At 56.6% G+C, this 69,088-nt stretch overlaps 2 protein-coding genes across 3 annotated transcripts; both read left to right on the top strand.

The window, feature by feature from the left end:
* The first annotated feature begins 40,355 nt into the window (after positions 1-40,355).
* CHKB (choline kinase beta) lies at positions 40,356-53,188 on the top strand. Its single transcript, XM_030540923.1, has 11 exons — positions 40,356-40,537; positions 41,978-42,086; positions 45,073-45,186; positions 45,519-45,652; positions 46,158-46,262; positions 46,683-46,741; positions 46,963-47,050; positions 49,770-49,878; positions 51,081-51,187; positions 51,508-51,589; positions 52,986-53,188. The coding sequence occupies exons 1-11, from the start codon at positions 40,356-40,358 to the stop codon at positions 53,040-53,042; spliced, it is 1,146 nt and encodes a 381-aa protein (XP_030396783.1). The 3' UTR covers positions 53,043-53,188.
* A 64-nt stretch (positions 53,189-53,252) lies between these two features.
* LOC115638736 (kelch-like protein 42) lies at positions 53,253-61,629 on the top strand. 2 transcript variants are annotated; one of them, XM_030540724.1, is made up of 5 exons: positions 53,253-55,100; positions 55,882-56,578; positions 56,653-56,681; positions 58,970-59,270; positions 60,281-61,629. In XM_030540724.1, the coding sequence occupies exons 1-5, from the start codon at positions 54,804-54,806 to the stop codon at positions 60,718-60,720; spliced, it is 1,764 nt and encodes a 587-aa protein (XP_030396584.1). In that variant the 5' UTR covers positions 53,253-54,803; the 3' UTR covers positions 60,721-61,629. The 2 variants fall into 2 exon arrangements, with proteins under 2 accessions (XP_030396584.1, XP_030396666.1); XM_030540806.1 differs by lacking the exon at positions 56,653-56,681 and having other exon boundaries at positions 55,882-56,607.
* The last annotated feature ends 7,459 nt before the right edge of the window (positions 61,630-69,088 follow it).

Below are 69,088 nucleotides of genomic sequence, written 5' to 3'. Positions count from 1 at the left end.
GGTAGAGAAGGTTCCAAAAGGAATGTTATAATTAAGACGATAAGAACAATTAAGGGGAAGGGGGGTAGGTATAAGTAAGAGTGGGTTTAGTTAGGGAGGTATTAGCATAAGAGAAACTCCACATAGAACAATTAGAATAAGTATCCACCCAAGTAGGGGCTGGGGTTAAACTATTACCAACAAAAACCCAACAATGAGATGCTGGAACTCTAATACTATCAATTAAAGGAAAGCTATGATCACTTCGACCTGAAGCATTAAGAACTGGAAACACATAAGAATTAAATTGTGAAGAACAATTATTCCAAACACTAGAAGCAGCCCATTGCACATAGGGGGAAGAACAATTTACATTAGACAAATTAAATGAAGAAAAATTATAAACTATTGGTACAAATTGAAAGGGTAATGGATATTTAGGTGAGAACTGAGTAGAGCAAACAAGACAATCTTCTGGATTCAGTGCTGACAGGGACTGGTTTCCGCTGACCTCCTGCACCCAGTAGGCGGCGAACCATGTTTGTAGTCCACCTTCTCCTAAGGTTCCGTGGGCAAAGATGTTGTGAGGAAGGGCAGTATAACCTGTAAAACAGAATAATAGGAGCCCTGCTCGGGGGCATTAGTTTGTTTATTAAGAACTACATTTGCTGAGCCAGTTATGATGAACTAGCTTGTTACCGGGGGTACTTGTAGCCACTAAGTAGGTGTTAGGGTACTTGCCGGCCCGGAGAATGGTGATTTTTATAGGTTTTCGATGGCCAGGGGCTTGGGGTTCTGTAAGCCAAACCAGTTGGCCGGTGTTAAACATGGGGGACCAAGGCGGCTTAGGTGTAGGTGAAATGTGAGGCCAGCGAGAGTAACTTTTGTTGAGTGCGATAAGTACCTGGGGTAAAAATGAGCTCCAGTTTTTAAAATCAGGGTTGGGGTTTGCTGTTCACAACATAGTTTTAAGGACTGCAATTTTTCGCTCTACCACACCTTTGCTTTGAGGATGATATTTAGTATGGCTGTGAAGGGAAGCCCCCATCCGAAAATGAGCTGTTCAATGCTTTTGCTGGTAAAGGGTGGTCCACCATCTGCTTGGACTTCAGTGGGAGTGCCCCAGGCAGCTGCTGTTTGCTTAAGAGCCACAGCGACAGAAGCAGCATTGGTTTTATTAAGAGGAACACAAAAGATTTGTCGAGACCCCAGATCGACAGTAACTAAGGCTTTTGGGAAACGACGAGCACCTGGCAAGGGTCCTATTAAGTCAATTTGCCACGTACTACCTGGGGCAAAGTGTTCTGCAGCGTATGCAGAGCGCTCATATCGGGGACGATTCATAGTTTTTACCTGCACACACTGCAAGCAGGACTGAACAATGAGCTCACACTGACTGCGGCTAACGTCAGGCTTTTGGTTAGAAAAGCTAGATAACAGGCCGTACAATTTTGTGGGTGGTAAGTGTCCCCATTCTTCGTGGAGCCAGCGCAACAGCGGGTCTGCCTGTACGGCAGGATTTGCCATATGAACTTGGGAGACCTCTCTCATTCTTTGGTCAAGACTGGAATGCAGGGGGTTAGAGTCTGGTCGATGGGAGGGACAGTGCGTAACGAACCAAGAGTGAGAGAATTTACAAATTAGGGCAAAAATTTGGCCCCACAATTTAACAAAAGCTGAGGGAGAGGCTTGCTCAATTAAAATGTCTAAACAAAATTGAGAATCGATACCTAGAACAACTTGCTTGTTGGCAGAGTGGGCATTAGCAACATGTTGGGCAGCTAAAAGAATGCCCTGCACCTCGCATTCTTGTGCGGAGCAGGAGGGGGGCAATAACTGCACATTAAAGTGATTACATGTGGAACAAAGAACTCCTGCCCTATGGGATGGTGAGGTGCCCACGTCAGACACAACCCAGGGATCATATTTTACTTCAATGCATAACGGTTGGTGAAGGGGGGGGGGGCTAAGATGTTATCGCTGGGAGTTAGGGTCCATGGCTGCCAAGCTACCTCAGCCTGGAAACATAGAAGCTGCCAGGTGCGAGTAGCGCCATGAAACTCGGGTGGAGGGGTACTTGTAAGCCACGGGATTAAATGAACACGTGGTCCAGACAGGGTGCCTGGGGTAGGGAGTTGGGACCAGTGACGCGCACTGGACGCAGCCAGTAGCATTTTTCCCACTAGACCATAGTTGTACTGGGGTCCAGACAGGCGATGGGCCCAATTGTAAATAGCATTACCATGTTGCAGTACAGTGAACCCTACATGGTGTTTTGTAATAAACAGATTAATGTTGAGGGGTTCTCGGGAATCAAAACGGGCGAGGTGGGGGTTAGAGGCGAACCAGCCAGCTAGTTTCTCTAAGCTTTGTTGTGCTGATGCGTTCCATACTTCTGGGAGCGTTTAGAAGAGAGAGAGCTTTGTAGGATTTTTCTAGGTTAAAAATTAGCTGTGCCGGGATATATTGGCGGCGATAATTAAGGAGACCTAGTAGCTGCTGAAGCTCTCGTTTATTTTGTGGAGGGGCTTCTGTCCAAGGGTCTAATACACTGGCTGGGGCTTGGGTGTGAGTGGTGGGAGTGAACTGGAGTCCCAAGAATGAGAATTGCTGGCTGGCCTGCAGGTGGCTCTTTGTTTTGTTAATTTGCCACCCATCTGCTTCTAATGCATCAATTATCATTTGGGTGGTACTTTGAACTGCTTGTGGATTGAACCCACAAATGACAATGTCATCTACATAGGTTAGCATGTACACATCCTGTAGGGGTTTTACCTTTTGTAATGTGATATTGAGATGAGACGATGCAAGTGCAGGAGAATTACAGAACCCCTGTGGGCAAACTTTCCATTTATATTGGACACCCTTAAAAGCAAAGTTTAAGATTCCTTGTGTGTCCTGGAGTGGGATTTGGTAAAACACATTTTTAAAATCAAGAGTACATGCCCACTGATTACTTGCATCGCTTAGTTGCCGCTGTATTTCGGGAATGGTGGCAAAGCTGGAAAATGCGATAGTCTTTACACGGCTGTTAGCTTGTCTGTAATCAATGACAAGGCGATATTTAGAGGGATCACCGGGCTTGGGAATACCCCAACCCGCGGACAGAAAGGTGGATGCAGTAACCCTTTCTATTTTTTTTTCTTCTAGAAGCTGAGTGAGCAAAGCTTCAATAAGGGGAAGCCCTTCAGATTTTGTGGGAATAGGGGAAAATTTCCATGGCTGGGAGTTAACTACTTCGGGGGTATAGGGGGAATGATCGCCTACGGTTATAGGGAGGGCTTGCAGAATTTGATCATGCAGTTTAAATTTTTTAATATCTGAGACACCTAGCAGATTTTTTGATCCCAACAAGGCTTTTATTTTTCTTACATATTTTCCGTGGGCAATTTTAACCCAAACCACGGATTTTTCTTGTACTGCATTGAGACCTTAAACAAACATAAAGGAGCCAGTAGGACAGTGGGGAACGTTGGGCTCAATAACGCTAACTTGAGCTCCAGTGTCTAATAAAAAGGAAGTGGGGGTGTTAGGTAATAAAGCAAGTCCTCACTCACCTCTCCAGCACCCGAGTTCGTGCGGAGTTGGTATGGGCACACAATTCTGTCAGAGACCAGACACCAATGCGTTGATCAACGGGCTCACACTATCCCAAAAGCTTTAGAATAAGTGTGGCGCCTTTATTAGGGTGAGCATCAATATTTATACACAGAAGTAAACAAAGTGATTAACAAAAGATAATGGTCATGCATAATCAATCAAGATTTTACAGGAAAAGCAAGTTTAACAAGTAAATGCATAGAGATAAAGGCTAATGGCTACTTGAGAAAGGGGGTGTCATGAGTAGTTTGCAGGTCAGTGCTTTGTTCGATAAAGGGTTCAGAAAGGATTATGCAGAGACGGCCAGTCTGGGTGTGTTTTGGCTTCCCAAAGTTCACCAAAAGTTTAGACCCAACATTCCTCCATTTGTAGCTTTGAGATAACTATTAATCAAAAAGCTACACCCTATTTCAAGATCTCAAGGGCCACTTGGCAATTTCAGCCTGGGCCAATTCGAAGAGAGTAAGGCTTTTAGCTGAAGTGGGAAAAGAATAAACTGACTTACATGAGTTTATGAGGGAGGGGACACACTGAATACAGCAACACAGTATTATAAGGACTACTATGGCCCCAACAACACCCACCAAGAGGTTTTTAACCCACCCAAGTCCGGGCAGCCAATTCCATAAGGCTCCCCACCAATCATAAGGTGGCTGGCCAGAGGAGTAGTTTTTAGCCATTTCCCTTAGGTGTTTGGTACGTTGAAAAGTGTCAGAGTAGGTGTCATTTACAAAAACACAGCATTCTTCATTTATGAGGGCGCAAGTTCCTCCCTGGGCTGCTAACATCATATCTAAAGCCATTCTGTTTTGCAAAGCTAACTGGCGCAGCTGGGACATTTCCCCGGCCTGATTTTCAAATAGGGTTGCAGTTTCATTGGTCAAAGATTCTAATATTCCCTGTAGACGGATGATAGCACCCTTCAAGCTAGTGTGACCAGCCCACTGCTGCCAGGACAAACCATCACGGAGATTAATATCTCTGTCAGTTTCACGGATGTTACGAACGTGGGGAAAATGAGGGGGAGTGAGGGAGATGCGAGAAGGCGGTGCTAGCCATGCCAAATAACATGACCCTGCCCAATCAGGAGAGAGAAAATAATAAGCCTTGGGCCCGCACACCCAGTATGTTCCATATAATGCGTTTTGGGTATTCCATTTCTCAAAGAAGGAGGTAACCCACCACCCGTTGTACCACTGTTCCCCTGGTAACGCAGAGGAGTCGTTGTGTGAACTGCAGAGGCACAATTTGGTAGTGTTGTCCTCAAAGGGCAGTGTAGTACTGCTTGAGCAGTTGTAGAAGGCAATTGTGTATCCTCTAACAATTAGTTGGACACCCTCGAGATCTGAGCAGGGCGTTTAAAAAACTGACTCTGAAAACCTGCCCCTCCATGAAAAAGTTGAAAAGGTTGGATCGGGGTGAGGGATCCACATATGGGATAAGTGGGATGCGCAAGGCTTGAAGCCAAGATTTTTACTAAAGGCGGTGCCATTAAAATATATGTTGCATTTACTTGTTCCCACAAAAGTTGACCCTTTTTCTTTAACAAAACACAGTGATCCTGTTTGATTGGTTACCCTGAGATATTTGTTAATTGGCACTCCTGTTTTGTCCCATGTAAGATTGGGTTGGACTGGATCTTTTATTCTAGTCGGTGGCATCCAAGTCATATTAGCAGTGGTTAGGGGAATGGGTGTGAAGGGGAGTCCCTGTGCTGCATTTACTGGAAATTGAGTACATACCCAGCAATCACTTCTATTTCCTAAAATACGAGTTTTAACCTCGTGGGAATATCTAATAAAAGCATTATCTTCATAAGCAGAAAATAAACTAAAAAAGCATAAAAAAAAACATACAGTTGTCAGAATAACGGGTCCTCTCATTTTTTTCGAGTCAATTTAAGTCTAATGTCTGAGAGAGGTAAGCTGGTCCACTGGTCGAAAGCAGTGTCCTCAGTGGTGACAAGAGCTGCTGGTCCGTCACTGTGGTCCACTATGGCTGGCTTGACGTGGGAGTGGTGGATCCAAGATTTGCGTCCTTCCAGGAACACTGCAGTCTGGGTTGTCAAAAGAACCTGGTGGAGTCCAGTAAACCTTGGCTGGAGGGTGTCGTCACGAACGAACTTTTTGGCCCAGACGAAGTCCCCTGGTTGGAACGGGTGGATTTGTTCCTCCAGCGGCACGGTCTGGGAAAACTGCGAGGCTTTCCAAAGGGTACGGAGGCGAGCCTGTAGGGAGAGAAACTGACACGCGGTCATATGATCCCCTCCCAATAGTGAAACATCAGCACGTGGTAGCGCCCCGCCTTTGAAAGGGGGGTGTCCATAGAGCAGTTCAAAGGGGGATAATCCCAATGCGCGGGTTGGGCGAGTACGAAGGTGAAACAGGACCAAGGGAAGTACCTGAGGCCACTTTAATCCTGTTTCCTGACAGTATTTAGCCAATGTAAACTTAAGTTCCCTATTCATACGCTCAACTTTCCCGCTAGACTGGGGGTGGTAGGGTGTATGAAAGGAGTGTGAAATGCCCAGTCCTTGTTCTAAATGGCCAAGGACATGACCAGTAAAGTGAGGTCCGCGATCCAAGTCGAGCACAAGAGGGATGCCAAAACGGGGTACAATATCTCTAAGGAGAATCTTCGCCACTGTGGCAGCAGTACAATTAGCAGTAGGAAAAGCTTCGACCCAGGAAGTCAGAGGGCAAACCAAAACAAGGAGGTGCTTTTTCCCAAAAGCCTTTGGCATATCTGCAAAGTCAATTTGAAGATGTTGAAATGGAGCAGCAGGCGGAGGTCTTCCACCCTTAATTTTGTTAAGAGGCGGAGCAGGTCCATTACGCTGACATGTGCTGCATGCTTTCACTATTGATAGGCAATAGGGTTGAATGCCTGGAGCATACCAAAAGCGAGCGATGGTGTCCACGAGGGCGTGCGTGCCGTAGTGACCCCCTTTATCATGGTGCCAGCGAACTGCTACGGGGTATGTGGAGCGAGGGAGGCAGGCTCGGCCATCTGGCATAAGCCAGGTCCCTTTGACCAGAGTGGCCCCGAGGCTCTCCCATGATTGTAGTTCAGCAGCGGGTACTGGTACGGGGTGCGGTGGAGTAAAGGAGGAGGTTGCAATAGTCAATGTGGGCATGGCTAAAGGTAAGGTGGCAGCCTTCTTGGCGGAGGCGTCAGCCAGGGCATTCCCACGGGTAACGGGGCTACTATCTTTAGTATGGGCCCGGCAGTGAACTACAGCCAGGACAGAGGGTTTTTGGAGGGCGTCCAAAAGCTTGTGGATGAGGGGGAGGTGCTGAATGGGTTTACCGGCAGCTGTCTGGAAACCTCGAAACTTCCAGAGGTGGATATGACAATGCACAACTCCAAAAGCATATTTACTATCAGTAAAAATGGTAACGGTCTTACCAGCAGCCAACTGGCAAGCTCGGGCCAGGGCATAGAGTTCAGCGGCTTGGGCTCCCCAGTTGCCTGGCAGTGAGGCGGCCTCTTGAATGTCCCATTCAGAGGTGACAGCATAACCTGTGAAATGCTTGCCATCAACATAGAAGGAGCTTCTGTCCGAGAAGAGGATGCAATCGGGATTGTCCAGTGGCACGTCAAACAGGTTGTCCCTTATCTGTAAGATGCTGGAAACTACTTCCACACAGTCGTGCTGATCCTGGAGGACTGGCAGGTCAGGAAGCAAGGTAGCTGGATTAAGGGGTCCACACCTTTCAAAAATTAGGTTAGTGTCTTCTAAGAGTTCGGCCTCTAGCTGTTGCTGACGATGGGCCGAAAAGACTTGGGTTGTGCCCCTACGCAGAAGGGCTGACAAGGCATGAGAGGTCCAAACCGTGGTAAAATGACCCAGGGTTAGGCTCTTTGCCTTTGTGATCATCAGGGCAGCTGCTGCCAGAGTCCGGGTGCAGGATGGGGTTCCCTGAGCGACAGGGTCGATTTGCTGAGAGTAAAAAGCAAGCGGGAAATGGTGGGGCCTGCTCAGCTGGGTAAGGACACCACTAGCAATTCCGCCCCTCTCGTGGACAAAAAGGTGAAAGGGTTTGCTGTAATTGGGGGGGCGGAGAGACATGGAGGAGGCCACACTGTCCTTGAGTAACTGAAAGGCTTGAATAGTGTCCGGGGACCACTGCAAAGGGTCAGGAGCAAGGTTAGCAGTGAGTCGGTGGAGCGGTTTGCTTAACTCCCCGCAGGACGGCAACCAGGGGCGACAGAAGCCAATTAATCCTAAGAAACCTCGAAGTTGTTTCTTGGTGTTCGGTAGAGGGCAGTTTTGAATAGTCTTTATGCGGGCTGGGTCCATCTGTCTTCCCTCTGGGGTTAACAGGAAGCCCAGATATCGGACCTTCTGTGAGACCCACTGAATCTTTTTAGGGTCTACCTTGTGGCCTCTGGTGTGTAGGTATAATAAAAGTGCCTTACCATCGATGCGGAGGGCAGCTTCTTCGCGATTACCTAATAGGATGTCATCTACGTATAGGACCAATGTGGATCCCTGCGGACTGGTGAAACCTTCCAAGTCGTGGCGGAGGCACTGGCTGAAAATCGTGGGGCTGTCTCTGTAGCCTTGAGGAAGTCGTTGCCAGACATAACTTTGTCCCTCCCAGGTGAAACCAAAGAGATACTGAGAGTCTGGGTGCACAGGAATGCTGAAAAAAGCTGATTTTAAGTCAATAACAGTGAACCACTCAGCATCCCAGGGGATTTGGCTGATGATAGTAGCTGGGTCAGGAACTACTGCATGAAGAGGGACCACATACTGATTAACAACTCGTAGATCCTGTACAAAGCGCCAACGAACAGGGTCTCCGTCCTTTTTAGGAGGCTTTTTGACAGGCAGTATAGGGGTGTTACAGGGAGTGCACTGAGGGCGGACTAGCTTTTGTGCAATGAATCCCTCGATAATGGGGCGGATGCCCTCCCGGGCTTCCAGCGACAGGGGGTATTGAGGGACTGACGGAGGGGTTAAGGAAGGCTTCACCTGAATCCTTACGGGCTCTGCCGAAAGGAGCAGGCCAACATCAGTGTCAGAAATTCCCCAGAGGGTTGAAGGCAAGTCAGTGAGGTCAGGGGAGAGAGAGGGGGGTGTTTCCCAATTACCCTGAGTAGGGGCCGAATCTCCTAACACTGTCATCAATAATCCTACCCCTTCAGGAGTGCAGGTTAAAGTAGCCTCAAGCTTACAGAGTAAATCCCGGCCCATCAAAGGGATCGGACAAGCTGGGGAAAAAAGAAAACGGTGAGGAAAACATTTATCAGCATAAACAACATTCAAAGGCAAAGTGAGTCCCAGAGACTGTGGGTTGCCCTCCACCCCAGTCGCAGTTTTAACCTCAGAGGATAGCCAGGGAGAGGGGGCATGATTTAAAAGAGAGAAAGTAGCCCCAGTATCAATGAGGAAAGAGACAGGCAGTCCCTGGACTGAAAGGGTTAAACGAGGCTCTTTGCTGGGAGGGGAGAAAGTGAGAAAGGAGCCGGCTAAAGACATTAAGGAAATAAGACCATCACATTGTTTGCCTTCGCCCCCGGGGTACCGTCATTGAGGAGGCTGAGTTTGCTGCGGCTGCTGCTGTTTCCCGTAGTTGATCCAGGCCTGGGGAATGGGCTGAGCTGGTGGTGCAGGGGTGTATTCCTCACTTGTGTAAGCATCTGCGGATGCAACCAGACCCTCTGGGCGTCCCCAGGGGCATTCACGTTTAAAGTGACCAGGCTGTCCGCACTGAAAACAATTTCCTGATGGCTGGGGTCGCCAGGACCCCTTTCCCTGAGCACCCTGGAATCCCCTGCCACGGCCACGGCCTTTGCCTCGAACACCGCCGTGATAAGCTAAAGCCATCAGCTTATATTCTTCCTTTTTCTCTTTCTTTTTACTACTTTCCCTTTCTTTCTCCCAGGCAAAATCAGCTACGTCCAACACTGAAGTGACTGACTCACCTCCCCAACCAGGGCGAAACTTTAAGAAGTAATCCCTTACAGGGGGCACCGACTGATTCACAAAAAATGAAATAAGAGTAGGGTGGTCTGCTTCTCTCTCAGGATCCATCTGAGTGAACATTCGGGCCCCCTCCAATAGCCTCGACCAGAACTTTCTGGGCGGCTCATCAGATTCCTGCCGAATCTGCATGAACTTAGCCTGATTAGGCGAGCGGCGAGCCATTTCCTTGAGTCTCTCTAACAATCGCTCTCTGTCTGTTCGCAGCTGAGTCAGCCTTGGCTGAGTCCAGTCTAGGGGATTCCAGCCAGCGGCCAGATCCCGCCTATCCATCCAAGTAAGATTAGCTGCATTGCTATCTCCCCATGTCCTTTCTGCCATCCACAATCTACTACGTTCCTCTCCGGTCAAAACTCTACTTAACAACTGATCCACATCCGTATAAGTAGGATTATAACTTAAAAACAATCTTTCTAGAAGTTCTATGATCTTTCGGGGATTTTCCCCAAAAGACCCTGACAACTGTCCCCACTCTTTCAAGTCCCATTCTAGCCATCCTTTATATTCCACAATACTAGCATGTTGTAACCGTCCATCATTGCCCATATAAGGTTGATCGTGCACCTGTAAAGGCATCTCTCTAACTATACATTTATTACTCGCAAGAGATTTGACGGAGACATCCTCTGGGCTATCCTCGGGGGGGGGGCATGCACCCTGCTGTATCTGCTTGGACATTAGCCTAGTAACTACTCCTCCCGAGGTTTGCCCCTCCATTTCCTCCTCATCCTTCTGCAGAAATTCCAATTTGGGATCCTGCAGATTCCCCTCTGCTACATGGAGAGAGTCCCCCTGCGGAGGAATAGGGGCAGGTGCAGAGGGGACCAGCTGACGAGTCAAAACACGCCGTGGTCTACACCCTTCATCGAAATAACCTGGAGGGGGTTCACTCTCGGGAGAGTACCTGACTGCCATAATTTTTAAAGATTTCCACAGCTCTGCTGCTGTGTCCCAACAAAACCAGTAACATAACTGTCCCGGATGGTCTTTTTCGATCTGGCTCTTTACTCCTCTTAAGGCAGCCTGTTCGAAAGAGCCATACGAAGGCCACCTCATCTCCGGGTCGGCCAATACCGCGGTATACCCAGTCCAATTCCTTACACATAGTGTGTACAATTTCTTCCTAGACATTCCTGTCTGTACTGGGAGTTTCCCTTCGTTCCATAACTTATTTACAATCCCCAACGGACTCTCAAGAGGCATGCTAGTCCCTTGACCCATGGTGTCTGACAGGAGCCCTCCAACTGGCGTTTACCCTGCTGTCCAATACACGACCCCTCAATATTGAATTGGCTGGGAGAAATCTCCTGTGGCGCTTTGCCAATTCATATATGAGTGGTCTGACCACTGGACAGAGGTACCGCACCAGAAGGAATCCCGGACGAGCCCCCAAATTGTTAGGTAATAAAGCAAGTCCTCACTCACCTCTCCAACACCCGAGTTCGTGCGGAGTTGGTATGGGCACACAATTCTGTCAGAGACCAGACACCAATGCGTTGATCAACGGGCTCACACTATCCCAAAAGCTTTAGAATAAGTGTGGCACCTTTATTAGGGGTGAGCATCAATATTTATACACAGAAGTAAACAAAGTGATTAACAAAAGATAATGGTCATGCATAATCAATCAAGATTTTACAGGAAAAGCAAGTTTAACAAGTAAATGCATAGAGATAAAGGCTAATGGCTACTTGAGAAAGGGGGGTGTCATGAGTAGTTTGCAGGTCAGTGCTTTGTTCGATAAAGGGTTCAGAAAGGATTATGCAGAGACGGCCAGTCTGGGTGTGTTTTGGCTTCCCAAAGTTCACCAAAAGTTTAGACCCAACAGGGGTGTCACTGTTAACTAACAGGGTGGCATATGGGCGTTCATAGGTGGGATCTTTAATTGGGCAGCACCCGGCCCCTATTCGTTTTTTGTCCTAACATAGTCTTCCCAATTTTTCCAGCCTAGCTGTTCGGCTACATTTTGCTGCTCTTGGTTTGACATTTTACGCAGGGCTTCTTTGGGGATCCCTTTGTTAAGAAGGAAGCCGAATAGTGCCCGTTCAGCTTTAGTTCGCTCAGGATAGTTTTGGGGATTAAACTGACTTTTTGGAGCATTTTTTGGTGGTGAATCAACTGGGAGAACAACACGCGGGGGTGGCAGTAACAACTTAATTTTACTAACCACTTCAAATAACGTTAAGATGGGTCTGCGAACGGCCGCATGCAAGTGCAGCATGGCACCGGTGTCAGCTCCAGGGGCAGCTTCTAATGCCAAATTAACCGCCTCTGCTGAGACAGGAATTTGGGTGGGGTCAGTAACGTGTATAAAGGGTGTGGCCACCAATATTTGTTGAACAGTTAAATTAAGTGGATTTTGTAGTGGATCCCACAGGGCTATGGAAGCTCCTGCGATTGCCCATATTAGATCGTGTGGAGTAACTAAGGTTCCTGGAGGGATATATAATCCTTTAAAACTGCCTTTCATTGCTAAAATGGCAGCTGCCGGGGTGGTAAGTGGCCAAATGCGATTATTTAATAAAGCGTGACCCGGGAAGCCTTGTGCCCAATTGGCCGTTTTGGCTAAGGTGCCGGCCTCCTCGCAGTCCACCAATTCTGCTCCGTGTTCTAAGGCTAGCCGCCCAACCCAAACCATAGGTGCCTCGTCGGCTTTTCGTTGCGTTTCCTTTAAAAACTCTTTAAGTTCGGCCTTAGTACGTGTTCGCAGTTCAGTAACCTGCGTGGTGTTGCCTGTTTGTGCGTCTATTTTAGTTTTAGTTATTGCAATAGGCAAAGCTTCTGCTACGGTTTCAGATTCTGCAAATTCTGGGGCTGTTGGCAGAGCTGGATACAGAGGAGTTTTAGGAGCTTCATATGGGGGTGGCAAAATTTTCCGAGAGGGACTTGGGGGGAGGGTAGTGATGGGCTCTACCTTTTCTGTCTTCTTCTCATTATTACCTTTAGGAGAGCCTGGGGCTACCTGTTTAGCTGCAAACATTGTGCCTCCATAGAGGACAGAACACAGATCGAGGGCCTTGCATATCATGCTAAACAGGATGGTGGAAACATCCTCAGATTTATATTCATCGGATTGCAATTTTTTTGTTTTCTTAATCAAATTTAATTCTTCTATCATTTGGCATAATAATTTATGTGCCGGATCAGCAGGTATTACCCGAGGTGGGGGAATTAATTTGGAAACGGTGCCTCCAGATTTTCTAACAATGCGGCTACATTCTCTCCAAAGTTGAGAGGGATCTGCAGCACCGAGGTTTTCCACAGTCTCCGTGCACTGAGGCTGCAGGGAACAATTGGCTGGCTGACACCTAAAGCTCGGGTGGCACCGAAGGAGGCATCCCATATCTGCTAGGGTTAATTGTACAGTATAACCTTTTAGAGTTTTGCCCGAGCCAAGAGAACAGATCCATTCTATTTTTGGATTAGTTGAATTTTGGCTAGTAAGAAGGTGAAATTGCAAATGTTGGAACTGTTCAGTTTCATTATCTGCGCGATCTGCAGTGTGCCACGGGCATGGCCCAACCTCCATGCATCCTGTTTGTGACGCCATGTAGATTGCTACGTACTTTTAGGGGCGAAAGAAAAATGCAGACCTGTTATTTACCAGGCTGCACGTGGCAATAGACTGTATAGGTAAGGGATGCAAGGAGGGTATGGGTCACGATGCAAACTGCAGGCACGCACACAACTAAAATTAATTAATTAAAAGTTTTATTGGGGATAGTTACAAGGCGTAGGGGAGCAGCGTATGATTAGCTAATAGGGTTAATGGAACTTAAAACATACAATGGCTAAAGTATTTATTATCAAACAATATTTATAAACAAAGATGCAGTAAACAATATTTATAAACACGGATGCAGCATTTAGTAATAACCAATACTTACGAATACAAACCAACTCATAACGACCGGCAAATGTAGAAACTCTGCTTAAAACGTGAGCTGAGAGAGGCTTCGAGGTGATCAGGCTCGGTTACGGGTGTGCACAAGGTACACAGGATTCATTTTTCTTTCTCCTCTTCTGCCTGCACATGGCAGACCAGCCTAAAGTACCCACTATGACATCATAGAAGTGTCATAGGGCACGGGGCCCAAAAACTGTGTGTGTTCGTTTCTGATTGGTACAAGCAAAGTTTACACCAAGTAGGGGAGCAGGTGCCTGAAAGTCTGGCTTCGCCCCCAAAAGGTGAGGAAATGCATATAGTTTAGAATGCGTTTAACACTGAATGACAAAAGAAGAGGCCAGGGCAATACCGGTATGGGCAAGTTTTTAGGATGCAGACAGGAACTTATCTTAACAAGCTCCTCATTAGCCTCATTAAAGTATTTGTTTAGATATTGGGCCATGCCTAGATTATCCTTAACCTCCATTCCATCCTCAGTGTTTCGCAGTCCCACTTCTTCTTTCTTTGTTTTCTTCTTATTTATATGGCTATAGAACCTTTTACTATTGGTTTTAATTCCCTTTACAAGGTCCAACTCTGTATGGCTTTTGGCCTTTCTCACTACTAGGAACAAAAAGAATCCTGACAATGGTATTGGGCGACTACTAGATGGAAATGAAAAATTATCAATAATAATGCAGAAAAGGCAAAAGTGTTCAATAAATATTTCTGTTTTGTTTTTTGGGGAAAAAGGATCATAGAGTCTCATCACATGGTGATGTTAACACTCTGTCCATTTGTGACGCAGTAGGGACTGTCTGCATGGGGGAGGGGAGAGCAGGGGGTGACTTTAGGTGAGGGACGGTACCTGCGCCTGTAACCTGAGCCAGGAAGGGACGGGTGGGGCGAGGCAACACCTTTGCCTCGGAAGCTGGACAAAGGGAGAGAGCCTGCTGGAGGGGGTTTTGGTTTCAGTTTTGGGCTGGCTGGGAAGGTGGAGGGAACCCCAAGTCTGGGGTCTAAGCTCCTTGCCTCCCAGAGGGACCTGGCTGAGGGGTCCTGGTTGTACCTACAAGCCCTGCTTGGGACTGTGTTCTTGTCATCTAATAAACCTTCTGTGTTACTGGCTGGCTGAGAGTCCCGGTGAATCGCAGGCAGTGGGGTTGCAGGGCCCTGACTCCCCCACACTCCATGATGCCACTCCACTAGTATCTCAGGAGATGTTAAATAGAAGCTACTAAATCAGACGTTTTTAAATCAGCAGGTCCAGAGGACTTGGCATCCAAGAGTTTTACAAGAGCTGGCTAAGGAGCTCGCTGGACCATTAACATTGATGTTCAATAAGTCTTGGTGCACTGGGGAAGTTCCAGAAGAAAGCTGCTCTTATGTCAATATTTAACAAGGGGAAACAGTGTGACTCGAGTAGTTATTGGCTTGTCAGCCTGATGTCAATTCTGGGAAAGACAATGGAGCGGCTGATAAGTGACTCAATTAATAAATGGAGGATAATGTAAGTAATGCAGATTAACATGGGTTTATGGGAAATAGATCTTCAAACTTACTTGATACCTTTTTTGGGAATGAGATGACAAGTTTGGTTGATGAAGGTAAGAGTGTGACGTAATGGACTTCTGAAAGGCACTTGCCTTGGTACTGCAGGACATTCTGATTAAAAAAGCAGAATGATATAAACTGAGCACGGACACATTCAGTGTAATAAAAACTGACTGACTGATAGGTCTCTGAATGTAATGGGAAATGGAATTGTTATTGAGTGGTCCCTGTGGGGATTGGTTCTGAGCCCTGTGCTAGTTAACATAATAATAATTGGAGATATACCCATCTCATAGAACTGGAAGGGACCTTAAAAGGTCATCAAATCCAGCCCCCTGCCTTTGCTAGTAGGACCAAGTGCTGATTTTGCCCCAGATCCCTAAGCGGCCCTGTCAAGGTTTCTTCCCCACTCTGAACTTTAGGGTACAAATGTGGGGACCTGCATGGACCCTTCTAAGCTTAATTACTAGCTTAGATCTGGTAACTCTGCCACCATTCAGAATTCCAGTGTCTGGGGCACTTCCTGTCCCCCCAAAACTCTCCCCTCTCTGGGTGGCCTTGAGGGACTTCACCAATTTCCTGGTGAACACAGATCCAAACCCCTTGGATATAAAACAAGCAGAAATTAACCATCCCTCCTCCTTTCCCCCCACCAATCCCTGGTGAGTCCAGATCCAATCCCCTTGGATCTTAAAACAAGGAAAAATTAATCAGGTTCTTAAAAAGAAAGCTTTTAATTAAAGAAGAAAGGTAAAAATCATCTCTGTAAAATCAGGATGGAAAATACTTTACAGGGTAATCAAATTCGTATAGCCCAGAGGAACCCCCTCTAGCCTTAGGTTCAAAGTTACAGCAAACAGAGGTAAAATTCTTTCAGCAAAAAAGGACATTTACAAGTTGAGAAAACACAAATAAAACTAATCCGACTTGCCTGGCTGTTACTTACAATTTTGAAACATGAGAGACTGATTCAGAAAGATTTGGAGAGCCTGGACTGACGTCTGGTCTCTCTTAGTCCCAAGAGCGAACAACCCCCAAAACAAAGAGCACAAACAAAGACTTCCCTCCACCAAGATTTGAAAGTATTTTGTTCCCTTATTGGTCCTCTGGTCAGGTGTCAGCCAAGTTTACTGAGCTTCTTAACCCTTTACAGGTAAAAGAGACATTAACCCTTAACTATCTGTTTATGACACGCCCCCCAAATCTCAGACAGTGTGGAACCACACTGGCGGTGATTTCTTCCTAGAACTTTAGAATAAACAGATTAATAAAACACATGCACCTTTACATATACTACTAATTATGTAAAATGACAAGATTTTTCACATTTTAAGGACAATTTTTAACCAGTTGATTCTGGGAAACTTTCACAGGAGAGTGCATCAGCTACTTTGTTAGAAGCTTCTGAAATGTGTCAAATTTCAAAATCAAAATCTTGGAGAGCTAAACTCCATCGAAGCAGTTTTTTGTTGTTTCCCTTGGCAGTATGAAGCCACTTTAGCGCAGCATGGTCGGTCTGTAGCTGGAAAAGCCATCCCCAGACGTATGGGTGTAGCTTTTCCAGGGCATACACAATGGCGTAGCATTCCTTTTCACTGATTGACCAGTGGCTTTCCCTCTCAGACAGTTTCTTGCTGAGAAACACGACAGGATGAAATTCTTGATCCGGTCCTTCCTGCATTAAAACTGCTCCTACACCATGCTCAGACGCATCTGTGGTTACTAGGAATGGTTTGTCAAAGTCTGGGGCACTCAGACATGAGTTTTGCCTTAAGCTGGTTAAAGCCGTTCTGGCACTCATCAGTCCACTTAACTGCATTTGGCTGGGTCTTTTTGGTCAGGTCGGTCAGTGGGGCAGCGATTTGGCTGTAGTGTGGTACAAATCGCCTGTAATATCCGGCCAAGCCTAGAAGGATGGGACCTGTTTCTTTGACTTTGGGACAGGCCACTTTTGGATAGCATCCACCTTGGCCTGTAGGGGATTTATCGTTCCTTGTCCCACCTGGTGTCCAAGGTAAGACACTCTGTTTTGGCCTATTTGACACTTTTTAGTCTTAACAGTTTGTCCTGCCTGCCTGATGCGCTCAAAGATCTTTTCCAGGTGCTCCAGGTGTTCTGCCCAGGAATCAGAAAAAATGGCCACATCATCCAGTTAGGCAGCTGCAGATTCTCCCAATCCTGCTAGGAGACCATCTACAAGTCTTTGGAAGGTGGTGGGTGCATTTTGCAGCCCAAAAGCAAGTACATTAAATTCATACGCCCCCACATGGGTGATGAATGCTGACTTTTTCTTGGCAGGATCATTTAGCGGTACTTGCCAGTACCCCTTGGTTAAGTCTATTGTAGAGATGAACTGGGCACGTCCCAACTTCTCCAATAGCTCATCGGTGCGTGGCATTGGATAGTTGTCTGGATGAGTTACCGCATTTAGCTTACGGTAGTCCACGCAAAAGCGTATTTCCCCATCTGGTTTGGGAACTAGAACCACTGGAGATGCCCATGCATTGGTAGAGGGGCAGATTATACCCATCTGTAGCATGCTTTGGATCTCCTGCTCTATAGCAGCTTAGGTGGGAGGGTGTAGGGTGGGGTTCTAATTGGGTGAGCATTACCTGTGTCAATGGAGTGGTATGTCCGTTCAGTCTGTCCTGGGGTGGCTGAGAACAATGGGGCAAAGCTAGTGCACAGCTCCTTAATCTGTCGCCGCTGCAGACGTTCCAGGGTTGTGGAGAGGTTCACCTCTTTCACGCCACCGTCACTTTTTCCTTCGTAGTAGACACCGTCAGGCCACTCAGCATCATCTCCTCCCTGGGCTGTAAACTGACAAACCTGTAAGTCTCTGGAGTAAAAGGGCTTGAGAGAATTAACATGGTTCACTCTGGGCTTTAGGGAGGAATTGCGAAATGCTATGAGGTAGTTAACAGCTCCCAGGTGCTCTTGGACCGTGAATGGCCCTTCCTATGACGCTTCCATCTTATGGGCCTGTTGCGCCTTCAAGACCATAACCTGGTCTCCTACCCTGAAAGAACGTTCTCTGGCATGTCTGTCATACCAGGCCTTTTGCTCTTCTTGAGCATCGTTTAGGTTTTCTTTAGCAAGGGCTAAAGAGTGTCGGAGGGTGTTTTGTAGGTTGCTTACAAAGTCCAGAATGTTAGTTCCTGGAGAAGGCGTAAACCCCTCCCATTGCTGCTTCACCAACTGTAATGGCCCCTTAACCTCGTGGCCATACACAAGCTTGAATGGTGAAAACCTCAAAGTGGGATGTGGTACAGCCCTGTAGGCAAAAAGCAACTGCTGCAACACTAGGGCCATGGCTACATTGGTGCTTTACAGCGCTGCAACTTTTGCGCTCAGGGGTGTGAAAAAACACCCCCCTGAGCGCTGCCAGATACAGCGCTGTAAAGCGCCAGTGTAATCAGGGCAGCAGCTCTGGGAGCGCGACTCCCAGCGCTGCACGCTACACACGTAAGGGATGTGGTTTACATGCAGCGCTGGGAGAGCTCTCTCCCAGCGCTGCCGCTTCGACTACACTCACACTTCAAAGTGCTGCCGCGGCAGCGCATTGAAATGTCAAGTGTAGCCATACCCTAGGTCCCAGTCATTGGAGTGTTCATTCACGAATTTACGTATCATGGCCCCCAAAGCTCCATTAAACCTCTCCATCAGGCCACTGGTTTGATGGTGGTACGGGGTGGCAACCAAGTGATTCACCCCATGAGCTTCCCACAGTTTTTTCATGGTCCCTGCCAGGAAATTAGTTCCCGAATCTGTAAGGATGTTGGAGGGCCAACCTACCCTGGCAAAAATGTCTGCTAAGGCCTGGCACACAGTTTTAGCCCTGGTGTTGCTTAGAGCTACTGCTTCCAGCCATCGGGTAGCAAAATCCATGAAAGTCAGTATGTACTGCTTTCCTCTGGGGGTCTTTTTTGGGAAAGGACCCAGAATATCCACAGCTCCTCGCTGAAATGGGACCTCAATTACGAGGAGTGGCTGGAGAGGGGCTTTGACTTGGTCTTGGGGCTTCCCCACTCTTTGGCACACCTCACAAGACCGGACATAATTAGCAACATCCTTGCCCATTCCCTCCCAGTGGAAGGACTTCCCCAACCTGTCTTTGGTTCTGTTCACCCCAGCATGGCCACTGGGATGATCATGGGATAAGCTCAAGAGCTTTACCTGGTACTTAGTTGGAACTACCAACTGTTTTTGCGGATGCCAGTCTTCCTGGTGTCCACCAGAAAGAGTCTCCTTGTATAAAAGTCCTTGTTCTACAACAAACCAGGATCGGTTAGAAGAGCTGAGAGGCGGTGGGGTGCTCCGTGCCGCCGCCCAAGCTTTCTGAAGGCTGTCATCTGCTTCCTGCTCAGTCTGGAATTGTTCCCTTGAGGCTGGAGACACCAGTTCCTCCTTAGACTGTGGACTTGGGCTTGGTCCCTCTGGAAGCGATGTAGGTGATGGGGTTGTGTTTGTTGATGGTGAGCCGCTCTCCGCTGGTGCACTACGTGATATTTCAGGCTTGGGCTGAGCCTCTTGGGTAGGGTTGTCTGCTGCTTCTGCCAGTTCAGGCCCGCTGGACCCCTCTGGCGCTGGAGTTATAGATGGGTTTGCAAGCACTGGAGTCAGTGCTGGCAACGGTTCTGGTGCTGGTTGCTTTTCCAGTTCCGGTTCTGGGACTGGATGCACTATGACTGTTGCAGTTGTTGGCAAGGGATCCGGTTCCACCACCTTTGTCTGCATCTCTGGTAACACAGACGGGGCCCCTGTGGACGGCTCAGTAACAGGGATGGGTGTGGAAGCTTGCCTGGCTTGGCTGCGTTTGACCATTCCCACCCTCTTGGCCCACTTCACCTGGTTGGCCAAGTCTTCCCCCAGTAGCATGGGGATGGGATAATTGTCATAGACTGCAAAAGTCCACGTTCCTGACCAGCCTTTGTACTGGACAGGCAGTTCAGCTGTAGGCAAGTTTACAGCTTGTGACATGAATGGGTGAATTGTCACTTGGGCCTCTGAGTTGATGAATTTGGGGTCCACTAAAGATTGGTGGATAGCTGACACTTGTGCCCCCATGTCTCTCCACGCAGTAACCTTCTTTCCGCCCACTCTCAAGTAGTCAGGTGTCAGCCAGGTTTACTGAGCTTCTTAACCCTTTACAGGTAAAAGAGACATTAACCCTTAACTATCTGTTTATCATAGAACTGGAAGGGACCTTAAAAAGTCATCAAATCCAGCCCCCTGCCTTTGCTAGTAGGACCAAGTGCTGATTTTTCCCCAAATGGCCCCCTCAAGAACTGAGCTCACAACCCTGGGTTTAGCAGGCTAATGCACAAACCACTGAGCTATCCCTTGCCCCTCTTCTTTAGCAATCATGTAGAAAGAAACATAAATCATCATTGATAGAAGTTGCAGATGACACAAAAATTGGGGGAGGAGGTAAATAGTCACTGGTCCAGAGTGATCTGGATCTCCTATGGAGAGCTAACTGTAAATGCAGACATCCTGGAACAAAGAACTTAGGCCAGACTTACAGGCTGGGGGACTCTATCCTGGGAAGCAGAGACTCTGAAAAAGATTTGGGGGTCATGGTGGACAATCAGCTGAACAGGATCTCCCAGTGTGGCCCTGTTGCCAAAAGAGCTATGCAATCCTGGGATGCGCAAACGGGGAATCTTGAGTGGGAACAGAGAGGTTATTTTACCTTTGTATTGCACTAGTGTGCCTGCTGAAGACGACCTTGTCCAGTTCTAGTGTCTGCAATTCAAGAACTATGTTGATATGTTGGAGAGGGTTTGGAGGCAATCCACAAGAATGATTAATGGATTAGAAAACCTGCCTTGTAGTTCTAAGCTAAGTAGATAGAGCGCCTTAAAAAAGAGATGGCTGGAGTGACCCGATCACAGTCTATAAGTACCATGGAGAACAAATATTTGATAATGGTCTCACAAATATTTGATAATGGTCTCTTTAGTTTAGCAGAGGAAGGTCTAACATGGTCCAGTGGCTGGAAGTTGAAGCTAGACTAATTCAGCCAAGGAATAAGGTGTATATTTTTAACGGTGAGAGCTGTTAACCACTGGCAATTTTCAAATCACGATTGAATGTTTTTCTAAACGCTCTGCTCTGGGAATTATTGGGCAGTTCTGTGGCCTCTGCTTCGCAGGGGGTCAGATTAAATGATCATAGTGTTTCTGCTCTGCTCTGCATTGATACGGCCTCACCTGGAGAGTTGTGTCCAGTTCTGGGTGCTGCATTTCAGGAAGGATGTGGATCAATTGGAGAAAATCTAGAGAAGAGCAACAAAAATGATCAAAGGTCCAGAAAACATGAAACGTGAACTCTGAGGGCAGATTGAAAAAATCGGGTTTGTTTAGTCTGGAGAAGAGAAGAGTGAGAGGGGACATGAGAACAGTTTTCAAGTACATAAAAGGTTGCTCCAAGAGGAGGAAGAAAAATTGTTCTCGTTAACCTCTGAGGACAGGACAAGAAGCAATGGGCTTAAATTGCAGCAAGGGCAGTTTAGGTTGGACATTAGGAAAAACTTCCTCACTGTCAGGATGGTTAAGCACTGGAATAAATTGCCCAGGGAGTGGTGGAATCTTTGTTATCCGAGGCTTTTAAGAGCAGGTTAGACAAACACCTGTCAGGGACGGTCTAGGGGTCGGGATGGCTGGTACTTGGGGTTCTCCAGGATGTCAGCTTTGGGGGAATGACTGTGTCACTTTAAGACAAAGTTCAGTTCCTGTTCCTGCACCAGCCCATGGTCTGAACCAGGAGAGCACAGTTAGCAGGATACAAAGCACCTCCCCCGGCCCCTCCCAGGGTCTGAACCAAGCCAGGCAGGAGGCTCGGAGGGAAGAAGTCATTGGCAGGCCGGGAGGGGCAGGGGATTTTCTCTCTGGCTCATCTGGACGAGCTCTCCCCAACAGCCGGCAGCACAATGGGGCAAGGGGCTTCAGGAGCAGCCCGTATCTGAACTCTGGGTCTCCATCCAGCGTCTGAGGGCAGGGATCTGTACGTGGGGTGCAGTGGAGGGGACTGTTCAAGGGACACTGGTCCCTGGGCCCCAGAGCCCTGGAGGTAGGGCTGGGTCAAGACCAAATGCTCCAGGGGTCTCTCCCTGCCCTCTCCTAGGGTCAGGACACCCCAGCTGCAGCAGTGAGAGATGACACATAGAAGCAGGTGGGCCACTGCCTCCCTCACTCCCTGGCAGACAAGGGGGAGGAGCAGTGGCAGGACCTCAGCATGGTCTCAAGCCCAAAGGTTTTGGGGTGGAGAAAGGGTCCGGGCCGCATGAAAACTCCCCCTGTGCCGGCCCCCGTCCGCGAGTGCCGCGACCAGCCCAGACATGACACTGCTCTGAACCAGGTCTTGGAACAGTTTGAGTGAATGGTGACTGTACTGTAAGATCTCGGGACAGCGTCTAGGGGAGGGGAAAGAGGCTGCTGAATCTCTGGCTAACATTGGTCAGTTCCAACTTCCCCAGGTCACTGGTTAAAATGGTCCTGCTCAGTTTGTTCTCAATGGGGGAAGAAATGTGACAAAAAGGGACTTTTCTGTAATATTTTTACAACCCCGATGTGTGCCTCAGTTTCCCCAATATTTGGTCTGGCTACCCAGCAGGGGATTAGGGGTCTGGAAAGAATGGCTAGCAGGCTACGAGACACGCCGGGCTCTCAGATCCTGAATGGGTCACTACAAATCTCTGGCCAAGGCCCACCCCATCTCAGGGCAGAATCCAAGGGGACAATGGTACATGGGCACCTAGCAACCCAGAGGGAGGTGGATTTCCCTGAACACAATCCCTGCTGGAGAACACGGGACTGGGGAGGTGGGAGGTAGGGGTGAGAGGTAGCTGCTGAAGGAGGCGGCTGCTGACCTGGGAACCAACCAAGGAGCTCAGAGGGAGACAGACAGAGCTTCAACATGGGGGCCATGAGAACGGACGATGCTTTAACCTTCATTTCTCTGTGCTGCCCCAGGGGCATCCTGCGCAGGATAAACCTGCCTGTTCTGACAGTACTGGGGGAGCGTCCCTGCCCACGCTGGGCGAGGTGCATTAATCCCTGCGGAGTGGGCACATCTCAGCTGGATTTCCCAACCGGAGCTCGGGGGGTGAAGCAGAAGGCCTGGAGCCCCCGAGGTTCAGTCTAAGGAGGCGGTGAGGTCACGCGGGTCCCCCTGGAGGAAGAGAGGCCCCGGGGGTCTGAGCTCCTGACGGGTTCTTCCTGGAGACTTGTCCAAGGCTGGGGGCATGGCACCTCCCTTTGGGATGAGATTTGGGGTCTCTTGGTTACGAGAACCTGCCATGGCCACCCTCTTACCTGGCCTCTCTGTTACCAGCAGCCGCCTCCCAGATGCTTTCCCCTTCTCTGGGGCTTCCCTCACCCATGGGCAGGTGCCACTGCCCGACCCAGGCTCAGCCAGCTGTCCTGAGCTTCGCTGTCTTCCCTGGCTGTGGCAGGCAAGTGGGGAAAGCCCCTCCACCCTGCCAGCGCTTGGCTCAGGCCTTGGCTCTTACAGGGAAGGGCGACCGACTGAGCTGTGTCGCAGGGTGATACAGTCATTCCCGAGGAGGATGTTAAATGTGAGGTCATGGAGATACCCTGACTACCAGCCACCCCGCTCCCTCCTGTGTCTGCCCAGGAAGCTGAGCCATGGGCAGGATTTGGAGCCTTGACCCAGCCCTTGATGGGGTTCTACCACGCCAGGTTTGATGAGGGGCTTCTCTGTCCCTGAATCTCTGCGCCCCCGAATGTCTCCCCATTAACCACCGCCTTCCGCTCCCGCAGGGGGTCAGATGTGTCTGAGCCCAGGAGAGTACAGCAGGACACGTGTACACCTACTTGTGCCGTTTTCCTACAGATGTTGCCCCGCAGGTTTGTGAGATCCCGTAGCGGGTGTCTACTGCGGGGACAGCTGCTCCCCCAACTTTGGGTTTACCCAAAGTCCCACTTCTGGGGTGCCTCCACTGGTTCAGAGTCCCCAGTATTGGCTCTATCCATCTGGCTGCATATATCTGTAGCTCTGGGTCTGAGTAAGGGGTGAGACAGCGGAGCTGGTCTGCAGGGTCAGCGTGGTGCAAATCGCAGGTCTTCTCAAAGGCAGTGAGGTGGGCATCAGTTTCCACCTCCCTTAAACTGGGGCAGCAATTTGGCATCGAGGCTCCCTGCAGAATTGGCTTCCTGTGGTCTCCTCCCACTTATTCTTTTTGCTCCCAATTCTCCATCTCCAGTTCATGCTGTCACTACTCTTCCGGGTTTTTCCGTTGTTCTTACTTGTGTTTTTACTGCTTCTCGTGGACAGCTCAGACCCTTTCATGGTCCGCTAGTCTGTCGCTCCAGCGCAGGGGTAGGCGACCTAGGGCACAGGTGCTGAAGGCAGCATGCGAGCTGATTTTCCGTGGCACTTACACTGCCCGGGTCCTGGCCACCAGTCTGGGGGGCTCTGCATTTTAATTTAATTTTAAATGAAGCTTCTTAAACATTTTAAAAACCTTCTTTACTTTACATACAACAATAGTTTACTTATATATGATAGACATAGAAAGAGACCTTCTAAAACGTTTAAATGTATGACTGGCACGTGAAACCTTAAATCAGAGTGAATAAATGAAGACTTGCACAGCACTTCTGAAAGGTTGCCGACCCCTGATCTAGAGGAAGCTCCTGCACTTCCACCTCCAACTCCCACCACTTCAAATCTATCAATGAGGAACCAGGTCGGGAGATGCTCTATTGCATGGGAACTGAGTCATGAGAACACCCAGCTACTGCCATGACTGCTGCCTCTCTCATCCTGGGACCCTCTCAGGAACCCTGCCTGAGTCTGGTTCTTGGTCCGATCATCCTTCTCCAGCTGTGCAATCAGTTGCACCTTGTTTAATCCTCTCCCTCTGCACAGCTCTGTGACGCTCTTGTTAGGAGGGTGGTTATATGCTATTTTGTCACTGTTTCCTTTGACTAACATTGTTTTTACTGCTGCAAGTCACTTATTGCAAAATACTACTGCTGCATGCAATATCCCACGCCTGCCACCAGCTGTCACTGAGCCACAGGGTCTAGGCTATATCCCAGCTTTTAAATGGTTCCTAGATTTGTACGTTCCCAAGCCAGAAGGGACCATTTTGATCATTTAATCTGGCTGCCTGTGTAACATAGGCCAGAGAACTGCCCTGCAATAATTCCTAGAGCAGCTTTTAGAAAAACAGCCAATTGTGACCTAAAAATTGTCAGTGATGGAGAATTCACCCCAACTCTTGGTCAGTTATCCCCATAGTTAATGACTCTCCTTGTTAACTGTTGACGTCTTATTTCCAGTCTGTGCCAGAAGCTGACACCCCTTCAATTAACGCTTGGTCCTTGAGGGCTTGGTTGTTGGAGCTGGTAACCAGCCTAGTCACTCCGGCCTCCTTTCCTGCCCCAGCACAGAGCAGATACAATGATGCTCTCACCTGCTGATCCGTTCTGCTAACTGCAGCTTTTTAAGAGACATGCTTTGTTCCCAGGGCTGGAGCCAGGACAGAGGGGAAGCACATTACACATGCTCCAAGCTGTTGCAGCCGCCTCCCCCATCACAGGGTCCCAGAGCCCAGGGGAACCAGCCCGAACATCTACGCTGCAGTTTGCACCCCTGGCAGCTTGAGTCCCAGAGGGCCAAGTCAGCTGACATGGGCCACCCACAAGGTAGACGTACCCAGAGAGCCCAGCCAGGAGCAGGGGGCTGGGGCCTGCTCCCAGGGAGCCCTGCAGCAGGTTGGCTAAAGGTTCTCTGGCACCATGAATAATCCATGCTGTGTCAATGCGAGGCTGCATGGTCTGAGCTGGAGCGGGATCCCAGCCTAGGGCCTGGAATGGGGCAGAGCCAAGCCTGTGGGCTGTGTGTGGGGCACAGAGAGCAGGGAGGGTCTGCGCTCTGTACAAGGGGGTTGCCCTACATGGGGGGAGCTGTGACCTGTCCCCAGCTGTCAGCACCACAAGGGGCTTCCTGGTGAAGTGTCTCAGGGGTCATGCTCCAACCTCAGCCCGCAGGGAATTCCCCTTGTGCAGACTCCAGTGGGACGGAGGCACGGCTTGGAGGTACTGGGCCGTGCACTGCCCCTGCAGCCGGCGAAGGCTGCCTCCCCCGGGCGGGTGGTTGTTCTACACAGGATGGAGCAGCACCACTCTGCTCTCGGGATCTTTTGCCAGGGAGAGTTGCAGGCTCAGCTGCTCTCACCCTGCCCCAGCCCTCGTCTGTTGGGACACGCCGAGCCCTCGTTCTGTGATGTGACTCACCCACTATGTTCAAAGCCCAGGCCGTCCGTGCCCCAGAGCCTGGGAGTATCACACGGGGTCAGAGGCCCATGCTGGGCCCCTTAGCACCGTTCGGGGTGACTGAAGACCCAGCCTGACTCCCGGCATCGATGGGAGTCAAAAGGCAACTGTGCATCCACCCCAAGGGAACCGAAAAGTGGCATCCCCCAGGTGGGGCCTGTCTCCTAGGATGCTCAGCACCATGCTACGACATCTTGGCAAGCCCACTCCCAGCACGTGAGCTGCACAGCCGCAGGCCCTGCTGACACCCAGCTGGGCTATGTTAGCGTGTACGGGCCCTGGAGGATAAAGCCACCACAGCCGCCTCATCCTCCACCCGTGGGACACTCCAGGCTAGCTGCAGGGTGTGTAATCACCTCCCCCCAAAGCCCATGGCTGCTCTCCTTGCGTCCCTAGGCGGAGCCGCTGCCAGCCCTTTCCCTGTGCTCCTCACGCTGTTATAACAACATAAGAACGGCCGCACCGGGTCAGACCAAAGGTCCATCTAGCCCAGTGTCTGTCTACCGACAGTGGCCATTGCCAAGTGCCCCAGAGGGAGTGAACCTAACAGGCAATGATCAAGTGATCTCCTGCCATTCCCCTCCACCCTCTGACAAACAGAGTCTAGGGACACCATTCCTTACCCAGCCTGGCTAATAGCCATTTATGGACTTAGCCATCATGAGTTTATCCAGTTCTCTTTTAAATGCTGTTATAGTCCCAGCCTTCACAACCTCCTCAGGCAAGGAGTTCCACAAGTTGACTGTGCGCTGTGTGAAGAACTTCCTTTGATTTGTTTTAAACCTGCTGCCCATTAATTTCATCTGGTGACCCCTCGTTCCTGTATTATGGGAATAAGCAAACAACTTTTCCTTATCCACTTTCTCAACATCACTCATGATTTTGCAAAGCAGCATGGCTCCAGGACGGCCTGGCTGGTGTTTGCAGGCCCTTGTGGGGCAGGATCTGGCTGAATTCAAAGGCCAGAGCAGAATCCTAAGACTGGAAGGGCCCTTGAGAGGTCATCTAGGCCAGGCCCCTGCACCCATGGCTAGGCGGGTGCTCTGCCATCTCCTCAGAGAAGCTGGATGAAGCCTGGTCTCACTCACACAAGGTAGATGGGGATCTGTGCCCAGCTCCAGCCCATGCCATAGCGTGGCATGAGGGTCAAGGGCGGGTACTTCTCCCAGCTCCTTGTGCCTCCAGTTCCTCTCCTGCAACTGCTATCACCCTGTGAGGCTTTGGGGGCAGCCTGGGGGCTCTACTCCCTACCCCACTCTGCATGCAGCCCCCCATGGACTCAATGGAGATATACCTCTCTCCTAGAACTGGAAAGGACCCCAAAGGGTCACTGAGTCCAGCCCCCCGCCTTCACGAGCAGGACCAAGTACTGATTTTGCCCCAGACCCCTAAGTGGTCCCTTCAAGGACTGAAATCCCAACCCTGGGTTTAGCAGGCCAATGCTCAAACCACTGAGCTATCCCTCCCCAAATCCCTGAGGAAGGGCCCTGGATGCAGAGGAGAGGGTCCCCCATGGGGGCCTGGGAGTGCATGTGTTGGTTTGTGCTTTAAAGATACTCCTGGATCCCCACTCCCTCTGCTGTGCCAGGGTCCTTCTCTAGCAAGGCAGGGCGGACACGTGCCCGAGGCCACAAAGGGAGGCGAGGCAGGCACAGAACCCCGGTGTCCTGGCTTTCAAGTGCCAGCACTCCTCCCCCAGCCGCCACCAGGCTCCACATCGGTTATTGCAGCTCAAGCAAGACGACAGAGCTGTTGTAACAGGTGGTTTATTAAGGACAGGGACCCCTCCCCAGGCCCCTCGCCCCGGGTAAGGTGGGCATGGGATCCCCCTTGCTGAAGGAGATGCACTCAGAGAGGCTGAGGAGGGGAGGGGAGACCCTGCTACCCCAGCTGCAGGGTTGGGGAAGGGCAGTACCTGTGGCCTCGCCCCGAAGAAGGAGCAGAGGGAGATGAGGGAAGAAGATTCTCGCTTCATCCCTCAGGGGCTGCATTCTTCCCCAGTCTCGGGCGCGGAGGGTTTACCCCCCTCTGTGCCCCAGGGGTAGGAATCCCCCTCAGGTTGCATGTAGCTGATGAGTGGGGTGTATGGCTAGGAAGCGGGGGGCAAAGACGATGAGCAGGGGCACAGGTTCCTAGGTGGGACTCCCTTCTGCTAGGAGAAGGTCCAGATAGGCCCCAGCGACCAGATCCTCCTCCTGGACCCCCAGCTCCTCCATCAGCCTCCGGGCCATGCGCTCACCATCCTCAGGGCTCTGTTGCTCACTCAGCACCACCTGCAGAGGGCACAAAGGGCTTGGGTCAGAGCAGGTTGGCAGGGAAAGCGGCACTCCACCCCACGACAGCAGGTGAGGTGACCCATTCACAGGCTGTGGGCTGAAAAGCAGGATCTGGTGCTTGGCTCACCTCCAGCTCCAGGAAATCACCCAGCCCCTCCACACGGTCCAAGTGCACGTGGGTCTGTCCCACCACATAAAGACGACGTTCCTTCTTCACTACGCCCTGCACTCCAAGCGCCTGTGACAGCACAGCCTGCAGAGACATCGGGCCAGGACAGCTCAGCCAGCTACAGAGTTCTCCCAGATCCACCTCCCCCGGGCCACAAACTGATGTCCCTATGACACTGCCTGGCACCACCATGGGCTCAGCGTGGAGACTGAAACCTGGCCATCCCGCTGATCCACCTGGGTCCCAGCCTCACCCACCAGGGAGCGCTGGTCCAAGGGGCCATGGACGGGGCCCAAGGGGTTTTCCTGCAGCACCGTGATCCCAGGCAGGGCTGGCGGGAATCTATCTCCTCTGTGACCTGGAGCATCCCAGCAGAAGAGCAGCAGCTCTTACCACGGGGTTGGCTGCGTGGATAGGGGCAGCCAGTGTCTTGGGGGCGGGGAGGAGGAGGAGGCTCTTATCACCGGAAGGAATGTGTGTCCAGCACCATGCCGTCTCACTGATCTACTACAATTCTCTGGACATCTCAGTGAAGTGGGGGCGAAGCAGCACTGGGTGACATAACGGATAAATTCCAAAATGCCTTTGAAAAGATCTCTCCGAAGAGGCTCATTATGTGGTGGGAAGCAACACGACTGTCATGGATCAGAACTGGCTGAGAGAGAGACCCAAAGAGCAGGCTGGAACAGGCCCTTTTCATCCCATCAGAAGGTGGGAAGAGGGGCCTCAAAGGGCTGTACCAGGTCCCATGTTTATTACCAGTGAGGAGGCAAAGTTTGCAGAGGACACAACATTCAGGACCAGAGAAGACGGTGAAAAATCAATCCCAAGCAAGCCAGGGAAAGGGCAACGCTGTGGCCAATGAAATTCAATGTCAGTGAGTGCAAAGTAAAGCACATTGGAGGGGGAAATTTCAACTACTCACATACCTTACAGCAGTGGTTTTTAAACTTTTTTTCTCATGACCCAGTGGAAGAAAATTGTTAATGCCTGCGACACAACGGAGTTGGGGATGAGAGGTTTGGGAGGGGCTCAGGGCTGGAGCAGAGGGTTGGGGTGCAGTGGTGAGGGCTGCAGGGTGGCGCTGGGGGGTTTGGGGTGCAGGAGGGGAATCTGGGTTTGAGAGGGGCTCAGGGCTCGGGGGGTGGGAGGGGATTCAGGCTCTGGGGTGGGCCAGGGATGAGGTTTGGGGTGTGGGAGGGGCTCAGGGCTGGGGCAGAGGGTTGGGGTGCAGGGGTGAGGCCAAGAATGAGGGGTTTGGGGTGCAGGAGGGGGCTACGGGTTTCGGGGGGGACTCAGGGCTGGGGATTGGCAGCTCCTGGTCAGTGGTGCGGCTGGGGCACAGAGGCAGGCTTCCTGCCTGTCCTGGCACTGCAGACAGCTCTGTGCCCCAGAAGTGACCAGCAGCAGGTCCGGCTCCTGGGCAGAGGCGCACCATGGGAGTGCAGAGCCGGTTCTTGGGATGGGGGCAGAGCGGAGTCCCATTTCCCCCTCCCCTGCCTAGGAGCTGGACCTGCTGCTGGCTACTTCCAGGGCACAGCGTGGTGTCAGAACAGCTAGGGACTAGCCTGCCTTAGCCAGGTTGGTGGTGCTGACCAGAGCCGCCACGATCCAGTGCCTGACATTCCGCGACCCACTACTGGGTCATGACTCATAGACTCTAGGACTGGAAGGGACCTCGAGAGGTCATCGAGTCCAGTCCCCTGCCCTCATGGCAGGACCAAATACTGTCTAGACCATCCCTGATAGACATTTATCTAACCTACTCTTAAATATCTCCAGCGATGGAGATTCCACAACTTCCCTAGGCAATCTATTCCAGTGTTTAACTACCCTGACAGTTAGGAACTTTTTCCTAATGTCCAACCTAAATCTCCCTTGCTGCAGTTTAAGCCCATTGCTTCTTGTTCTATCATTGGAGGCTAAGGTGAACAAGTTTTCTCCCTCCTCCTGATGACACCCTTTTAGATACCTGAAAACTGCTATCATGTCCCCTCTCAGTCTTCTCTTTTCCAAACTAAACAAACCCAATTCCTTCAGCCTTCCTTCATAGGTCATGTTCTCAAGACCTTTAATCATTCTTGTTGCTCTTCTCTGGACCCTCTCCAATTTCTCCACATCTTTCTTGAAATGCGGTGCCCAGAACTGGACACAATACTATAGTTGAGGCCTAACCAGCGCAGAGTAAAGCGGAAGAATGACTTCGCGTGTCTTGTTTACAACACACCTGTTAATGCATCCCAGAATCACGTTTGCTTTTTTTGCAACAGTATCACACTGTTGACTCATATTAAGCTTGTGGTCTACTATGACCCCTAGATCTCTTTCTGCCATACTCCTTCCTAGACAGTCTCTTCCCATTCTGTATGTGTGAAACTGATTGTTCCTTCCTAAGTGGAGCACTTTGCATTTATCTTTATTGAACTTCATCCTGTTTACCTCAGACCATTTCTCCAATTTGTCCAGATCATTTTGAATTTTGACCCTGTCCTCCAAAGCAGTTGCAATCCCTCCCAGTTTGGTATCGTCCGCAAACTTAATAAGTGTACTTTCTATGCCAACATCTAAATCGTTGATGAAGATATTGAACAGAGCCGGTCCCAAAACAGACCCCTGCGGAACCCCACTTGTTATACCTTTCCAGCAGGATTGGGAGCCATTAATAACTACTCTCTGAGTACGGTTATCCAGCCAGTTATGCACCCACCTTATAGTAGCCCCATCTAAATTGTACTTTCCTAGTTTATCTATAAGAATATCATGCGAGACCGTATCAAATGCCTTACTAAAGTCTAGGTATATCACATCCACCGCTTCTCCCTTATCCACAAGGCTCGTTATCCTATCAAAGAACGTTATCAGATTAGTTTGACACGATTTGTTCTTTACAAATCCATGCTGGCTATTCCCTATCACCTTACCACCTTCCAAGTGTTTGCAGATGATTTCTTTAATTACCTGCTCCATTATCTTCCCTGGCACAGAAGTTAAACTAACTGGTCTGTAGTTTCCTGGGTTGTTTTTATTTCCCTTTTTATAGATGGGCACTATATTTGCCCCCTTCCAGTCTTCTGGAATCTCCCCCGTCTTCCATGATTTCCCAAAGATAATAGCTAGAGGCTCAGATACCTCCTCTATTAACTCCTTGAGTATTCTAGGATGCATTTCATCAGGCCCTGGTGACTTGCAGGCATCTAACTTTTCTAAGTGATTTTTTACTTGCTCTTTTTTTATTTTCTCTTCTAAACCTACCCTCTTCCCGTAAGCATTCACTATACTAGACATTCCTTCAGACTTCTCAGTGAAGACTGAAACAAAGAAGTCATTAAGCATCTCTGCCATTTCCAAGTCTCCCGTTACTGTTACCCCCTCCTCATTGAGCAGTGGGCCTACCCTGTCCTTGGTCTTCCTCTTGCTTCTAATGTATTGATAAAAAGTCTTCTTGTTTCCCTTTATTCCCATAGCTAGTTTGAGCTCATTTTGTGCCTTTGCCTTTCTAATCTTGCCTCTGCATTCCTGTGTTATTTGCCTATATTCATCCTTTGCAACCCGACCTAGTTTCCATTTTTTATATGACGCCTTTTTATTTTGTAGGTCACGCAAGATCTCGTGGTTAAGCCAAGGTGGTCTTTTGCCACATTTTCTATCTTTCCTAACCATCGGAATAGCTTGCCTTTGGGCCCTTAATAGCGTCCCTTTGAAAAACTGCCAACTCTCCTCAGTTGTTTTTCCCCTCAGTCTTGATTCCCATGGGACCTTACCTATCAGCTCTCTGAGCTTACCAAACTCCGCCATCCTGAAATCCATTGTCGTTATTTTGCTGTACTCCCTTCTACCCGTCCTTAGAATTGCAAACTCTATGATTTCATGATCACTTTCACCCAACCTTCCTTCTACTTTCAAATTCTCAACGAGTTCCTCCCTATTTGTTAAAATCAAGTCTAGAACAGCTTCCCCCCTAGTAGCTTTTTCAACTTTCTGAAATAAAAAGTTGTCTGCAACGCAGTCCAGGAAGTTATTGGATAGTCTGTGCCGCGCGGTGTTATTTTCCCAACATATATCTGGATAGTTGAAGTCCCCCATCACCACCAAATCTTGGGCTTTGGATGATTTTGTTACTTGTTTGAAAAAAGCCTCATCCACCTCTTCCGCCTGATTAGGTGGCCTGTAGTAGACTCCCAGCACGACATCACCCGTGTTTTTTACCCCTTTTAGCCTAACCCAGAGACTCTCAACACTTCCATCTCCTATGTCCATCTCCACCTCAGTCCAAGTGTGTACATTTTTAATATATAAGGCAACACCTCCTCCCTTTTTCCCGTCTATCCTTCCTGAGCAAACTATACCCATCTACACCAACATTACAATCATGTGTATTATCCCACCAAGTTTCAGTGATGCCAACAATGTCATAGTTGTATTTATTTATTAGCACTTCCAGTTCTTCCTGCTTATTACCCATACTTCTTGCATTTGTATATAGGCATCTAAGATACTGGTTTGATCTTGCCTCCCAGCTTTGCCCTGACCCTCCTTTCTCTCTGCCATTATAGCCCGTGCTCCCTCCTGTTTCCAACCCTTCTCCCAGGTCTTGTTCCCCACTTACCTGTGGGGTTTGCTCACCTGTCCCCGTCGAACCTAGTTTAAAGGCCTCCTTACTAGGTTAGCCAGTCTGTGCGCAAATAAGGCCTTTCCCCTTCTCGAAAGGTGAACGCCATCTGTGCCTAGCAGTCCTTCCTTGACCCCCAGTTTGAAAACCAAGTGACCCTAGAGCCCCCCAACAGGTGGTTGTTCAACCTGCTTTTAAAACCCTTCAGTGACAGGGATTCCACAACCTCCCTTGGGAGCCTGTTCCAGAGCTCCCTGCCCCGAGGGTTAGAAAGTTTCGCCTAATATGGAACCTAACTCTCCTTTGCTGCAGATTGAGCCCATTGCTGCTTGTCCTGCCTTCAGTGGGCATGGAGACAGTTGATCCCCGTCCTCTTTACATCAGTACCTGACATTTGGGTAGGCTGTTCTCAGGTCCCCCCTCAGCCTCTTTTCTCAGAGCTAAACATGCCCAGTTTGTTTGACCTTTCCCTGTAGCTCAGGTTCTCTAAACCTTTCATCATTTCTGTGCTCTCCTCTGGACTCTCTCCAATTTGTCCTTATATTTCCTGAAGTGCAGCACCCGGTCCTGGACACCGCATCCAGCTGAGGCCTCCGCAGTGCCAAGCAGTGTGGGACAGTTACCTCCTGTTTCTGACACACAACATTCCTGTTAATACACCCCTGAATATTAACCTTTTTCACAACTGCATCACATTGCTGACTCCTATTTGATCTGTGATCCACTAGAAGCCCCTGCTCCTTGGCAGCAGTGCTGCCACCTGCCCATTATTCCCCAGTTTGGAGCTGAACATTTGATTTTTCCTTCCTGAGTGTAGTACTTTGCATTTGTCTTTACTGAATTTCATCCTGGTAATTTCAGACCAGTTCTCCAATTTTTCTGTCACTTTGAATTCTAATCCAGCCCTCCAAAATGTCAGCAACCTCTGCCAGCTTGATGTCATCTGCAAATTTTATAAGCATCCTTTCCATCCTATTATTTAAGTCATTAATGAAGATATTGACTGGTACTGAACCCAGACTAGACAATCTTGATTTAAAAACGGCCAGAGACAGAGAATCCTCTACCAACTTCGGTAAATTGTTCCAAGGGTTAATTACCCTCAATGTCAAACATCTATTCCTCATTTCCAGTCTTGGGCTAGCTTCAACTTCTAGCCACTCGATCATGTTAAGAGCTTTTTCTTCTAGACTGAAGAACCCATGAGCCCCGTGTATGTAACTTACAGACTGTGATCAAGGCACCCCTTAGCCTTCTCTTTCTTACGATAAACAACTTGAGCTCCTTGAGTCTGTGTGTCAGGGATCTGGGTCTGCAGCATCTCCAATCTCCAGGCAACCCAGTGAGCACAGCTGGCCTGTGGCAGGCTGCCTGAGGGTGGGAAGAGGCAGCAGAGATCAGTGACTGCTCAAAGATTTGCCCATGACCGTGACAACCCCTATGATTGCTGGTTCACAGCACTGCCTCACTCCAGGTAACCTATCTCTGACCCTGGACTCTGACATCTGACCTAGGCTCTGCCTCTAACCATCAGGCCTCACTGGCCATATCCAGGTATCTTAGTCTATCACTCTAAGGCAGGTTTTCTAATCTTTTAACCATTCTCATGGCTCTTCTCTGACCCCTCTTCAATTATCAACATCCGTCCTGAACTGCGGACACCAGAACAGGGCACAGGACTCCAGCAGTGGGTGCACCAGTGCCAAACACAGAGGTAAAATAACCTCTCTGCTCCTTGAGGTTCCTCTGGTTATGCACCCCAGGATCCCATTTGCTCTTCTGGTCCTAATTGCACTGGGAACCCATGTTGAGCAGATTATCCACAACCATAGATCCCTGCTTACCAGGACAGAGTCCCCCATCCTGTAAGCGTGGTCTGCATTCTTTGTTCCTAGACGGATATGCTGACACTTCGCTGTATTAAAATGCAGACTCTTTGCTTGCGCCCAGTTTACCAAGTGATCCAGACTGTGGTTTCAGTGACTCGTCCTCTTCATTATTCAACACTCCTCAATTGTGTCATCTGCAAATCTCTGTCAGTGATGATTTTATGTTTTCTTCCAGCTCATTGATAAAGATGTTAAGTGGCTTAAGGCCAACAACTGATCCCCGCAGGACATAACCAGAAATAGTCCCACTCGACGAGTCCTTATTTACAATTACACATTGAGATCTCTCAGCCAGTTTTTAATCCATTTCATGTTACTGGGCAGTGCAGAACTAGAGGGGTTCAGAAAAGAGAGACAAGGATGATCAAGGATTTCGAAAAACTGTCACGTGAAGCGAGATTGAACAGATTGGGATTGTTACCTGTGAGAAGGGACATGCTCTAGAGAAGGGGAATTGAGCGTTTCTGTTCTCCTTGTCTCAGCACAAGAAAAGGGGGGTGAGCACTAAAACTGGAAGATGGCAAATTCAAAATGGATAAAAAGAAATACTTTTCCTGCCATCGTGGAACGCACTGCCACTGGAAGCTGGTGAGGCCAAGAACTTCACAAAAGTCAAAAGAGGATTGGACAGTGACTTCGGTAACAACAATAGCCAGTTAGAAAAGCTAATACTACAAACAATTCTGGAGCGGACATTGAACATCCTGTTTAAGGGCGTTAGCCAAGCTAATGATTAGAGAACAGGGTTAGATGTACTGTGTGGGCTAATTATCCCACATCTGCTACCGCAAGGTTCTTAGCCCTAGTCTATATTTCGACAGCTCACATAGGTACGGCACTCCCACCCAAGTGTCAAAGCTAGGTCGCCAGAAGAATTCTTCCATCGACCTAGTTACTGTCACTTGGAGAGGTGGCCTACCGCATTGGACAAACCTCTTCCGTCACTAGTCTGCATCTGGCTCTGGTGCTGTCGCTATGCCGCTGGAGAGCTCCTAGAGCAGACGTGGCCTTACTCCTTTCTTTGCGGGGTCTGCCACTGCCCACTGTTAGAAACGCACACTGGACTAGAGAGCCTTGGGGCTTATCCAGCCACTCACGCCAATGCTCCTGTGGGAACAGTGCAGACAGTGTCAGGCTGGGAAAGGCTCTTACCACCAGGCCTGCAGGGTCGGCTGTCGGGCAGATGGAGTAATGAGAAACTTTGGGACCTTCAGAGTCAGGACGCTCATAAAATATCAGCTGCCCCCGGCCATCCTGAAAAGGGAACAGAGAAGTGTGTCAGAGTGCGAGGCAACCGCATGGTTGCCCTATCCACGGGCCCACACATACTCCGAGTTTGTGGGTTCAGGAGAGCCCAGAAACACTCAGGGGAGGGTGGGAGTGACAAAAGCTGTCTGATTTGGCTCAGACATGCCCATGGGGACCCAGAACACCCTGCAGTTATACAAGGGAGTAGCCCCACTGAGCGAGCTCCAGGCCGTACAACCAGGGGAATCAGCAGGGCAGGCGTGACGATGTGGGAGATTTTCTTGGTTTTTGTTTTTCCAATGGTTTGCATGCAGAGGGAGGGGGAAGCAGTGTCCCTGGGCGATGGACTGGAGGATGGGGACCCCAGCGACTGGTGACATGGTAACCCGGAGACCCAGCTCAGGAGTCACAGCCGGTTTTGGCCAGTGGAGGACAATGGGCTGCGAAGAGAGGACCCCAGTGACCTGACCAGCCGGTTCCAGCCAGAGAGCTGAGAGGAGAGAAGACCCAGGCGACTGGAGAGAAGACAATGGACAGAGTGGGGGTTGGGGCTGGGGATATCGGAGGCCAAGCTGGGAAGCAGGGGGGCTCTGGGCTGGAGAAGGGGGAGCAGGCAGAGGAGGAGATGCAGGGGAGACTGGGATGAGCTGGGCTGAGGGTTGCTAGGCCTGAGAGTTTCCTGTGCTGTGTTCAAAGCTCAATAAACCTGGCTGACTGAAAGTCGCTCTGGGCTAGAGAACACAGGGCATCAACTCCTCCAAGGGTGGAGGCCCGGGGGGCCAGAGCGAGGGGACTCCCTGAGGTGGCCCACGGTGAGAGACAGAGGTGCGAAGGCTCTGAGAGCTGCGGCTCCAGCAGGTGGAGGGGCCTGACCCCAAGAGTGGACCCCCGAGAAGGGCTGTCACACTGAAGGGGCACCCCCCATGGACCGCATGGGGCCAAGAGTGGGCACAATCTGTGAGTCCGTGACAGCAGGGCCAGAGGGTCGAGTCTGTAGGAAATGGGTCTCCACCAGAAGAGCTTTGCTAGCAGCGCTCCTGGTCACATAGGTGCAGTGCCCTTGACCAACCCCACTCCTAGGGCAGCGCAGCACAGGAGCGCATCCCGCTCGCTATCCGCAGCGAAACAAGCTAGGCAGAGCGAAGGCCCTTGATGCCAGGATAACTGCAGCAGGGCTTGGGTGGATACAAAGGTGCCCTCACCTCGCCGGGGCATGACTGCACTGGCTAAGGTGTGCAGCACCCAGCCAGCCCCAGCCTCCCAACGCCCTGCAGACACGGGATAGCACTGACCGGGGATTCATGGGAAAGGAGCTGCCAACCCCCGGGATGGGATAGCAGGGCCGGGAGAGGCTGTCCTCCCTGGCCAGCCTGCAGAGCCAGCCCCGGGGGATTGGGATGCAGAAAGGGGTGAGGGCTCTGGGAGGGAGTTTGGGTGTACGAGGGGTCTCTGGGCTGGGGTGCAAGAAGGGGGCTCGGGGAGGGGGTTGGGGTACAGGCTCACGGCTGGCAGTTCTGGGCTGGGGGTTCAGGGCTGTGATGCAGTACGGGAGCTCAGGGCGGGGGAGTGCAGGAAGGGGGCTGGGGTGCAGGCTCGGGGCTGGGGGTAGAGGGGACTCAGGACTAGGGGGTGCAGGTTCAGGGCTGAGGGCTGGGTGCAGAAGGGGGGCTCAGGGCTGGGGTGCAGGAGGAGGGCTCAGGACTGGGGTGCAGGAGGGGAGCTGGGGGTGCAGGAAGGGGGCTGGGGTGCAGGCTCAGGACTGGGGGGGCAGGAGGGGAGCTCAGGGCTGGGGTGCAGGAGGAGGGCTCAGGGCTGGGGTGCAGGAGGGGAGCTGGGGGGTGCAGGAAGGGGGCTGGGGTGCAGGCTCAGGACTGGGGGTGCAGGAGGAGGGCTCAGGGCTGGGGTGCAGGAGGGGAGCTGGGGGGTGCAGGAAGGGGGCTGGGGTGCAGGCTCAGGACTGGGGGTGCAGGAGGGGAGCTCAGGGCTGGGGTGCAGGAGGGGGGCTCAGGGGTGAGAGTTGGGATGCAGGCTCAGGGATGGGAATTGGGGTGCAGGAGGGGGCTCAGGACTGGGGGTGCAGGAGGGGGGCTCAGGGGTGAGAGTTGGGATGCAGGCTCAGGGATGGGAATTGGGGTGCAGGAGGGGGGCTCAGGGCTGGGGTGCAGGAGGAGGGCTCAGGGCTGGGGTGCAGGAGGGGAGCTGGGGGTGCAGGAAGGGGGCTGGGGTGCAGGCTCAGGACTGGGGGTGCAGGAGGGGGGCTCAGGGGTGAGAGTTGGGATGCAGGCTCAGGGATGGGAATTGGGGTGCAGGAGGAGGGCTCAGGGCTGGGGTGCAGGAGGGGAGCTGGGGGTGCAGGAAGGGGGCTGGGGTGCAGGCTCAGGACTGGGGGTGCAGGAGGGGGGCTCAGGGGTGAGAGTTGGGATGCAGGCTCAGGGATGGGAATTGGGGTGCAGGAGGGGGGCTCAGGGCTGGGGTGCAGGAGGAGGGCTCAGGGCTGGGGTGCAGGAGGGGAGCTGGGGGTGCAGGAAGGGGGCTGGGGTGCAGGCTCAGGACTGGGGGTGCAGGAGGGGGGCTCAGGGGTGAGAGTTGGGATGCAGGCTCAGGGATGGGAATTGGGGTGCAGGAGGGGGCTCAGGACTGGGGGTGCAGGAGGGGGACTTGGGGTGGGGCTCAGGGCTGGGGGGCACCCAGGACGGGGGGTGCAGGGCTGGGGGCTCAGGGCTGGGGGGCAGGAGGGGGGGCTCAGGGCTGGGGGGGGTAGGGTGCAGGCTCTGGATTAGGGGCTCAGGGCTTGGGACTGGGGGCTCAGGGCGGGGGGGCTCAGGGAGCAGGCGGGGGGCTCAGGGCTGGGGGGCAGGAGGGGGGGCTCAGGGCTGGGGGGGGTAGGGTGCAGGCTCTGGATTAGGGGCTCAGGGCTGGGGACTGGGGGCTCAGGGCGGGGGGGCTCAGGGAGCAGGCGGGGGGCTCAGGGCGGGGGGGCAGGAGGGGGCTCAGGGCTGGGGGGGTAGGGTGCAGGCTCTGGATTAGGGGCTCAGGGCTGGGGGGGCAGGAGGGGGGGGCTCAGGGCTGGGTGAACGGCCCGGACCCCCCCGCGCGCGCACCCCGGAGTCGCGCAGCTTGAGGCGGCCGCGCGGCGCGCGCAGGAAGGTGTCGGTCTGGGTCAGCGCGCGGCCCGCGCCCCCGCTGAGCTGCTCGGCGACGCGCTCCGCGCGCGCCAGGTCCCGCGCGCGCGCCTTGAGCTCCACGTTCCGCGGCATCCTGCGGCTCCCCGCCCCGCCCCGCCCCGCCCGCTGCCCATTGGCTGGAGCACCCACGCGTCCCGCCCACTGGTCTGGCGGCCTCAGCTACGGTACTTAGGTCCTGACTGGCTGCCACTGCCAAAGGCTCCGCGACGATTGGCTGATTCAGGCTTCCCCTGCCGGCCCCGTCTCGCCAATCACAATGGTGAGTCCGCGAGCCTCGCCGACACTAGACCAATCGGACCTCCAGCAGCGCCGTGAGGAGAAGGCGCTGATTGGCGGAACGTGAGACAACGTAGGAAACAAACAGCGCGTCGATTGGCGCAGGCCTGCCGGAATGGGCGACGATTGGCGGAAACCGGCGGGAGCAGGCGGTGATTGGCCGGGGCCGGCGGCGATTAGTCGGGGCCGGCGACGATTGGTGGAGGCCGACAGGGGCGGGCGGTGATTGGCTGGAGCTGGCGGAGATTGGCCGGGGCCGCCGGGGGGCTGGCGGCGATTGGTCAGGGCCGGCGGCGATTGGTGGAAGCCGACGGGGGCGGGCGGTGATTGGCGGAGACCGGCGAGGGCGGGCGGTGATTGGCCGGCCCGGCGGCAAGCAGGTGATGGAGGCAGAGGAGCCCGGCGCGCGGTGCCCGGGCGATGGCGAGTGCGCGGCTCCCGGCTCCCCTCGCGGCGCCGCTGTGCCCGCGCGCACCCGGCTCCGCGCCTTCCTGTGGTGCCGCGAGTTCCTGGCCGGCTCCTGGAAGCTGATCGGGCCCGAGGAGTTCGGTGTCAGCCCGGTCAGGTACCGGCCGGGGCGGGGCTGGTGGGAGCGGACCGGGCCGGGCCGGGCCGGGCCGGGCGGGGCGGGGCTGGTGGGAGCGGACCGGACCGGGGCTGGTGGGAGCGGAGCGGGCCGGGCGGGGCGGGGCTGGTGGGAGCGGAGCGGAGCGGACCGGGCGGGGCGGGGCTGGTGGGAGCGGAGCGGACCGGGCCGGGCGGGGCGGGGCGGGGCTGGTGGGAGCGGAGCGGACCGGGCGGGGCGGGGCGGGGCTGGTGGGGGCGGAGCGGACCGGGCGGGGCGGGGCTGGTGGGAGCGGAGCGGACCGGGCGGGGCGGGGCGGGGCTGGTGGGGGCGGAGCGGACCGGGCGGGGCGGGGCGGGGCTGGTGGGAGCGGAGCGGACCGGGCCGGGCCGGGCGGGGCGGGGGCGGGCTGGTGGGAGCGGAGCGGACCGGGCCGGGCGGGGCGGGGCGGGGGCTGGTGGGAGTGGAGCGGAGCGGACCGGGCGGGGCGGGGCGGGGCTGGTGGGGCGGCGCGGAGGGCCGGGCGGGGCGGGGCGGGGCTGGTGGGAGCGGAGCGGACCGGGCCGGGCGGGGCGGGGCTGGTGGGAGCGGAGCGGAGCGGACCGGGCGGGGCGGGGCTGGTGGGAGCGGAGCGGAGCGGACCGGGCGGGGCGGGGCTGGTGGGGGCGGAGCGGACCGGCCGGGGCGGGGCTGGTGGGAGCGGAGCGGACCGGCCGGGGCGGGGCGGGGCTGGTGGGAGCGGAGCGGACCGGGCCGGGCCGGGCGGGGCGGGGCTGGTGGGAGTGGAGCGGAGCGGACCGGGCGGGGCGGGGCGGGGCTGGTGGGAACGGGCCGGGATCGATCCTCGTGCCCGCGCCGCGGTGCCGTCGTTAGGGTTCCGGGTTAACGGTCCCGCTCTGCGGCCGGTCGGGCCGGCGGGTCTCGTGCGGCCGGAGGGCCCCGGGGGTGGGGGTGCACTCGGCTCACGGGACCCCCAGCTTGGGCCCTTCGTCTCAGCGCCAGCCCAGCCCGGCCCGGCCGCCCACGGCGCAGGGCGGCTCCTGCTAGAGGCCAGTGGGGCCCGCTGCTGCCCCCGCCGCCTAGCAGCGGCTCCTCCCCGTGCGCGGCGCTGTACGGCTCACGCCCCGGGGTGGGGCGCCGCCAGGCCGCGGGGCAGAGCCGGGCCTGGGCCGGAGGGGGGGGCCCGGGCCCGAGCTGTGGGGCAGGCCCAGGGCCCGAGCTGTGGGGCAGGCCCAGGGCCATGCTGTAGTTCCCAGTAGGCTGCCTGTGCCCGTGCGGGTGTGGGAGCCTGGGGCCCCTGGGCCGGGCCGTGCTCGGGGACTGCTGGGACCCGCTTGTGCGGGCTCCGGCTGAAATTGCCTGGGGGGATCCGCAAGGCTTCCGGGCTGGGCCCCGTGCTCCTGCCCTGGCCTCTGATCTGGGCTCTGCTCCCCTTGGCAGTGGGGGGCTCAGTAACCTGCTGTACAAGTGCAGCCTCCCGGACCACGTCCTGAGCGTGGGCGATGAGCCTCGGCAGGTGCTGCTGCGCGTCTACGGGGCCATTCTGCAGGTGAGCCCCCACCAAACCGCGTCCTGCGCCGTGTTCGGCTGGGGCCAGCGTGTGCGGGAGCTGGCCCGACCCGCCTGAGCTGGTCAGCCCAGCGACAGGCTCCATGCAAGCCACCGGGGCCAGCGGGGGGGGGGCTGAAATCCACCCCGCCCCCAGGTGAGGCCAGGGCCTAGGCCAGCGCTGCCCCCTCCTAGGCGGGGCCAGTGCCCTGTAGTCCTCACCCGCAGCCCGCTGCTTTCCCAGCCCTGCCCTCTGCCTCTCTGCCAGTGCCCCATGGTCCCCACCCGCACCCCCTGCTATCCTTGACCTGCCCCCTGCCACTCTGCCAGTGCCCCATGGTCCCCACCCGCACCCCCTGCTATCCCTGCCCTGCCTCCTCCCATTCTGCCATTGCCCCTCACCCTCAGCCCCTCTGCTATCCCTGCCCCCTCCCACTCTGCCAGTGCCCCATGGTCCCCACCCACACCTCCCTGCTATCCCTGCCCTGCCCCCTCCCACTCTGCCATTGCCCCTCACCCGCAGCCTGCTGCTTTCCCAGCCCTGCTCCCTGCCACTCTGCCAGTGCCCCATGGTCCCCACCCACAGCCCCTGCTATCCTTGACCTGCCCCCTCCCACTCTGCCAGTGCCCCATGGTCCCCACCCGCACCCCCTGCTATCCTTGACCTGCCCTCTGCCATTGCCCCTCACCCGCAGCCCCCTGCTATCCCAGCCCTGCCCCCTCCCACTCTGCCAGTGCCCCATGGTCCCCACCCGCACCCCCTGCTATCCTTGACCTGCCCCCTCCCACTCTGCCAGTGCCCCATGGTCCCCACCCACAGCCCCCTGCTATCCTTGACCTGCCCCCTGCCACTCTGCCATTGCCCCTCACCCGCAGCCCGCTGCTTTCCCAGCCCTGCCACTCTGCCATTGCCCCATGGTCCCCACCCGCACCCCCTGCTATCCTTGACCTGCCCCTTCCCACTCTGCCATTGCCCCTCACCCGCAGCCCCCTGCTATCCCAGCCCTGCCCCCTCCCACTCTGCCAGTGCCCCATGGTCCGCAGCCCACTGCTTTCCCAGCCCTGCCCCCTGCCATTCTGCCATTGCCCCTCACCCGCAGCCCCCTGCTTTCCCAGCCCTACCCCCTCCCACTCTGCCATTGCCCCTCACCCGCACCCCCTGCTATCCCAGCCCTGCCCCCTGCCATTCTGCCAGTGCCCCATGGTCCCCACCCGCAGCCCCTGCTATCCTTGACCTGCCCCCTCCCATTCTGCCATTGCCCCTCACCCGCAGTCCCCTGCTTTCCCAGCCCTACCCCCTCCCACTCTGCCAGTGCCCCATGGTCCCCACCCGCACCCCCTGCTATCCTTGACCTGCCCCCTGCCACTCTGCCAGTGCCCCATGGTCCCCACCCGCACCCCCTGCTATCCTTGACCTGCCCCCTCCCACTCTGCCAGTGCCCCATGGTCCCCACCCGCACCCCCTGCTATCCTTGACCTGCCCCCTCCCATTCTGCCAGTGCCCCTCACCCGCAGCCCCTCTGCTATCCCAGTCCTGCCCCCTCCCGCTCTGCCATTGCCTCTCATTTCTCACCCGCAGCCCCTCTGCTATCCCAGTCCTGCCCCCTCCCGCTCTGCCATTGCCTCTCATTTCTCACCCGCAGCCCCCTGCTATCCCAGTCCTGCCCCCTCCTGCTCTGCCATTGCCCCTCACCCGCAGCCCCTCTGCTATCCCAGCCCTGTCCCCTCCCCCTCTGCCATTGCCTGTCACCTGCAGCCCCTCTGCTATCCCAGCCCTGTCCCCTCCCCCTCTGCCATTGCCTGTCACCTGCAGCCCCTCTGCTATCCCAGCCCTGCCCTCTCCCACTCTGCTAGTGCCCCATGGTCCCCACTCGCACCTCCCTGCTATCCCTGCCCTGCCCCCTCCCACTCTGCCAGTGCCACATGGTCCCCACCCACACCTCCCTGCTATCCCTGCCCTGCTCCTTCCCACTCTGCCAGTGCCCCATGGTCCCCACCCACACCTCCCTGCTATCCTTGCCTTGCCCTCTCCCAGGGGTCAGTGCCCTGTAGTCCCCACCCACAATCCCCTGCTATCCCAGCCCTGCCATTGCTTCATAGTCTCCACCCACAGCCCCCTGCTATCCCAGTCCTGCTCCCTCCCACTCTGCCATTGCCCCTCACCCGCAGCCCCTCTGCTATCCCAGCCCTGCCCCCTCCCACTCTACCATTGCCTCTCATTTCTCACCCGCAGCCCCCTGCTATCCGAGCCTTGCCTCCAGCTCTGCCATTGCCCCGTAGTCCCCACCCACAGCACCCTGCTATCCTAGCCCTACCAGTACCCCTCGCTCCTAACCTGCAGCCCCTCTGCTATCCCAGCTTTGCACCCCAATCCCCACCTGCGGCTCCTTGCTATCCCAGTCCTGCCGCCCAGCTCTGCCAGTGCCCTCTAGTCCCCACCCGCAGCCCCTTTGCCATCCCAGCCCTGCCCCCTCCCAGCCCTGCCAGTGCCCCTCACTCCCAACCCGCAGCCCCTCGGCTATCCCAGCCCTGCAGCATCCTCCGGGCTAGAGAAATGCCTCTGTCCAGCTTGCTGCTGCTGGATGCTGATTCCTGGGAGCTTTTTGCATGGGCCAGTGAAGGGTTCACGGCTGGGGGGGGATTAATGCTGTTCCCCCTTCTCTGGTGGGGGTTCCTGAGGACTGTGCATTGGGGTGGATTGTGGGTTTGCTGCCTTCCCACCCTGGCATCAAGCAGCGTCTGGGGGTCATTCCCCCCCTATTATGCAGGGTTGGGAGGTTCCCAGGGTCACCACCTCCCCCTCTGGGGATTGTGCAGCATTGGGGAGTCCCAGGGTCCACCCCCCCAGGATTGTGCAGGGTTGGGGAGTCCCAGAGTCAGCTCGCCCTCGGATTGTGCAGGGTGTGGGGATCTCGGGGTCACGGCCCCTCCCCCGGCTGCGCAGGTTTGGGGGTGGGTGCTCCTCACTCATGCCGCTGTCTCTGCAGGGCGTGGACTCGCTGGTTCTGGAGAGCGTGATGTTTGCCATCCTGGCAGAGCGGGCCCTGGGGCCACGGCTCTATGGGGTCTTTCCCCAGGGGCGCCTGGAGCAGTACATTCCGGTATGGGCCTCGCTGGGCGGCCTACCCTCTGTCCTTCCCCCACGCAGGACCCCTGGCCCCCAACGGGCTGGCCAGAGACCTTCCTGCCTGACTTCAAGGGCTGATGAGGCCCAAATGGCTGCCGCACGGGGCAGGTGCCTGGCGGTGCCCTGGCTCTGTGCCCATCCCGGCTGGCTTGGCTCAGACCTGTGGGTTCCCGGGGGCGCTGAGCGGACCTGTCCTTCCCCCAACACTGGAGGTTCCAACCCAGGCCAAGCAAGCCCTGGGCTCCCTGCTGCCCGCGTCCCATTCCCTGCAGACCAGGCTATCTCATGCCTGCCGTGTCCCCCCAGAGCCGGCGTCTGCGCACGGAGGACCTGCAGGACCCCGACATCTCCAGGGAGATTGCGATGAAGATGTCCCGCTTCCACGGCATGGTGATGCCCTTCAACAAGGAGCCCAAGTGGCTGTTTGGGACCATGGAACGGTAACCCCTTCCCTAGCACTGCTCCGGGGTTCTCTGGCCTGCAGGCTGGGTCGTCCCGGCTGGCCCTCTGAGCACCAGCTGCGTCCCCCCAGGGGGCCCTTCCCTTGCAGGAGTGGGGGCCTAGAGTGTGGCTGGCAAGGAGTCACCCCCCATCACTTTGCAGTAATAGCCTGGAGGGGAGCACCCCTCGATGCAGTGCTATGGGACCAGGAGAGAGAATAATGGGCCTTGTCTTATGGTGAGTGGAGGGGCCCCTCCCCATCTCACTGCTGGGGTGGGGAACTGGGTGGGGGATGTCTCCTCACTTCTCCCAGGGGAGGCCAGTGGGGGGTCTCATGGAGAGGAGTGAGTGTTGGGGGAGTCCCCATCTCACTGCTCCCGGAGGAAGGAGGTGGGAGGGGTCTCCCCTGCTCCCAGAGGCTGGGGTGCGGGGGTTTCCCTTGCTCCCAGGGGACGAGGGCTGGGGGGCCTTGCCCTGTGAAGGTGACAGGACCCTGTGCTCCAGGTACCTGAAGCAGATTGCCGAGCTCACCTTCCCCCAGGAAGCCCAGTGGAAGAAGTTCAACCAGCTCAAAGCCTATAACCTGCAGCAGGAAATGGGGAGCCTCAGGTGAGCCCAGGGCCCAAGGGGCTGCCATAGCCATGTGGGGGTGGGGGAGGGCAAACTGCTGTTGGGGCTGCCTGGAAAGGTCCCCCCCCAGCCCTCTAGGGGTGCCTCTCACTGCTGGTTCCCCCAGCTGTGCACTGCAGCAGGCCCATGGGCCCATCCCCCGTCGCCCATCCTGCTCCGGTTCCACGGCGGGTGGGCACTGGCTTCCCTCCCTCTTCCCGCGGGTGGGCTCTGGCTCCTCTGCCCAGAGGTGGGTGGGTCTCTGCCTGGCACCGCTGAGCACAGCGGGTGGCAGAAGCTAGCAGCATCAGAGCTGCTCTTCTTGGGGCTCCCCGTCACAGCGCCCCGTGCTGGAGAGCCTAGGGGATTGGAAGAGATGAAGCGGGCTGTCTGCTGACGTCTCTCTCCGCTCAATTCCAGGGAGCTGCTGGAGTCCACACCCTCCCCTGTGGTCTTCTGCCACAATGACGTGCAGGAAGGTGAGTGGCAGGGGGGTGAGATGCCCCTGTTAGCGGTCGGTACAGCGCTGCTCTTCTCTGGGGTCAGGTCAGGGGGACCTCGCTGGCCTAGGCACAGCATGCCCCAGGGAGCAGCCTAAGCTCTGCCCGGGGACTAACCTGCTTCAGCCCCAGGCCAGGGCTATGTGGGACCTGAGGGGCTCCCCAAGGCAGACGTTCTCACCTGGCCTTTCCCTTCCCAGGGAACATCCTGCTGCTGGCTGGGCGTGAGTCACATCCCACTGACAAGCTGATGCTGATTGACTTTGAATACAGCAGCTACAACTACAGGTGGGTGATGGGAGGCAGGGTAGGTGTGCCTAAACTGGCATGTATAGGGTCTCCACTGCCCAGCCCGGTGCTCTCCCTGGGCTGTGTCGCCCACGTGGGGCTGTCAGGCCGGCTCTGCGGACGGCTGCCCGGCCTGGTGCTCTCCCGGGGCCATGCAACCTACACAGGTGTGACGGTGCTGCCCGTGGGAGCCAGCTGAGGTCACTCAATCAGGTTGAATTGCAAACAGAACGGGGCAGACAAATCCCAAATGCTGGTGGATATTCCAAGACTTAGATTTACCAACCAGCACAAAACAGCTTCTGTAGTACTTCACTGGTTACTCAGAAGTTCAAACAACGCAGTTCCCTTAAAGTGCCCAGCCTCAGGCCTCCGTCCAGACACACATGTCAAACATATGATGACAAATTCTGAAAATCTTATCTCATCATAAGAATTTAACAACGGGCGTACTGGGTCAGACCAAAGGTCCATCTAGCCCAGTATCTGTCTACCGCCAGTGGCCAATGCCAGGTGCCCCATAGGGAGTGAACCTAACAGTGATCAAGTAATCTCTCTCCTGCCATCCATCTCCATCCTCTGACAAACAGGCTAGGGACACTATTCCTTACCCAGCCTGACTAATAACCATTTATGGACTTCAACACCATGAATTTGTCCAGTTCTCTTTTAAATGCTGTTATAGTCCTCGCCTTCACAACCTCCTCAGGCAAGGAGTTCCACAAGTTGACTGTGCACTATGTGAAGAAGAACTTCCTTTTATTTGTTTTAAACCTGCTGCCTATTAATTTCATTTGGTGACCCCTAGTTCTTGTATTATGGGAATAAGTAAATAACTTTTCCTTATCCACTTTCTCCACATCACTCATGATTTTATATACCTCTATCATATCCCCCCTTAGTCTCCTTTTTTCCAAGCTGAAAAGTCCTAGCCTCTTTAATCTTCCCTCATATGGGACCCTCTCCAAACCCCTAATCATTTTAGTTGCCCTTTTCTGAACCTTTTCTAGTGCCAGTATATCTTTTTTGAGGTGAGGAGACCACATCTGTACACAGTATTCGAGAAGTGGGCGTACCATGGATTTACATAAGGGCAATAAGATACTCTCAGTCTTATTCTCTATCCCCTTTTTAATGATTCCTAACATCCTGTTTGCTTTTTTGACTGCCTCTGCACACTGTGTGGACATCTTCAGAGAACTGTCCATGATGACTCTAAGATCTTTTTCCTGACTCGTTGTAACTAAATTAGCCCCATCATATTGTATGTATAGTTGGGGTTATTTTTTCCAATGTACATTACTTTACATTTAGCCACATTACATTTCATTTGCCATTTTGTTGCCCAATCACTTAGTTTTGTGAGATCTTTTTCAAGTTCTTCACAGTCTGCTTTGGTCTAACTATCTTGAGCAGTTTAGTATCATCTGCAAACTTTTCCACCTCACTGTTTACCCCTTTCTCCAGATCATTTATGAATAAGTTGAATAGGATTGGTCCTAGGACTGACCCTTGGGGAACACCACTAATTACCCCTCTCCATTCTGAGAATTTACCATTTATTCCTACCCTTTGTTCCCGGTCTTTTAACCAGTTTTCAATCTATGAAAGGACCTTCTCTCTTATTCCATGACAATTTAATTTACGTAACAGCCTTTGGTAAGGGACCTTGTCAAAGGCTTTCTGGGAATCTAAGTACATATGTATGGAAATCATATAAAAGAAAAGGTTTTCCTGATCCCAAAGGACCAAGCCCCGGACCCAGGTCAAATGGTAACTTAGATCTTACCCAAAATACACGCTTAGAGCCAATTCTTGTTACCTAAACTAAAATTTATTAGAAAAGAAAAGAGAGAGAGAGAGTTGGTTAAAAGATCAATATACAGACAGACTTGAATTCAATTCTTGAGGTTCAGATACATAGTAGAGATGAGCTTATAGTTGCCAAAAGTCCTTTTAGAAATAGTCCCAAGGTTGTGGTCCAATGTCCATATTCAGGGTGACTCCAGTCAGTGACTGGGGATCTCAATTCTTGTGGCTTAAGGTTTCCCCCTCTTGAAACCCAAAGCAGATCTGAGATGAAGTAGGATCGTGTCCTAGCGTTCTTATACATTTCCAGCAGCCTTTTGGCCTGAGAAAACAATAGGCTTAACTCTCCTTCCAAACATCCTGGCAATTAGCGCAGGGGAAGTTATCTATTAAACAGTTCAGATACAGGTTACCCCAACCTTCACGGAGACATAGAGACAATAACACTATTTCACTCAAATATCTTCCTAAATGTTAATACTCCTTTTTTGATCTTTGAATCAGAGCTATAGCGGTAGACAAGACTTGTTTGCTTACATCCCAAGCCCTGAGCAAACACCTCCCCTTCTACCTCTAACAATGCCGACTTGCATTTCAAAGCTCTGCTCGTTTACATATCTTCCTAACAAGTGAAGTCGGCCCTGGGTCAGGTCAGTCTGGGAGGTAATTAACTCTTTCTGGCCCTGTCACCTTCAATGAAAGATTATATTACACTCATAATGTCACAATGGGGTTGTTTGGGCGGCTCTGGGGGTGGCTGCCCAGGCCATTGCTCCCTTGTCTGTGGGACCCATATGGGGCTATTGGAGCAGCTCTGCTGCGGTTGCCTGCTGGGGTGGGATCAGGGCCATGAGGAGGCTGGCACCCTGCAAGCATGGAAGCGCCTAACCCCCCCCCCCTCTTCCTGCAGGGGCTTTGACATTGGCAATCACTTCTGTGAGTGGGTGTACGACTACACCCACGACACGTGGCCCTACTACCAGGCCTCCATGGAGAACTACCCGACGCGCCAGCAGCAGGTAACCAAGCTGCCCAGCTAGGGGAGCCCCGGGGAGGGCAGGCGTGCAGTGAGTCCAATCCTTGCCAGGCTGCTGCCCTATGGGGCGAGGTGCTTGCGCTCTGGTTGGTGGGGCTGTAACTGTTGGGATTGTTGCTGGGTGTGTGGCCCTGTTCTGAGCCCCGTGCCCCAGGGAGCTCCGCCGCTCTTGGGGGATTTCTGCACCAAAACTTTGAATTCTGTGCAGAATATTGTAGAATTCTGCAAAATTTTGCATATTTTGTCAAAGTAACAGTATAATCATGCCAGTTTCAGTTATTTTGGTAATGGATTTCAAAATACCAGTCAGCAAGTGTGTCTGTAACAGTACAGAGAACACACAAGCTTCAGGAAACGTTTCTTGACAAATAAGTCCTCGCTAGGCCTGTTGATACAGACTTTTGAGTAATTCATTTCTACTCTAATACAGAACTGGATTCCTGCCCCCCCTCAGGGGCAGTGCAGAGGCTGTGGGGAGTCAGGGTAACAGAGGAGCTGAGAGAGTGGGAACGAGCCTGGGAATGAACCTGGTGGGTTGGTGGGTGTGGCTGGGAGAAGGTTTTGTGGGGGGGGAAATTGTTAGGGAGTTGGGGAGCCTCCCCCATGCAGGCTTTGGGTGACCCCTAGCCTCTCCCATTCAGCCAGGAACATCTGCCCCAATCCCCACATGAGCCTGCACGCTCCACTCAGCCACCCCTCTCCCCTCATCCCCTTGTGGCCCTGCACCCCACTCCCATTCAGCCCCTGGGTCAGTGCTGTCACCCCACTAGCCTTTCTGAACCCCAGTCTATGTGACCACTTGCACCCTGTGTGCCATGTGCTGACCCCCTCCCAATATCCCATGCCTCCTCACCTGGCCTCGCAGGCAGGGCGCTGTGAGGAATGCAGCCTCTCCACCTCCCTCTCCACGGCTGGCTGCTCCGCCCCGAGCCAGCTGCCCACTCTTCTGGGTCCACAACAGTCTCTGGTGCATAAAAGGTGAAATTGCAGCGCCTCCCGGGCAGAATCTATCATTCTGTGGGGGACATGAATTCTGTGCGCGTGCAGTGGTGCAGAATTCCCCCAGGAGTACCCAGCTCGCTCTGGGCAGGTAGGCAGAACCCTAGTTTCCGCATCCCCTGTACACCCCAGCTCCCCACCCTGCGTTCGGGGCCTGAGGCTGAGACTTGCTTGCCCTGCCTGCAGCTTCACTTCATCCGGCACTACCTGTGGGAGGACTCGGGGCGGCGCGGGGACACCACGCACGAGGAGCAGGCCCGCATTGAGGAGGAGATGCTCACTGAGATCAGCCGGTGAGCGAGTGACCGGGGGCAGCAAGGGGAGGCCCCTCCTGTTCCCCCACACGGAGCCGGTGCAGGAGGACCCCCACCCTGCTGCCCTCCTCAAGGACAGATCTGCTCTTTAAAGAGTCCTCCAGTGCAGTCAGGCATCTGTTGCAGGCTCCTTCTCCCAGCCTTGCTGCACAGCCTGCGGGTACCCGAGGGGCTCTGGAAGGGAAGCCAGGTGCCCTGGGGACTGGGGGGGCTGTGCAGGCTTGGGGTGGAGTCTGGGACATGGCGCAGTGGGGGGGGTCTATCCCAGCGTCTCCCCAATGGCTGATCTCTCCCCTCAGGTTTGCTCTGGCCTCTCACTTCTTTTGGGGCCTCTGGTCCATCCTGCAGGCGAAGATCTCTGCCATTGAATTCGGCTACCTGGTGAGCACAGGGCATGGGCAACTCTGCCCCTTGACTCCCACAGGGCACTGCCCAGGGCTGCCTGCTGAGACAGGGCACAGATCAGGGGGGCGGGGCCCAGCCCAGCAGCCTGGTTCGGTGTCTCGAGGGGCGTCTGTCCTAAGCTCTCCGTTTGCAGAGGACAGGAGGGACCTGCCCTGCTGAGCACCGTGGGTACCTGCTGCCTCCCTGTGCCAGGCCCTCAGTGCAGCTGCATGTGGGTCCTTGTGTTCTGGCTCTGCCCCCACGCCTGGGGGGGCTGCGTGGGGCGACTGGGATGCTCTGCCCCCACGCCTGGGGGCTCTACGGGGTCCCTGTTCTGGCCCTGCCCCCACGCTTGGGGGGTGTGTGTGGGGCGACTGGGCTCCCCTGCCCCCACGCCTGAGGGGGTCTGCAGGGTCTTTGTTCTGGCCCTGCCCCCACGCCTGGGGGGGCTGCGTGGGGCGACTGGGCTCCCCTGCCCCCACGCCGGAGGGGGTCTGCAGGGTCTCTGTTCTGGCCCTGCCCCCACGCCTGGGGGGGCTGCATGGGGCGACTGGACTTCCACGCCTGAGGGGGTCTGCAGGGTCTCTGTTCTGGCTCTACCCCCACGCCTGGGGGGGCTGTGTGGGGCGACTGGGCTTCCACACCTGAGGGGGTCTGCAGGGTCTCTGTTCTGGCTCTACCCCCACGCCTGGGGGGGCTGCGTGGGGCGACTGGGCTCCCCTGCCCCCACGCCTGAGGGGGTCTGCAGGGTCTCTGTTCTGGCCCTGCCCCCACGCCTGGGGGGGCTGCGTGGGGCGACTGGGCTCCCCTGCCCCCACGCCTGAGGGGGTCTGCAGGGTCTCTGTTCTGGCCCTGCCCCCACGCCTGGGGGGGCTGCGTGGGGCGACTGGGCTTCCACGCCTGAGGGGGTCTGCAGGGTCTCTGTTCTGGCTCTACCCCCACGCCTGGGGGGGCTGCGTGGGGCGACTGGGCTCCCCTGCCCCCACGCCTGAGGGGGTCTGCAGGGTCTCTGTTCTGGCTCTACCCCCACGCCTGGGGGGGCTGCGTGGGGCGACTGGGCTCCCCTGCCCCCACGCCTGAGGGGGTCTGCAGGGTCTCTGTTCTGGCCCTGCCCCCACGCCTGGAGGGGCTGCGTGGGGCGACTGGGCTCCTCTGCCCCCACGCCTGGGGGGCTCTACGGGGTCCCTGTTCTGGCCCTGCCCCCACACTTGGGGGGGTTGTGTGGGATGACTGGGCTCCCCTGCTGCCATGCCTGAGGGGGCTGCATGGGGTCCCTGTTCTGGCCTTGCCCCCATGCCTGGGGGGGCTGCGCGGGGTCCCTGGGTTCTCCTGCCCCCACACCAAGGGGGCTCTGGGGGTCCCTGCCCCAGCCTGACGCTCTCTCCCTGTGCAGGATTACGCGCTGTGTCGTTTCGAGGCCTACTTCCAGCAGAAGGCGCAGTGCCCGTGACCGGCCCGGCTCTGCCTGCCCTGCGCTCGCCTGCCTCTGGCCCCCGGGCTGGCTGTGCTGCAGACACGTGGGGCCTGGCCGGAGCAGCGCAGTGGCCCCTCCCCGCCAAGGGGACAGCAGCTGGCAAGGACCCCAAGGGACCAATGCCCCCAGACCAGCCTCCCTTGCCCCCTGGGGCGGGGGGGTGCCCTGGCTGGCCAGTGAGCAGGGGTGGGGTTTGGGGGTCTCCCTGCAGGCGTTTGGGGGCAGGGCTGGGCTATCGGGGAGGGAAATGGTTCATATTCCGGTTTGGGGAGTGAGGATCCCCACCCCCTCCACGGTGGGCTGTGTGGGGCTGGCTCTCCCCGCTGCCCGTTGGCGGATGTTCTCTGTGGCTGTGGGGGTCCCGCTCAGCAGGGTGGCTGCAGCCTCGGCCCTCTCTCGGGGGCTGGAGGGGCTCGGCTCCCCTGGGTTCCCTGCGAGTGCACTGGGGGCTGCACACTTGGAGGTGGGGCCTGGGAGCTGAATTTGCCACACGTGCGTCTGCCTCTGTCCCTGCATCTCTGCCTCCCCTGGCCTGCGGCGCTGCCCAGCTCTGCCACCCTAGTGCCCTTCCTGCCTGCCGATGTAACCTGGGGGCCCCTGGGGCTCAGCGAGTGTGGGCTGCGGGGGGAGACATGGGTGCTCTGCCCCTGCCCCCCGCAGGGCCTTTTTCTGGAGAAGCAGGGGGTGTTTGTAGGGCAGTGCTGGCCTGGCTCCAGCACCTCTCCCGCTGCTGGGAACGGGGGGTGGGCTCTAGCGGGGTGTCCCCTGCTCCGGCTGGGGGAGGGAGTGGGGGGAGCGTGTCCTGCAGCCCTGCCTGGGCCCTGTGGCCGGAGCTCTGCACTCGCTTTCTCTGCCAGTCCCCAGCGCCTGCTGCTACCGCCCCCTCGGAGCCGAGCCCCGGCAGGGCCCTCCGCTGCCCAGCAATGGACTGTGAACTCTGCACTCAGACCAATAAATGCCTGGCGCTGTCTGCCTGTGTCCGTCTGTCTGGCTGTCCCTCCTCCTGCCCAGGGCACTCAGCGTCCTGAGGGCCGGCTGCCAGGCCAGGGCAGTGCGGGGGGGTTCAGGCCTGCACATGGGCACTGACGCTGGCAGAGGGAGGGGAGGCTGGTGCCATCAGGCCCTTAGCGTGCTTGGGAGAGGCGCAGCGCAGCGTAGCCCTAATGCCCCAGCCCCCCAGCTCTGGCAGTGTGGAAGGGGGCAGCATGTTTGGAGCTGTCATGGCCCCCGCCTGCCACGGGGCTCTGCTGCTGGGCCCCTGGCCGTGGTGGTGCTCCCCGGCTACCAGCCGGAGTGGCGTGGCTGCGATCCACTGTGGTGCCCGCTCCTGCCTAGGGCGGGCTCCACAACCATGTCTTGCTGTCCTCCCAAGCCTAGCCTGCTGCTCCAGGCTGCATCGGTGACAGGCGGCCAAAGGCTGGGGTGCCACCCACGGCCCGCTCTGCCTGGCTCCGTTCCCTCCCCCAGTGCCCAGCCTGCAGGAGCCGCTTGTGGAGCCTGGGCGCTCCCCTTCCTGTGCTGCTCTGCTTGGCCAGAGGCCCTGCTGCCTGCGCGCTGGCATGAGGCACCCATGGGCTGGGGCCTAGGGGGGCTCAGCTTTCCTGCTCGCTGGCTGGGAGCAGGTTAAAAATAGCTCGGCTCCGACATTCCTGTGCTGCCGAGCGCCCAGCACCGCCGGCTGCCCCACACTCAGCTGGGCCGAGCTGCGGGACGTGCCTGCAGGAGCTGCCGCTGGCCATGCCCCGCAGCGCGCTCTGTGCCACTCTGTGCAGCCAGAGGTGGGTAGAGGAAGGCTTGTGGGCTGCAGCCTGGCATGCCGTGACTCACCTCCCGAGGGCTGCGGCTGGCTGGGCTCTGAGCTGCCTCCTGTACTTCCTTCGCACCCTGACGAGCTTCCTGCTACCCAGCAAGGGACCAGGCAGCCTGGCACCGCGGACAGAGCCCTGGGAGAGCAGCCCTGAGCAGAGGGTCTACTGGAGCCGAGGGGCAGGGCAGCCCCTCATTACCGTCCAGACGGATCCCTGTGCCTTCCAGGTATGCTGCCCAAAATGCCACCTTCCTGGTGCTGTGCCAGTCACTCCCGGGGCCTGCAGCCCCCACAAATGCCATTGCACAGGCTGCGTGTTACTGCTTGGGGGCCTGGGCGTCCTGCAGGGCAGGGTGCACTCTTGGGCCCCTGGCCCCTTACCCATGAGCTGAGCCCTGTCCTGTGGGCGGGCTGGGACTGGGTGCATGCAGCGCCACTGCCTCAGCCTGCCATCCCTGGCTCTGGCAGGGCCTGTGCCCAGTGGAGCAGAGCGTCCTGCTAGCCCCTCCCCATTGGCACGAAGGGGGTGGGTCTCCCCCAGGGCTCTGTGCCCAGCGGCTTGCAGCCCAAAGCACCTGTTGGGTCCCCTCTGCCCCTGTCCCTGGGTGAGCCAAGGTGCCCTCAGGCTGCAGGTCCCAGCCTCCACTCACATGCATTCCTGCCGGCTGCCACCCTCACGGGCCAGGCCTGTGGTGATGGGCTCATCCCAGTGATGGGCCACTCCCTGGCCTAGCAGTTCCCCCTTGAGCCCCACCCCTTGTCCCCGGCCTGCCTCTGCCCCAAGGAGCTGCCCGCTGGGCCCCTGAGAGCTGCTGGTGCAGCCCCACTGCCTGCGGGCAGAGGCTGGGGCAGGCTGAGCCCGCCGGGCCTGGCGCCTGCTGGGGATAAATGGACAGGAGTCTGTAGACGTTCTGCCTCGAGGGAGCTGGCGTCCCCCTGCCCAGCATGGCATTGCCCCCAGCCCCTGACTCCTTACCTGAGCTGGGCCAGGTCTCTTGGTGCCTGCAGGTGGAGTTGGCCCGGCTGGCTGAGGAGAGCGCGTATTTCGGGGCACTGGCCCGCTCCCAGATGCAGGAGGCTGCAGAGAGGCGGCTGGTGTTGGAGCATGTCCCATCGGGCGCCTTCCACGCCATCCTGGAGTTTGTCTTCCTGGGGCACTTTGGGCTGGGCGAGGTGGAGCTGCTGCCCGCCATCCAGGCTGCCAGCTACTTGCTGGTGCCCTCCTTCCTGGAGCAGTGCTGGCTGGCCCTGCGCCCCCTCCTGCGCCCCCACAACTGCCTGTCCTACCTGCACTTTGCCGAGGCCATCGGCTGCCCGGAGATGCGGGCCGTCTTGTGCCAGTACCTGAGCGCCCAGCTCCTGGAGCTGGCGCCCGTCACAGGGCAGCTGGCCCCGGCGCTGCAGGAGGAGCTGGCAGGGCTCCGGACGCGGGGCTCCCAGCAGCTGTGTGTGCTCCGCAAGGAGAACCTGAGGGCCCCGGCCACCCCCGCCACGGAGCCCCTGCATGGCCTCTACTGCCTCCCCCTGGCCCAGGGGGGCACCTGGCACCGGGCCACCGGGCTGCCCTTCCGGGCCGACAAGTGGAGCTTCAGCACCGCCCAGCTGCTCAACTACCTGTTCCTCCTCGGCGGCTACCGGGAGCGCCGCGGGGCCCGCGGGTTCGCCTTTCGCATGGCGGCCTTCCGCTACAACCCGCTGGCCGGCAGCTGGCAGCCCACCGCCCCGCTGCTGAAGGTCAGTGCCCTGGCACCCCCTCCTGCTACTGCTCCCTCCCCAACCGCTGGCAGCCCACCGCCCCGCTGCTGAAGGTCAGTGCCCTGGCACCCCCTCCTGCTACTGCTCCCTCCCCAACCGCTGGCAGCCCACCGCCCCCCTCCTGAAGGTCAGTGCCCCATGCCCTGGTACCCCCTGTCATGGAGTCACCGGGCGATGCTCTGGAACTGCTCCCCACCAAGCCAGGCAGGACTTTGGGGAGCCTCCTCTCCCTTGGAGCAGACTTGTTCAGGGCAAGAAGCTCACACGTCTTCACCTCCTGGGTCTCTCCTTGGAGCATTCAGCATCCTCTGCCCCTCCGTGTGCTTCCCACAGCGAGTCCACCCCAGCGGGGTCCTGGGGAAGCCACCGGGTTCTGCACCCCCACTTTGCAGTCAGACGTGACTCTCAGCCAGCCAGTAACACAGAGGTTTATTCGATGACAGGAACAGGGTCTAAAACAGCTTGTAGATACAGCGAACCGGACCCCTCGGCTGGGTCCATTCTGGGGGGCAGTGAGCCAGACCCCCAGGTCTGCCCTCCACCCTTGACCCCAGCCAGCTCCAGACTAACAACCCCCTCCAGCCCCTCCTCTCTGCTCAGCCCCTTTCCCGGGCCAGGAGGTCACCTGATCCCTTTGTCTCCAACACCTTCAGCTGGCACCTTTGCAGGGGGGGGCCCAGACCATCAGTTGCTAGGAGACAGAGTGTCAGGCATTTAGGTGCACTGGCCCTTTGCTCTGCCACATACTTAAGAACTGCCATGGGGACACTGAGGCACCAATACAGTATTCAGAGAAAACATTAAGAACATTCCCAGTTCATCACACCCCCATGCCCTGGTACTGCTCCCTCCCCCATTGCTGCCAGCCCACTGCCCCGCTGCTGAAGGTCAGTGCCCTGAGCCCTGGTCCCCCCCCCCTCCTGCTACAGATCCCTCATCCAGCACCGCTGCCAGCCCACCGCCCGCTCATGGTTAGTGCCCCGTGCCTTGGGGACCCCCTGTCACAGACTCAGGCCTGGAACTGCTCTGTATGAAGCCAGCCAGGACTCGGGCACTGGGACAATCCCAGGGCAAGGAGCCTTTCCGCCTATGGCCTTCCTGGGACTGACCTGGGAGCACTCAGCCCCCTGTTCCCGCTGGGCACTTCCCCTTGGCAGGGCCTCCAGGGCGGGACCCCTGGGGAAGCCAGAGGGGCCCTGTCCCCTCTCCCCCCGATCCACAATCAGCCGTGACTCCCAGCCAGCTTGTGACACAGGCGGGTTGTTAGTCGATGGGAACAGAGCTTGTTACCCAGAAAGCAGGAACTTTCAGCCAAGTCCATCTTGGGGACCCCCAGCGCATGGTGCCCCTGGACTCCCCACTCCAGGTCCCAAACAGGAGACTGACCCCTCCAGCAGCCCGACCTCTGCCATGCCCACTGCCCCTCCTCTGGTCTGTCTCGCTTCCAGGGCAAAGTGTCACCTGGCCACATCCCCCTCCTGGGTCTCTGGTTATGAAGGGCACTGGCTATCGCCTACTTGTAGGCAGCTGGAGCTGCCTCACCTGCCCCCAAGGGCCTCAGCAAAAGTCACAGACCCTTATCCCCACCACCGAGGCATCAGTGCAATCCACAGGGAAACTGAGGCACACAGTATTCATGCAGAAGAGTAAGACTCAGGCTCACATACAACATAATGAGGGGAACCCTGCCCCACACTCCATCACATGCCCCCCCCCCCGTTATCTCACCCAACACTGAAGGTCAGTGCCCTGGTACCCCTCACCCCTCTGGTACCGCTCCCTCACCCACCACCCCCTGCTGCTAGAGGTCAGTGGCTGGTACCCTGGTACCCCCGTGCCTGGTACCCCCTCCTACCGCTCCCTCACCCAGCACTGGCAGCCCATCCCCCACTCATGGGCAGTGCCCTGGTACCCCCGTGTCTGTACCCCCACAGTACTGCTCCCTCACCCACCACTGGCAGCCCCCTACCCTGCTGCTAAAGGTCAGTTCCCTGGTACCCCTGTGCCTGGTACCCCTCCCCCCGCTACAGATCCCTCCCCCAGCACTGGCAGCCCCCTCCCTGCTGGCACTCGCTGGCTCCCCCGTGAAGGCCCCATTCTGAGGGCCCCTGGCACTTGCAGCTGGACGGGATATGGGACCAGCTGCCCCAGGCTCGGAGCCTCCCGGGGCCATGCTCCCACCCCCAGTTCTCAGCCTGGACCCCCAGGCCAGACGCTCCCCCCCCAGGAGCTGCATGGCGTGGGGCTGGGCTCGGCTTGCTGCACCCAGACACCAGGGTGAGGGGCTCCCGGCGGGGTCAGCCCTGAGTTCCTAGACCCCCGCCCCGCTCTCTCCTCGCAGCGCCGGCGGCACTTCAGCACAGCCGTGGTGGGACAGCGGATTTACGCCATCGGGGGCTGGTATCTGGACACGCTCCTGGCGCCGGACGGCGGCACGGCTCTGTACGCGGCCGTGGAGCGCTACGACCCCTGGAGCGACTCGTGGGCCTTCGTCTCCTCGCTGCCCCTCACCGACTTCACCTTCGCCCTCTCGCTGTCCCACGACCTGCCGCTCTGCGCGGCTCACGCCGGCAGCATCTACGCCCTGGGCAGCGTGCAGAGGACGGGCGAGAAGCTGCTGCTGCGTTACGACGTCGGGGCAGGTGAGCAGAGCCAGCGCCTGGCACTGCCCGGGCAGGGGACCAGCCCCCTGGGGAGAGAGCCCCTGCCCCAGGGGCCCAGCCGTGCCACACGGAGCCTCGTCCCCATCTCAGCCCCATCTCCAGCCGCCTGCTCCTCCCTGCGGCTGGGCTGCGATCGGAGACGGCCGAGTCCCTGGCCCGTGCCCGGCATCTGCTGGGCTCTCTCAGGGAGCCTCCCAGCTCCCAGACTGCTGGGCCTCGCAGGGTGCAGAGGGAAGGGGGAGGAGGCTGGGGGGGGGTGTTGGTCCATGGGTAGGGTGAGGCTGGGGCAAGGGTGTGGGTGAGGAAGGGTTGGGGGTGGGGCGAGGTCCAGGCAGGGTGGGGACAGGTGGGGGAGAGGCTGGGGTTAGGTGAAGGATGGGCAGGGGTGAGCGTGGGTGTGGGCGGAGTGGGGTGAGGTGAGATCTGGCAGAGTGAGGACAGGTGTGGGGGTGGACAGGGTGAGGATGGGTGTGGAGGTGAGGGGTGAGGATGGGGGGGGACGTGTGGGGGTGGGCGGGGTCAGGTGCACAGGGTGAGGATGGATGTGGAGTTGGGGAGTGAGGATGGGGGGACAGGTGTGGGGGTGGGTGGGGTGAGGATGGGTGTGGGTGTGGGGGGTGAGGATGGGGGGACAGGTGTGGGGGTGGGTGAGGTGTGGTGAGATCTGGCAGAGTGAGAACAGGTGTGGGGGTGGGTGGGTGAGGATGGGTGTGGAGGTGGGGGTGAGGATGGGGGGACAGGTGTGGAGGTGGGGGTGAGGATGGGGGGACAGGTGTGGGGGTGGGTGGGTGAGGATGGGTGTGGGGGTGGGGGTGAGGATGGGGGGACAGGTGTGGGGGTGGGTGGGGTGGGGACGGATCCAGGCCAGGTGGGCGAGGATGGGGGGACAGGTGTGGGAGTGGGCAGGGTGGGGACGGATCCAGGCCAGGTGGGCAAGGTCTGGACTGGTGCGGGGGCGACACAGTCCCACCCGCGTGCTCTCGTTGCAGACACGTGGCAGGAGCTGCTCCCAACGCTGACGCGAGCCGACGCCAACCTGCCCGGCCTCTATTTCCTGGGGGGCTCAGAGCCCCTCTACGTGGTGGGGGGCAATGCCCAGGAGAACGTGGTGATTTCCTTCAGCCCAGGGGCCCGGCTCTGGGGCCCTGCGCGGAGCCTGCCCAAGTGCACCCTGGCGGGGCAGGGCGTGGCCCTGGGCAGCCGCCTCTTCATGGCAGCTCCGGAGCTGGGCACGGTGCTGGCACTGGAGCTGGGCTCGCTGTCCTGCTGCCCGCTGCCCGCCCCGCCCTTCCCCCTCTCCTATGAGGCCCTCTGCTTCCTGCACTTCCCCGCGCCCCGTGGGGAGCTGGGCAGTGAGCAGGGGCAGGCGGGGGCCGGCGGGGGCACTGAGGGGCCCCTCCCCCTGGTGGGCAGGACCCCCTCGTGGTGAGCCCGGGGTTCACGCCCTGCCACGAGTGGTGTGTGGCACACGCCAGGGGAGGGGGTGCTCGTCTGCCCACTGATGACGTGCTGGCTCGTTGAGGACCCGGCACCGGTGCTGCGGCTGCTGCCCGGCGTTTGCACCTGCGGCGGGTTCTCCTCAGGCGAAGGATGGACAGAGGCTGACACAGGAGCCTGGGGGGTCCCAAGCTCCAGGGACCCTTCGTCCGGATCAGAGGCTGCAGCGGGGGAGGACTGGGGGGTCTCCATAGTGCCAACCCAACGGGGGGAGCCAGCCTGGATCTGGGGCTGGGCGTCCCTCACAAGCCTCCAGTTCCCAGGGGCACTGACCCATGGGGGAGGAACTCGCAGGGACCCCAGGCGGGTGCTGCCTGTTCCTGGGAGGGTAAGGGAGGGGCTAAGCCTGGTGCCTCCTTTGTTGCTGCCATTCGCCCCCCCCCGACCGCCTGCTCCCAGCCCCCTTCCTCCTTATTTATCAAGCTGCCCTTTCACCCACATACCAGCTGCTATTTCTGGGGCTGGCTCTGAGCCCAGGGCAAGCTCCCGGGGGGGCTCTGGGCTAGGCGGGGGGCATCATTGGGGGTGTCCCTGGGCTCAGCAGGCAGCACCGCCACCTTCCTACTGCCCAAAGCCAGGGCGGAGTGCCCCCACCCCTCCCCCACTTCTTCCAGCCCTCGCTGGGTGTGGGGTGGGGGTGGCTGGTGCCCTGTTCTCATGGCCCAGCCTGGCAGGGATGGGATGGGGTGGGGTTGGGCTGTGATTAGTCCCAGATTCTGGTGGGCCCCATGTGAGGTTATTGGTATAATCTGGAACCATATAGAATATGGTTGCAACCAAGGTCTTGTAGTGGCACCAAATCTTATGTGAAGGGGGTCATATAAGGGGTCTAAGACCAGGTTCTGGGTTACTGGTTATGATTATGCTGTCTGTATGTCTGTATCATTTTGTAGTTGAAGTTATGAGTATTGGCTGTATACTGTCTGTATTTCAAATTGGTGCTGTAATTCTGGGAAAAATCCCAGACAAGTGGGTGTTAGCTCTGCCTAGCCTGCTTGATGGCCCATTAAGGACCATCAGCTACACAACTGACCCATTGAAAGGAGGCAGATACGGCTTGTAACTCAGCAGGGTGTGCAGGGACTTGCCCATGTGACTCCAGACTCCATTTTGCTGTAATTTTCCACAGTAAGAACAAAGAAGTGTTCTTACACCTGGAAGAGCCTATATAAGGCTGATACCTCATCTCCATCTGGTCTTCAGTCCTGCTTCTTACCTCTGGAGGGACTTGGCTACAAGCTGAAGCTCTACACAAGGGACTGATGACCCATCCCAGCCGGGGATGTTCTCCAGAGACTTGATTTGAACCTGCAGTTTATTCTATCACTGCTACAAGCCTGAACTAAGAACTTTGCCATCACTGTATGGAATTGATTCCATTTAACCAATTCTAGCTCTCATCTCTATTTTTTTCCCTTTATGAATAAACCTTTAGATTTAGATTCTAAAGGACTGGCAACAGCGTGATTTGTGGGTAAGATCTGATGTGTATATTGACCTGGGTCTGGGGCTTGGTCCTTTGGGATCAAGAGAACCTTTTTCTTTTACTGGGGTGTTGGTTTTCATAACCGTTCATCCCAGGACGGTTGCACTGGTGGTGATACTGGGAGTCTGGAGTGTCTAAGGAAATTGCTTGTGTGACTTGTGGTTAGCCAGTGGGGTGAGACCAAAGTCCTCTTTGTCTGGCTGGTTTGGTTTGCCTTAGAGGTGGAAAGCCCCCAGCCTAGGGCTGTAACTGCCCTGTTTGAAGTGATTTGTCCTGAATTGGCACTCTGTTGGGTCCCACCACAACCGCATCATCACACCCCCCGCACTGGGAGTTGCTGAGTGTCTTGGTGAGTGTGTCGACTTCCTTCGGGCAGGGAGGGAAGGGGATGGACCTGGCCCACACCTGGGCATGCTCGCACATATATACATGCATGCACACACATGCGCACACACACCTGCTTACTCATGTGCATGCTCACTCACATGCTTGTACATGGATGCTCTCGCACACTTGTGCACACGCCATGCCCCACACACTTGTACACACGCCATGCCCCACACAGGCACATGCTCACACACACTTGTACACATGCCATGCCCCACACAGGCACATGCCTACCCACCTGGCATCCCCCCCTCAGGCTGCGCTGAGTCCCCCGGGGCCGTACCCTACTCAGCTGCCCCCCCCCAGTGCTGCAGCCTGGTCAGAGCCCTGCTGTGTGCCCCGAGGCCTTGGCTGGGGACTCTCCTCCAGGTGCCCTCGTGGTGGCAGAGCCGAGGGAGGGGGCCGCGTGCTGCTGGCTGGCTCCAGGCTGCTCTCCAGGGAGCTGCCCCTGTGGGGCTCTGGCCTGGGGGAAGGATGCGGGGTCGGTGGGGTTGGCAGGGGCTGGGGCACCTTGAGGCCAGGGCGGCTTGTCCACTTCAGGCGAGTGCTGCAGTAGCCGCACGTCCCTGCATGCCAGGGAAGGTGCAGGCCCCTGGCTGGGTGGGGCCCCAGCCTTGGGCCCCACTGCAACATCCTCCCCTTCAGTACTGGCGGGGCAGGTTTTGGGCCACGTGAGGTGAGTGCAGGGGGCACCGTCACGCTCCCCGCCAAGGGCGGCTGGGAACAAGGCAGAGTGAGGAGGGTGGGGCTGTTAGGGGCCCAGCAAAGCGGAGGGGGGGACAGGCCCTGGTAGGTTTGGGCCCTGGGAGAAGCTGAAGGCAGAACAGCAAGGGGGGGAGAGGGGCGGGTTAAGGCCGGGCCGCAGTGGAGAGGGTAGGGAGAGAGGCTCCCCGGTAAAGGGGCTCTCCTAGATGAGAGGCTGGGGGCTACCCCTGGGCAGAACGGGGGAACGCTGGGGCGACTCTGCTGGTATGAGGACGGGGAGTCTGGGCACCCGTGTGCGAGATGGGGGGGAGGGTGTCGTGGGCCGGGACGATGTGTGAGACGGTCTGCGCAATGCCTGATAATAAACTAGCCCCATGGAATGTACTGGTGAGGCAAGACAGTGTGTGTGGAGTTACTGGGGACTCTGAAAGGGGAAACTGAGGCAGGCATGCCTGCCATGCTGCGGCTTGCTGCAGGAGGGTGCTCTGGGCAGTGGCTGCCCTCTGACACCCACCCACCTAGGTCCCCATCACCCCTGTGCAGGGGAGGAAGGGCAGCATGGCCAGGCCCAGTCGTGCCCATGCCTGGCTTGTATCCTGCCAGGCTGGGGGCTGGAGGAGCCATCTCTGGGGCGGAGAAGCCGTTCTCTGGGTAGAGCAGCTGAGCAGCAGCTGGTGCTAGAGCTAGGCAAGGCCTGGGTCGGGGCCGGGGCCGGGGAGGGTAGCCACGGGCTATAGCTACCAGCTGTGTGGAGGGAGAGACAGAAAAGGGGCATGGGGGGCTGGACAGGGGAGGGGGCATTGTGGGCAGGGATGTGTCCTTGGCTCTTTGCTAGCCAGGATCTCAGGCAGGCCGGGGTGTGGGTGCGAGGGAGAGGCGGGGGTGGCCCGCAGGGGCAGGATCCGATTTCCGGATGCCATTTAGGGCCGCAGGGAGGCTGGATGCCAGGTGTCCGGTTACAGGCAGCGGGGAGCGGGGTGGGCAGGGGACGCAGAGCAGCAGATTTGAAGGACGCAGGAAGCACCGTTCCTAGGGGCTCTGCCAAAGGCGGACGTGGTGCTGACGCCTGGAGATTCGGCACCTTCTGAGCAGGTACCAGCATCTGCTGCTTGGCTCCCCAGGCAGGGCAGGGCAAGGCACGGGGCTGCTGGGCCAAGGCTGCCCTTTGCCTCAATTGGCCTCCAGCCAACTCCCAGCCTATCCTAGCTGATTGCCAGTGACCTCGCTCAGGTGCCCAGGCTGGACTGCAGCTGCTGGCCATCCTGGGCATGTTCGGGCCGTGCTGCCCCCTGCCCTCCGCGTGTCCTTGGCGGGTTGGGGATGCACTGTCCCTTTGTGTGGTACATGCTGCTGCTGGGTTCAGGGTGCACAGATGGTGGGTTTGGATGAAGTTTCCCCTTTGGCCCATGGCTTGGCTGGGGGGTGTCCTCAGCACGTAGGGGTGCACTGTCCCTTTGGGGGGCTATGGGGACCTGGGGTATGCTGCCCGTTTGCAGCCTGTGTTCCCTGGTGTTTGGGAGTACCCATCCCTGTGTAGGGGTCTCCTAACCTGCTGGGCTCCAGGGGCCCCTGCTGGGTTTGGGGACACGCTCGGGGGGGGGGGGGGCTGGCCCTTGCCTTGTTGGGGGTCCCTTCGCCTCTCACGCCAGCCCCTGGGCCTGTTGCTGTCACCTGAGCCGTGTTGGCCCTTCGGCCGCTGGCCCCCAGCAAGGTCCGGCGGAGCCCTTAGTGCAGGCCCCCCTTTCTGTGGACAGGTGCCTCCAAGGGGCTCCTGCTCTCCCCTCCCTGCCAGACTTCCCCGGCCCGGCAGGGCTGATTCCCCCCAGCAGGACTGGGGGCTCGGCGCATCCTCCGCAGCCCGGGAAGGGGGGTGCAGAGCAGTCCCCCACCGGTGAGCTGGCAGCACATCCTGCTGGGGGCTCGTCTACACTGCTCTCGGGAGGGAGGGAGACGGCCCCGGGCCAGCGGGATCGACCCAGCACTAGTAACAATCGCAGGGTAGCTGCTGCAGAGCTGCCCCAGGAGACTGCAGTCCCTGGGCCCTGGCAGGGCCAGGAATCCCCTGCCCCTGGGGCCGTGCTGGCCTGGCTTCCTCCCGGCTCAGCCAGCGCCTGAGAGGGGCTGCGGGATCCCCCCGCTGGGTGAGTCTGAGCTGGGGCCCAGCACCTGGCAGGCTGCTGCTTCTCTGCCCTGCGCCCGTGGAAGCCCTGCAGCCTTAGGGGCAGATTCAGGCCTCAGAGTGGGGCCCGCTCTGTCTTTGCTCCCCAGGGAGGCCCTGGGGGTCCCCTGATGCAGGGGAACCCCAGGTTCCAAGGATCTGGCCCAGCAGCCCTGCTTCCTGGGGCAGCTCAGTGGGAATATGGCCCTGGCAGAGGGGGGCTGGGACGCTGCCTGCTCTGTGCTGCCCCGTGGTGTGCAGAGCTCAGCTGGTCCCATGCCGGGGGATGCTGTGTGGACGGCCTAAGGAGACAGTGGCTGTGCCAGGCCGTGCCCGCCAGGTCGCAGGAGGAGCTAGAGGGAACCATGCGACCAAGCAGGTCATGGTGAGGGGTCAGACACCCAACAGGGCAAGGGGGTTGGGAGGTTCCCAGGCTCATGGGCCCTTCCAGCAAGGAGCTTTGAGAGCAAAAAAGCTGTCCCACTCCTTGACCTAACCCAGCATTTAGCACTCGCTAATTTGGGGGAGCTCGTCCCAGATCCTGGCTGCATGTGCCAGCCCAGCGGGTGTCTGTCTGCAGACGGGTGTGCCAGCCCAGGGGTGTCTGCATCCGTCTGTCTGTCTGCAGCCAGGTGTGCCAGCCCAGGGGGTGTCTGTCTGCAGCCGGGTGTGCCAGCCCAGGGGTGTCTGCGTCCATGTGTCTGTCTGCAGCCAGGTGTGCCAGCCCAGGGGTGTCTGCGTCCATGTGTCTGTCTGCAGCCAGGTGTGCCAGCCCAGGGGTGTCTGCGTCCATGTGTCTGTCTGCAGCTGGGTGTGCCAGCCCCGGGGTGTCTGTCTACAGTCGGGTGTGCCAGCCCAAGGGGTGTCTGCATCCGTGTGTCTGTCTGCAGCCAGGTGTGCCAGCCCAGGGGGTGTCTGTCTGCAGCCAGGTATGCCAGCTTAGGGGTGTCTGCGTTCATGTGTCTGTCTGCAGCTGGGTGTGCCAGCCCCGGGGTGTCTGTCTACAGTCGGGTGTGCCAGCCCAGGGGTGTCTGCATCCGTGTGTCTGTCTGCAGCCAGGTGTGCCAGCCCAGGGGTATCTGTCTGCAGCCAGGTGTACCAGCCCAGAGGTGTCTGTCTGTAGCCGGTTGTGCTAGCCCAGGGGGTGTCTGTCTGCAGCCAGTTGTGCCAACCCAAGGGGTGTCTGCGTCCGTGTGTCTTTCTGTAGCCGGATGTGCCAGCCCAGGGGTGTCTGCGTCCGTGTGTTTGTCTGTAGCCAGGTGTGCCAGCCCAGGGGGTGTCTGTCGGCAGCCAGGTGTGCCAGCCCAGGATGTGTCTGTCTACAGCCAGGTGTGGCAGCCCAAGGGGTGTCCACGTCCGTGTGTCTGTCTGCAGCAGGGTGTGCCAGCCCAGGGGGTGTCTTCGTCCGTGTGTCTGTCTGTAGCCAGGTGTGCCAGCCCAGAAAGTGTCTGCGTCCCTGTGTCTGTCTGTAGCCGGGTGCGCCAGCCCAGGGGGTGTCTGTCTGTAGCCAGGTGTGCCAGCCCAAGGGGTGTCTGTGTCCATGTGTCTGTCTGTAGCCGGGTGTGCCAGCCCAGGGGGTGTCTGTCTGTAGCCAGGTGTGCCAGCCCAGGGGCTGTCTGTGTCCCTGTATCTGTCTGTAGCTGGGTGTGCCAGCCTACGGGGTGTCTGACTGCATCCAGGCGTGCCAGCCCAGCGGGTGTCTGTCCGAAGCCAGGTGTGCCAGCCCAAGGGGTGTCTGCGTCTGTGTGTCTGTCTGCAGCCAGGTGTGTCTGTCTGCAGCCAGGTGTGCCAGCCCAGGATGTGTCTGTCTACAGCGAGGTGTGCCAGAGCAGGGGGTGTCTGTGTCCATGTGTCTGTCTACAACCAGGTGTGCCAGCCCAGGGGGTGTCTGTCTGCAGCAGTGTGTGCCAGCCCAGGGGGTGTCTGCATCCGTGTGTCTGTCTGCAGCCGGGTGTGCCAGCCCAGGGGATGTCCGCGTCCGTGTGTCTGTCTGCAGCCGGGTGTGCCAGCCCAGGAGTTGTCTGCGTCTGTGTGTCTGTTTGCACCCGGGTGTGCCAGCCCAGGGGTGTCTGTCTGTAGCCAGGTGTGCCAGCCCAAGGGGTGTCTGTCTGCAGCCAAGTATGCCAGCCCAAGGGGTGTCTGCTTCAGTGCGTCTGTCTGTAGCCAGGTGTGACAGCCCAGGGGCTGTCTGCGTCCATGTGTCTGTCTGTGGCCACGTGTACCAGCCCACGGGGTGTCTGTCCGCAGCCAGGTGTGCCAGCCCAAGGGGTGTCCGCGTCCGTGTGTCTGTCTGCAGCAGTGTGTGCCAGCCCAGGGGGTGTCTGCATCCGTGTGTCTGTCTGCAGCCGGGTGTGCCAGCCCAGGGGATGTCCGCATCCGTGTGTCTGTCTGCAGCCGGGTGTGCCAGCCCAGGGGATGTCCGCGTCCGTGTGTCTGTTTGCAGCCGGGTGTGCCAGCCCAGGGGTGTCTGTCTGTAGCCAGGTGTGACAGCCCAGGGGCTGTCTGCGTCCATGTGTCTGTCTGTGGCCAGGTGTGCCAGCCCACGGGGTGTCTGTCTGCAGCCAGGTGTGCCAGCCCAAGGGGTGTCTGCGTCTGTGTGTCTGTCTGCAGCCAGGTGTGCCAGCCCAGGATGTGTCTGTCTACAGCCAGGTGTGCCAGCGCAGGGGGTGTCTGTGTCCGTGTGTCTGTCTACAGGCAGGTGTGCCAGCCCAGGGGGTGTCTGTCTGCAGCCGGGTATGCCAGCCCAGGGGTGTCTGTCTGCAGCCAGGTGTGCCAGCCCAGGAGGTGTCTGCCTCTGTGTGTCTGTTTGCAGCCGGGTGTGCCAGCCCAGGGATGTCTGTCTCTAGCCGAGTGTGCCAGCCCGGGGGGTGTCTGCGTCTGTGTGTCTGTCTGCAGCCGGGTGTGCCAGCCCAGGGGTGTCTGTCTATAGCCGGGCGTGCCAGCCCAGGGTGTGTCTGCGTCTGTGTGTCTGTCTGCAGCTGGGTGTGCCAGCCCAGGGGTGTCTGTCTGTAGCCAGGTGTGCCAGCCCAGGGGTTGTCTGCGTCTGTGTGTCTGTCTGCAGCCAGGTGTGCCAGCCCAGTGGGTGTCTGCGTCTGTGTGTCTGTCTGCAGCTGGGTGTGCCAGTCCAGGGGTGTTTGTCTGCAACCAGGTGTGCCAGCCCAAGGGGTGTCTGCATCCGTGTGTCTGTCTGTAGCCAGGTGTGCCAGCCCAGGGGGTGTCTGTCTGTAGCCAGGTGTGCCAGCCCAAGGGGTGTCTTTTTCCTTGTGTCTGTCTGTAGCCGGGTGTGCCAGCCCAGGGGTTGTCTGTCTGCAGCGAGGTATGGCAGCCCAAGGGGTGTCTTTGTCCTTGTGTCTGTCTGTAGCCGGGTGTGCCAGCCCAGGGGTTGTCTGTCTGCAGCGAGGTATGGCAGCCCAAGGGGTGTCTTTGTCCTTGTGTCTGTCTGTAGCCGGGTGTGCCAGCCCAGGGGTTGTCTGTCTGCAGCGAGGTATGCCAGCCCAGGGGATGTCTGCGTCTGTGTGTCTGTCTGTAGCCGGGTGTGCCAGCCCAGGGGGTGTCTGTCTGCAG

Source organism: Gopherus evgoodei, chromosome 1 (assembly GCF_007399415.2).
Source record: "Gopherus evgoodei ecotype Sinaloan lineage chromosome 1, rGopEvg1_v1.p, whole genome shotgun sequence".
NCBI lineage: Eukaryota > Metazoa > Chordata > Testudines > Testudinidae > Gopherus > Gopherus evgoodei.
This window is presented reverse-complemented; position numbering and strand designations above follow the sequence as displayed.

Coding starts and splice junctions, on each gene's coding strand:
- CHKB (XM_030540923.1), top strand. CDS start 40,356: ATGGAGGCAGAGGAGCCCGGCGCGCGGTGCCCGGGCGATGGCGAGTGC. Junction 42,087..45,072: donor TCTACGGGGCCATTCTGCAG/GTGAGCCCCCAC, acceptor CTGTCTCTGCAG/GGCGTGGACTCGCTGGTTCT. Junction 51,188..51,507: donor ATGCTCACTGAGATCAGCCG/GTGAGCGAGTGA, acceptor CTCTCCCCTCAG/GTTTGCTCTGGCCTCTCACT.
- LOC115638736 (XM_030540724.1), top strand. CDS start 54,804: ATGCCCCGCAGCGCGCTCTGTGCCACTCTGTGCAGCCAGAGGTGGGTA. Junction 55,101..55,881: donor CGGATCCCTGTGCCTTCCAG/GTATGCTGCCCA, acceptor TGGTGCCTGCAG/GTGGAGTTGGCCCGGCTGGC. Junction 56,579..56,652: donor CTACAACCCGCTGGCCGGCA/GCTGGCAGCCCA, acceptor CCCTCCCCAACC/GCTGGCAGCCCACCGCCCCG.